The 72,089-nt window shown below is 33.6% G+C and overlaps 1 protein-coding gene across 2 annotated transcripts; it reads right to left on the bottom strand.

The window, feature by feature from the left end:
• Positions 1-31,243: 31,243 nt before the first annotated feature.
• On the bottom strand, positions 31,244-50,649 carry LOC131146827 (F-box/kelch-repeat protein At3g06240-like). Of its 2 annotated transcripts, XM_058096627.1 has the most exons (5): positions 50,473-50,649; positions 50,397-50,421; positions 49,546-49,688; positions 35,199-36,411; positions 31,244-31,663 (listed from the first exon to the last, which is right to left on the bottom strand). In XM_058096627.1, the coding sequence occupies exons 2-4, from the start codon at positions 50,397-50,399 to the stop codon at positions 35,199-35,201; spliced, it is 1,359 nt and encodes a 452-aa protein (XP_057952610.1). In that variant the 5' UTR covers positions 50,400-50,421; positions 50,473-50,649; the 3' UTR covers positions 31,244-31,663. The 2 variants fall into 2 exon arrangements, with proteins under 2 accessions (XP_057952610.1, XP_057952611.1); XM_058096628.1 differs by having other exon boundaries at positions 50,354-50,649.
• Between the last annotated feature and the right edge of the window lie 21,440 nt (positions 50,650-72,089).

Below are 72,089 nucleotides of genomic sequence, written 5' to 3'. Positions count from 1 at the left end.
GAAAATAGTTTGGACTGTGATTAATGTGAGAAGATGTGCCATGTGTCTTGCATGAACCCCATCATTATCAAAGAGATTCTCCAAAGGAATTTCCACTATGCAAACAGCTATGCATGTGGTATAGGATTACCACATAAGAAATTTGTTGTGTGTGTGATGTTGAATGCTCCAAAAGCTCTAAATAGTGCAATGGTAATGACATAGTTGCTACTAATGACTTGAAAGAGTTCATATAATATTGTGCATGATAAACTCCAACTTCCAAAAGGATGCAGAATATTACACATCAGCATAATTTGTTAAGATAGAGTAGAAAATGGTGAAGTTTCAGTTGCACTGCCACCCTTACTATGAATTAATGTGCTTCCATGTGTGAAACAAGTAATACTAGAAAGTTGAAAAACCACATACCTACAACAAAAAAGTTGAAATCATATGCCAAGTTAATTTTTGTGCTTCCATGTGTGAAACAAGTAATACAAAAAAGTAGAAATCATATACCTACAAGTAAAAAGTTGAAATCATATACCAACATCAGAATTGTTCACTTGAGATGCTGTTGACCCTATAGGTTATTCCCAGTTTTGATAATGAAAAATAGTCTTTGTATTTGATGGATTTTAAGTTTGTGTGCAGGTTCTTATTGGCAAGTTCATATTTGATGGTACGTGAAAGCTTGAAGCCTGAAGACCCTAAAGATTAGTTTCATGTTGTAATTCATTTTATGTAATATGGGTCTGTAATAATAATTAGGATATAAGGTTTGTAATAATTATCTACATATCATGCATATAGGATTAGTAAGCTCATAAATGTCATAGACTGACCATAGGGATCGAATGACATTAGGGCACCCTTCGATTGACCAACACTGAATTTTTGGGACTATCTCAAAACGGCCCTTGAAAAGACCCTAGTACGACTCTAGATCCCAACACTCATGCACATATATCATACAAAATTAAGGAGTGTTAGAAATGAATAAAATTTAATAATATAGGAAAAATTGAGAGGGCTCGGGCGATTGAACCCAAGGGGTTCTGTTAGCTTTGGTGCAACCCCAATAGGGGGGGTGAATTGAGTATTTAAAATTTATCGCCTAGGTTAACTGGTTTTATCAACAATGTAATACAGCCTAGGGTCATTCTATGCAATCAACAAATAAACATACACGTGCAGTAAAGATAAAGTATGGAAATGTAAAGAACACGCACGATATGTTATCGGGGTTTAGCCAACTCTGCCTACGTCCCCGCCTTGGCCACACTAGCACAAGGATTACCACTATAATGCTCACTTAAACGGGTGGAGTGGCACTATACAAACCAGGTCAATTCATGGGGCTGACCTCAACCAACACGCCTTAATAGTATGGCGCGCCTAGCTTTCCTAACCGAGTCTAAGCTAGGCCAAGACTATTCCACAGGGCTAGTCTCCCTCTTCAGGCCCACTTCTAGAATACAACCAATGTGATTAAAATGTGTACACTATATTCGCTTCTTGACAAGCAGATGTGTGCACCAATACAAATCAATCAATATTACAAGCACGAATGATATGTAAATATGCTCGGTGCTCTAATGTGTGCTAAACACTCAATCACATATAGATTTTCAATCCAGATCTAGAGTGTATATCCAAGCAATATTTGAACGACACTATGTGAATAACTCAAAATCAAATCAGGGTTTCATATATGCTAAGCAAGTTCGATCAAACAAACTCAATAAAATATTCTAATATACAAAGCACAATGGAGTTGTTTGATGCACTAGCTTTTTGAAAAGGATTTTTGCACACCAAAATCTAGGTTTAGGTATCTTGCAATAACAATGCAAGAACCACAACCTTCAAAGTCTTCCCACACAAGATTTATAAAATGAAATCGGTGGAAGACTTTAATGTTAAACTCTCAGATAAAATCAATCAAGCAATAATACAAGTGAGAGTTCTAGCTAGAGAGATTAAGCATAATAGCCTTAGAGATACTCACAATGCTTAAAGAGATCAAGAGTGTGGAGTATGTGAGTGTTTGGAAGTAGTATTAGCTATAAAATGATTTTTGGATTTGAGAGAATTTTGGCCTTAATGATCTTTCTAATCTTCTACTAATTATTTCAAATGAAGGGGTATATATAGACTTCCCCAAAAATATGACTGTTAAGGACACAAATGGAATAATTATAAAAGTTTTAATATTATTTAAATAAATTAACCCAGTTTATAAAATATTAACTGCGATAAAAATGAGGGGCAACCCAAGAGCAACAGTCGACCAGGACAAGTTCGGTCGATCGAAATTCTTAGGGTTCGGTCGACCGGACCAAAGTGAACTACACCTTTGGACGACCGGACTTGTATGTCTAAAGGCGATTTTCCATTTTTGTGAGGTTCGATCGATCGGGACCATTTTGAACTCAGTTGGTCAATCGACTAGACAGTTGAGTTCCCATACGTGGGAACTCGGGCGACCAGGTTGGTGATATACAAAATATGCTCAATCGATAAGGAAGTCAATAAAGTTGACTTCAAGGGAGTTCGGTCGATCGAGGTCAGATGAACTGCCAGAGTTCGGTCAACCGAGATGTGGTCAACCAGTTGACCCGGTCCTAGTTCAGTCGACCGAGGGAATTTTGTACTATAAAGTACGGTCGACCAAATATGCATATATTGTGCATTTCGATCCAATTTGATCATGCAAACACCCTATTCACTTAGTCATATATATGTGAGTGTCCTAGGGTCATTTCGAGGTATTTTTTCATTTTAAGGACACTGAAAAAATCTGGTGTGAGTCGACCAAAGGGTGTTCCCTAAGGTCTTTCTATGGTCTGTGTAGGTACCTAAAGTCCAACTAGGGTCGATTTAAGCATACCTACCTACCATGCAAGATGCAAATTATTACAAGCCATAGGAGTGCATAGTCCAAAATTAAATTTACATCCCAGAATGAAGAAATGAAATAATGAATATAAATACAACATACAATTCTTCATTGTTCGGCACGAACACAGCACGCCATCATGATATATATTTTAGTCCAAATACACGTTCACGGTGAACCTACATGCAAGTCTTAGTACAACCATCAGTACCAAGAGTATTTGTCATAATCAAAACTGGGTGTGACTTATCAGGTCAACAATCTCCCCCTTTTTGATGATGACAAATACTTTATGCAAAAGTGGGTACAGCCAAAAAAAGCACCCCTTGACTTTATGCATAAAGACAATTAAATCCCAATGTATGCAACTTAAATTTATTTTTTGTACCTAATTTTGCCTCTTATTTCACCTCGGGTGCTCGAACTATTGAGAAGTCAACCATGTTTCGGGCGACTGAACACATTTTGACCATATCTTCCCCGGGCGACCGAACCCCTAGATGTGACCTTTTCACCAACTTGCGTTGCCGAGGAATTTAGTTCAAAATAGGCCCCGAACGACCAAACACGTGCATTCGGGCTACCAAACCTAGGACCAAGCACCCGAACCTACGAAAAAATGTTTCTAACTTTTGTTTGGGCTACTGAACCTACACTTGGGCTGCTGAACCATTTTTAAAGCCTCTTAAAAATGTGTCTATTCAGGCGACTGAACCTCGGTTCAACGACCTGAACCTTTTCGGGTTAAAATTATTTTAAGCGAGGTAAAATTGAGTTAATTTGGGTTAATAGTGCTTAAGCATTTTGAAACTTTTTTAATAATACCCAATAGGTCCTAAACGGTTATAATTTTACTGTAGCCTATAAATATAGGTTCATTTGTGAGGATTAGTATGAGATTAGCCCAAATAATTAGCAAAAATCCTCTCTATCACAAAATCTCATTTTGCCCAAAATACTCTCAAATATTTATTCCCTTGATAGATCTTGATATTGTGAGAGGTTATTGATTGTTCTTGTGTTAATTAGATAGTGCTAATACTCTCATTTGTTCAGTTGATTGTTTGATATTATTTTTGGGGAGTCAAGCGAAAGTTTTCCCACAGATTTTTATTTGATAAATCTATTGTTAGGAAAAACTCATTAGCTTAAGGATTTTTACATTGTCATTGCAAAGATTCCTATAACTTGATTTTGTTGTGCAAAATATTTTTAACAAGCTATATTATTCTTTCAAACAACTCTTGAGCATATTACATTGAAGAAAATATTTTTGAGTTGATTTAAAGATTGTTGCAGCATCTTAGAAACAGTGATTCATTATTGAGATTTGACATGACTTGTTTCAAAGAAATAGTTTGATTAGAACACTCTTGAGCATTCTTGAGATCATATCTTGTTGAGTGTGGCTTGCACAAAAATACACATCATTAAGCTTACTTTTACCTATATAGTTGATGTGCATTTGATTGATCTATATTGGTACATATCTGCTTATCGGAGAAGTATTATAGTGTACATAGTTTGTATTGTAATTCGGTTGTATTCCAGGTGTGGCTTGAGGGGGCGGTAATCCAGCCCGTAAGGATTGTTAGGGCCTTCTCCACCCTACAAGGAGAATTTGTAAAGTTTGAGGTCCACTCTGTTCTAATTGACCTGGTTGTATTACGTGTCAATCCACCCGTTAAGTGAGCATTAGTGGAATCCTCGGGCTTGCGAGCTAAAGGTGGGGAAGGAGGCGCAGTTGGCCGAACCCCGATAACATATCGTGTGTCTGTTTATATTTTCGCACTTTATATTTACCGCACGTGTATGTTATAGGGTGAATGATGCGCATGATTTAAATTTCTGCATATTATATTTATCTGCCCATTTGGGATTGAATAGAAAGACCCTAGGTTGGATATTCTACTAACATCTGGTTTAACCTAGGAATAAGTTTTAAAATTCCAATTCACCCCCTATCTTGGGAATACACCAAAGCTAATAGATGTCATATAATTAATAATAGGTCGAGATTAGTCAAAGTATGAAATGGCATTAAATAGACTAACACAATTAATTGCATTCACAAAGTTTTTTCACAATCAGAACATCAATCAAATTTGAATGTATTAATGGCAAATTTGCATAAGAATTAAAATACCTTGTTGATTTAGGTGTAATCCCAAGAAAGGGGGTGAATTGGGTATTTTAAAAATTCTTTAAAATCTATTTACCTCTTACTCCCTCTTTCTAAATTTAACAAATTATTAATCAAGTTCATGTGAAGTTATTCAACATACATACATGCGAGCAAGATATTGAAATGCAATGCGGAAAATAAAAAGATAAGGGAAGAGAGAAGGCAAACACAATTTTACGAAGTTCAGCCAACTCGGCCTACGTCCTCGCCTTCAGCAACCCACTCAAGGATTCCACTATAATCCCTGTTCCTTAAATTGGTACGGAGCTTCCCTTACATCCCCTACTTACAAGAGATACAACTCTCTCCTAATCCACTACTTACAAGAGATACAACTCTCTCCTCAAACCCGGTTCACAACTCGAAACATGATTACAATTTAATTTACAAAACACTCAATGTTGCTTCTAACAAAGGTTGTGAGTACAATTGAAATTCCTAACACATAATCATATGACAAAACTTGAAGCTCGGAATTTATGTAACAAAACATTTGTTAATGAATGAATATGCTTCAATGCACAATTTCCCTTTTTACCAAAACTCCCAAGTAATGATATAATTAAAAACTTTGGAGAAAACTAGGGTTCTAGTTCACTTTGCGAAAATGCACGAATATCTAATGTGAACTTATCAAAAGCTTTATCTTGAATATTTTATCAATCTAAATCAAAAAGCTTTCTTTCAAATATTCAATCACAACTCGATCTTTGTAATATGTAAATATATATACAATATGTATTTAAAAGATCAAAACACTGAATATAAGGTTTTCCAAAAAATATCCCTCAATAAAATAAATATTTATGAACACCAAGGATATTTAATCAAGTGTTTTAATATATCTAAAATATAGATCCTTTAACTGAAAACACACTTGAATCAAAACTATTTAACCAATGATGAAACCCTTTATCAAGTAGTGATATTATCTAAATAATCTATATGAAAGTACACTCACTATCAATCACTCAGCTTATTTCAACAATAGATTTTGAAATAAGAAGTTTTTTGAAAAATATATATATCAATCAAGCAAATCATTTTATATGAAGAGCTCAATGAGATGAAATATCAACATGTAGATAGATTTACCAAACCTCAATACCAAAATGATTTCACAATGATAACTAGATTGGTTTTTAAAAAATGAGATAGCCTTAGCTTAGATTCGATGTAAGAACTTTGAAATCCCAGGCAAAGGTTTAAGCAGTGTGCTCAAAGTTGTGCTAAACGTGCAATCTCTGCAAAAGGTTGGTTATCTTCTCTTCCAAAAGTCTTCTTTACAGCACTAAGGTTTAGATGATGTATATATGGGTATTTTGCCCTTAGGATAAATCTCAACCATTGGATTAAAAAAATAGCTCACATGTTCTCTCATTAAAATTAAATTTTTAAACTTTCCCACAAGTTCAGGTGACTGAAGTTCCTTAGAGCTTTTAAAAAAAAATTAACCTTGACACAGGATCAGACAACTGAAGTTGAGGTTCAATTTACTGAGGTGTCTCGGTCAGGTTATGTGTTTCACCATAAATTCTTCAGGTGACTGAACTTAATCTTCGGTCTTCTAAAGAAATTCTTCAGATGACTGAGATTGAGTTTGTTCTACTAAAGCGACCATTTCCTGAATTTTTTCTTTCTAGTTCAAAAATCTATTTTGCTTTCTTTCTTGGCTCTTTTATAAAACTATTTTTTGGGGTTTTAAAAGTATTTTTAAGTTCATAAATATCCCCTAATGATGTTCATAAGATGCATGAGTCCTAAGGCCATTCTAGAGTATATGTTGAGCCTCAAATTAAATCATATGAGGTATGTGAATACATAAATTCTAAGTACCCATTTCCATGACGATCTTGAACTTGTTGCTTGCATCTTCATTCTTCTACTCTTTTAGTTTTTTATGGATTGTACCAAGATAGGTATGCTTTAATCTTCATGGCTTCCATGACTTGTCATCCTTCCGTGCATGCTATATAGTGTTCCTATTCACAATCTCAATGCATAGATCAAATACCAAGTGATTTGTCATTATCAAAATAGGATTGGACTCATAGAGTCAACAATCTCCCCCCTTTTTATGATGACAAATACACGAGTAAAAATATAGAATAAAATGGGTTATGCCTAACAAGGCTCCCCCTCAAATAATGCATCAAATATTCAGTAAGTGAAATATGCTCATGCCAAATGAAATATGCTTATGTTCATACACACGTTGTTTAGCCTTATTCTTCTCCTATAGCCTGATTTTTCTCCCCCTTTACACAATTAGTTTTGCCAATAATTTTTGCTATAGTCTAATTCTTATAACATGGTTCTTCTTATAACTTGATTCTTCTCATAACCTGATTCTTCTCCCCCTTTACACAATTAGTGTTGTCAACCATTTTTGCCCATTTTTGCATTTTTGCCTAAAGCCTGATTCTTCTCCCCCTTTTTGACATCAACAAAAAAGTGTATAATACTAATACATAAGTGGACATAGTCTTATATTTTTCTCTCGCTTCAACTCTTAGAGTTTTGAACTTATTCAACCAGCATCTATGAAAGGATTATATAGTGAAACCTATCTCCTTGTGTTACTTTAATTTACTTCTCCCCCTTGCTAGTGCAGACATCTGTGTTGCTGAATTTAAATTTCAATGTGAATATACACAGTGTGACAGATTTCAAAGATTATGTGAGGATACCAAATGTTGATTGATGTGATACTGAATGTGATACCAATTGTGAAACTTAAGCAATGTAGCTCCCCCTGAATTATGTCATCTAATATAATTCTAGGCAACCTCTCGACTATGCATCAGACCTAATTCATGCCTAATTTGGATAGACCTATCCTCTGTAAGTGGTTTCGAGAATATCTCTGCCCATTGTTCATCTGTGCATAAAAACTCAAGTGTCACATCCCTTTTTTATACATGATCACGAAGAAAGTGATGTCGTATTTCTATATGCTTAGTTCGTGAATGTAATATAGGATTCTTTGAGATGTTTATTGCACTTGTATTATCGCATCTTATAGGTATTGTGTCATAATTTAATTCAAAATCTGTCAGTTGTTGCTTCATGTATAGCGTTTGAGCACAACAACTACCTGCCGCTATATATTCTGCCTTAGCTATGGAAATAGCAACTGAATTTTGCTTCTTGGAAAACTAAGAAACTAACGAAAGTCCTAAGAAATGACATGTACCACTCGTGCTCTTCCTAACCAATTTGCTACCCGCAAAATCAGCATCTGAATAGTTGATAATCTCAAAAGATGTATACTTAGGATACCATAATCCAATTTCAATGGTTCCTATCAGATATCTAAGTATTTGTTTAACAGTTAGCAAATGTGACTCTTTTGGTGCCGCCTGAAATCTTGCGCACAAACATACACTAAACATTATATCAGGTCTATTGGCAGTTAGATATAGTAAGCGACCAATCATTCCACGATATAGCTTGACATCTACTGGTATTTTCAAAGAAGCGCTCATAGGTGTACCTAGTATTTTTCCATCTTCCATATTAAACTTTTTTAGCAGATCTCTAATATACTTCGATTGATTTATAAATATTCCATGTTTCTCTTGTTTGATCTGAAGTCTTAGGAAGAAATTTAGTTCACCCATCATGTTTATCTCAAATTCATTTTGCATAGTGCTAGCAAACTCATTGCACAAGTCTTTATCTGTGACTCCAAATATGATATCATCTACATATACTTGAACTAGGACCAAGTCATCTTTCTTAGACTTTATAAACAGTGTTGTATCTATCCTTCCTTTAATAAATCTATTTTCTAATAGAAAACTGCTTAGCCTTTCATACCAAGCTCTAAGAGCTTGCTTTAAACCATACAAGGCTTTTGTTAGTCTATACACGGATTCTTATGGTTTTCAAAACCTGGGGGTTGTTCTACATACACTTCTTCACTTATGTAGCCATTTAAAAATGCGATTTTGACATCCATTTGATATAGCTTGAAATCCTTATCAGCAACATAGGCTAAAAGCATTTGAATGGCTTCCATTCTAGCTACAGGTGCAAAAGTTTCTTCAAAATCTATTCCTTCTTCCTGGTTATATCCCTGAGCTACTAGTCTAGCCTTATTTCTAACAACTATCCCATGTTCATCTTTCTTCTTCTTATATATCCATTTTGTTCCAATGATTGTCTTATCCTTAGGTCTAGGAACTCATGTCCATACTTTGTTTCTCTCAAACTAGTTTAACTCTTCTTGCATGGACAACATCCATGATTCATTCTCAATTGTTTCACTCACATTCCTAGGTTCTTCTTGAGATAGAAAGGCAAAATGACTGACCATATTCCTAAGTAAGGATCGAGTGGCTACTCCACGTAATGGTTCACCTATTATTTGATCAATGGGATGATTCTTTATGTACTTCCATTCTCTAGGTGGTTCATTAATCTCATTTTCAATTTGATTAGTTTCAGTAGATGGTTCTTTAATTTCACTTTTCTTTCCTGAATCATCTTTAATGGATAGTTCTTCAAATTCCTTATTTATCTCAATTTCATCTTCATAAGTTCTTTTAGACAAGGGATTTGATTCATCGAACACTACATGAATGGATTCTATAACAGTTAATGTTCGTTTATTATAAACTCTATAGGCTTTACTATCTAAGGCATACCCTAGGAAGATACCTTCATCTGATTTCACATCAAACTTTCCTAAATGTTCATTGTCTCTAAGCACAAAACATTTATAGACAAAGACATGAAAATATGATATGTTTGGTCTATGACCATTCCATAATTCATAAGGGGTCTTATTAAGAGATGGTCTAATCAAAACTTTATTTAGAACATAGCAGGGAGTATTCACTGCCTCAGCCCATAAATACTTAGGTAATTTATGTTCCTTAAGCATAGTTTTGGCCATTTCTTGTATAGACCTATTCTTCCTTTCAACTACACCATTCTGTTGTGGTATTCTAGGAGTCAAAAAATTATGAGTTATTCCTATTGAATTATAGTAGTCCTCCATGCTTTTATTTTTAAATTCTCTACCCTTATCACTTTGGATTTTAGTGATAGTATATCCATTTTCATTTTGGACTTTCTTGCACAGGTTTATGAATTGTTCACATGCTTCATCTTTGTAACCTAAGAATAGTACCCATGTATATCTTGAAAAATCATCAACTATGACGAATGCATATGATTTTCCTCCTAAACTCTAAATTGGGTTTGGACCAAATAAATCTAAGTGTAGCATTTGAAGTGACCTAGTAGTGGAGATTTCTTTCTTCTTCTTAAAGCTCATTCTTGCTTGTTTTCCTAGTTGACAAGCTTACAAATTTTATCTTTGACGAATTTTGTCTTAGGAAATCCCTTAACTAGTTTAGATATTAGGTCCATGTTTGTGTGTCCTAGTCTCCTATGCCAAATCCAACTAATTTCATTCATAGCAGAGAAGCATGTCACACTCTGTGAGGTTAAGTTATCAAAACTGGTGGTATAAACGTTTTCATGTCGCTCCATAGTGATTAGTATCTTATTATCAGTTTTGTGTTCAACAATACACTTGTCATGTTCAAAAGACACTTTGTAACCTTTATCACATAGTTGGCGTATACTCAATAAGTTGTTCTTTAAACCATCAACCAATAAAACATCATCTATAATTAGTGATGAATCATTACCAAATTTACCTACACCTGTGATCCTTCCCTTAGCATTATTTCCAAAAGTGACAAATCATTCATCCTTGGGTGTGATGGATGTGAACTTCACTTTATCCCCGGTCATGTGACGTGAGCATTCGCCATCCATATACCATTTGTCTTTTGAGGAGGGTGATCTTAAGCATATCTACAAGACATAATCAGACAACTAGTTTTGGTACCCAGATTTTCTTGGGTCCATGGGGGTTAGTACTAGATTCTCCTTTGACCTTCCATACTTTCTTAATTTTGACATCTTTATTTTTAAAAGGACAGTCAAATTTTATGTGACCCAACCTCTTACATTTAAAACATGTAATATTTCTATGATAGTCTTTAGTTGGAACATATGATTTTGACTCTCTTACAAAATATCCCATGTAAAGATGTCTTTGTTTTAGATTTTCTTTCCCATTAAAACCAACACCTTCCTTTTCTAGGGAATTTCTTTGAGCTCCTAGGAGTTTTTTAAAATTATTTTGTCCTTTAGTAAATTTACAAATAATCTCAGATTTATCTTTCAAATTCTTTTCTAACTCCTCATTTTTCAAATCCTTATCTTTCATGAGAGATGCATGAGATTCATTTTGGCATTCAACTAAACTAGAAAGTTCTTTGACTTTATTTTTCAAATAAGAAATTTTCCTAGTTTTCTTCTCAAGAATTTTAATAGAGTACAAATATTCTTTTTTCAGTTCATCATATAAAAGCATGTCATTCTCATTTTCAGAATCACTAGAACAATAAGAAGATGATGAAAATGATCATTGTACCTCAAGGTCATCATGTGCCATTAGACACAGATTGGCAATCTCGTTATCATTGGATTCAGATTCTGAACAGCTTGTGTTGTGCGCATCCCAACCAACTTTCAGCGCCTTCTTCTTTTTCTTGGAGGCTTTCATTAGTTTGGGACACTCAAGCTTGATGTGTCCAACCTCTCTGCAGTTGTAGCATGTTGGTGGATCTTCCTTCCTTTTCTTCATGCTTGACTCTCCTCTTTTTGATTTTGAGTTCCGAAATTTTTTTTTGAACTTCTTATTCTTCTTCAAGAACTTTCCAAACTTCTTTGTTAGCAAGGTCATGTCGTCATTTGATTCTAAATCACTTCCCTCACTGGAGCAGTGAGATGATGCCTTAAGCGCTGTGGCTTTCTTTGCTTTGCTTTGCTCATTCTTCCTCTCATTTATTGCAAGCTCATAGGTGATGAGCGATCCAATGAGTTCATCAATAGACATCTCCTTGAGATTTCTCCCTTCTGTTATTGCTATAACTTTCACTTCCCAAACTGGAGGTAGTACCCGGAGTATTTTCCTGATCAACTCATAAGTAGGGTAAGGTTTTCCAAGTGCATTTAAAGAATTTGTGATGTGTGTGAATCTAGTGTACATGGATTGTATAGATTTATTAGCAGTCATTTTAAATGCTTCATACTCACTGTTGAGCATGTCTATCCTACTATATTTTACTTCTTTAGTACCTTCATATGTAACTTCTAATTTTTCCCAAATTTCTTTAGCTGAGTTACATGTCATTACCCTATTGAATTCATTTACATCTAATGCACAGAAAAGCAAGTTCATCACAGTAGCATTAATTTGCACTGATTTCTAGTCCTATTCAGTATACTCATCTTCAGTTTTAGGTACATTTACTTTATCAATTACTTTCATGGGAACATGATTACCCTTAGTAACTATTTTTCATACCTTCCGATCTACATTTAACAGGTATATGCTCATCTTACGTTTCCAATATTTACACCACAGAAAGTTGGTGTTCTAGTGGATGAGTGTCCCTCACCGAATGGAGTTACACCAATGTGTGTCATGTGATCTTTTTACAAAATAACTATTAAGTCTATGCAAACCCGCTCTGATACCAAATATTGATTTAGGTGTAATCCCAAGAGGGGGTGAATTGGGTATTTTAAAAATTCTTTAAAACCTATTTACCTCTTACTCCCTCTTTCTAAATTTAACAAATTATTAATCAAGTTCGTGTGAGGCTATTCAACATACATACATGCAAGCAAGATATTGAAATGCAATGTGGAAAATAAAAAGATAAAGGAAGAGAGAAGGCAAAAGCAATTTTACGAGGTTCAGCCAACATGGCCTACGTCCTCGCCTTGAGCAACCCACTCAAGGATTCCACTATAATCTCTGCTCCTTAAATTGGGACAGAGCTTCCCTTATATCTGCTGCTTACAAGAGATACAACTCTCTCCTAATCCGCTGCTTACAAGAGATACAACTTTCTCCTCAAACCCGGTTCACAACCCGTCTTGGGATTACAATTTAATCTGCAAAACGCTCAATGTTGCTTCTAACAACGCTTATGAGTACAATTAAAATTCCTAGCACATAATCATATGATGAAACTTGAAGCTCATAATGTATGTAACGAAACACTCATTAATGAAGGAATATGCTTCAATGCACAATTTCCCTTTTTACCAAAACTCTAAAAAATTTGGGGAAAATTAGGGTTCTAGTTCACTTTGCGAAAATGCACGAATATCTAATGTGAACTTATCAAAAGCTTTATCTTGAATATTTTATCAATCTAAATCAAAAATCTTTCTTTCAAATATTCAATCACAACCTGATCTTTGTAATATGTAAATATATATACAATATGTATTTCAAAGATCAAAACATTGAATATAAGGTTTTTCAAAAGAATATCCCTAAATAAAATAAATATTTATGAACACCAAGGATATTTAATCAAGTGTTTTAATATATCTAAAATATAGATCCTTTAACTGAAAACACACTTGAATCAAAACTATTTAACCAATGATGAAACCCTTTATTAAGTAGTGATATTATCTAAATAATTTGTATGAAAGTATGCTCACTATCAATCACTCAACTTATTTCAAAAATAGATTTTGAAATGAGAAGTTCTTTAACAAATATATATCAATCAAGCAAATCAGTTTATATGAAGAGCTCAATGAGATGAAATATCAACGTGTAGATAGATTTACCAAACCTCAATACCAAAATGATTTCACAACGATAGCTAGATTGCTTTTTGAAAAACGAGATAGCCTTAGCTCAGATTCGATGTAAGAACTTTGAAATCCCAGGAAAAGGTTTAAGTAGTGTGCTCAAAGTTGTGCTAAACATGCAATCTCTGCAAAAGGTTGGTTCTCTTCTCTTCCAAAAGTCTTCTCTACAGCACTAGGGTTTAGATGATGTATAAATAGGTATTTTTCCCTTAGGATAAATCTCAATTTTTGGGTCAAAAAAATAGTTCGCGTGTTCTCTCATTAAAAATTAAATTTTTAAACTTTCCTGCAGGGTCAGGCAACTGAGGTTAAAGGGCTAGGCGACTGAAGTTCCTTAGAGCTTAAAAAAAAAATTAACCTGGATACAAGGTCAGGTGATTGAAGTTGAGGTTCAGTCTTCTGAAGTGATGAGTGCAGGTGACTGAAGTTGAGTTCAGTCTATTGAGGTGTCTCGGCTAGGTTCTTTGTTTCACCATAAATTCTTCAGGTGACTGAACTTAATCTTCGGTCTTCTGAAGAAATTCTTCAGGCGACTGAGGTTGAGTTTGGTCTACTAAAGTGACCATTTCCTGAATTTTTTCTTTCTAGTTCAAAAATTTGTTTTTCTTTCTTTCTTGGCTCTTTTATAAAACTATTTTCCAGGGTTTTAAAAGTATTTATCAGTTAATATCCCCTAATGATATTCATGAGATGCATGAGTCCTAAGGTCATTCTAGGGTATATGTTGAGCTTCAAATTAAATCATATGAAGTATGTGAATATATAAATTCTAAGTACCCATTCCCATGACGATCTTGAACTTGTCACTTGCATCTTCATTCTTCTACTCTTTTAGTTCCATGAATTGTGCCAAGATAGGTATGCTTTAATCTTCATGGCTTCCATGACTTGTCATCCTTCCATGCATGCTATATATTGTTTCTATTCACAATCTCAATGCACAGATCAAATACCAAGTGATTTGTCATTATCAAAACAGGATTGGACTCGTAGAGTCAACATACCTAATAGCAATGCTAAAATTAAAAATTGAAACAAAGGAGGCAACATTTCGGGCAATTTTTTAGTTCTTAAAATCATCATCTAGGCAAACAATGAATGAAGGATGCATGAAGGCATAACTGTCGAAGTATCCTAACCCTCCATTTGGGAGCATTGATTTTAGGCCTTGAATTTGAATTTGTATGGATTTTGACTAAATGTAAACTAAAAAAAAAAAATTATCAAATATATAAAAATCCAAATCCAAGACCATAGATCGACCTTAGGACACATAAAGAACAAGTCCATTAAGCCAAAATTGCAAACACATACAAATGGGGATAATTTTTATAAGGTCACAAGAAGAAAGAAAATTTTAAAGAGACCTCGAGTGACCAAACCTAGTGTGTTGAAAACGCCTCGGTCGACCAAATAGTTGAAAAATTCAAAAGGTTGACCTTGGTCGGGCAACCAAACCAAAAATGAACTAAACGTTCACGGTCGACCAAACCATGAATGCAAAATTTTTCACCTTCCCCAGGCGCCTGAACTTTACATTCAATTTTACCCTGAGCGACCGAATCCTAAAGTTTGGCAAACCAAACTGAGAACCGGGTGATCGAACATTGAGCGTTTGGAAAATCGCCTTGGTTCAGCCACTTGAACCATTCCTTGGGCATCCGAAGTCACAAAATCAACTTTTCTCTTTGTGAGTGTTCGGGCTACTGACCCTAGGGTTCGGGCAACCAAAACTCTTAGGTTGTCATATTTTTAACTGCGGTAATACGGGTTAATTAAGGGTAAATCATTTTTAAATAATTTTAATTAATCCCTATGTTTCCCAACGATAATATTTTTTAGGATATCTATATATATCCATTCATTTGGAGAGATTAGCCAGGGATTAGCAATATAATTAGCAAAAATTCTCTCTGATTTTTCTTGAGCCCATATTGCTTATACTTCACATTTCCAAGACAAATTTTTATATACTCTCTCATTTTATTCTTGCTAAATCATTTTAGAAACAGAGAGTATTATTTTTTTGTGCTCCTTTCTTGCAAACTATTTGCAAGTTAAAGTGAGTTTGATTCTCACTTGTGTGAGCTTACATATATTGTTCTTGAAGTTTATTACTCTCATTGTCTTGTATTGTTTGGTATTTTTATTGGAGAGTAAAGCTAGGGTTTTTCTTAATATATTTGATTGATAAAATATTATTTGAGAAGAACTTTTGTTTGCTTTCGGGTCTTGGCATCTCCCTTACAAGATTTGAAAGCTTGCTTGCATTATTTGATAAAATACTTTTGACCAAGCTTGAACCCTAATCTCAGTAGTGCTTAATACTTGAAAAATATTTTTGTGGAGATCTTTACGTATAGATTCAAAGTTCCTTTGATTATATACTAATTACATTTTTTTTAAATCAAAGGTAATCACTCTCACGTATGCACACATTTATATGCATCTTTGGAGAGCTGAAATCTTGTTTGATTAAATCTCACTTGAGCATATATTCTTACTATATGTGAGTACATATTTGGATCATAATTTTGTACAAATCTGCTTGTGTAAGAAGCACATTTACTTGTACGAAAAATTGTATCTGATTGTAATCCAGGCATGGCCTAAGGTGGGAATTCTCCGCCCCATAAGGAGAGTGTGTAAAGGTTGAGGTCAGCCTTGGTAATTTGACCTGGTTGAAACGGTACCGCTCCACCCGTTAAGTGAGCATTAGTGTTAATCCTCGAGCTTGCGAGCTGAGGCGGGAACGTAGGCACGTTTGTCAGACCCGGATAACATATTCGGTGTCACCTTTACATTTCTTGCTTTATATTCTGCTTCTTGCTTGATTTAATTTGTTAGTTGAATATACTGCATATCTAGTTGACACATAATTGTATTTGGTTAAGAGATACTGGAACTGTGTTGCATGGTTGTGTAATACTGTTGTTGGCTTAGTTAAATCTATGAAGTATTTTTAAATCTCTAATTCACCCCTCCCCCCTCTTGGGATTGCACCAAAGTCAACAACAAAGACTCACAAGCCAAGAGTAGATTTTCCCAAAAATATTTATCAGTAAGAAATAATATGGAAAAATCTCAAAGCTAACTCTCAAAAATAATTTTTAAAAACAAATAGATATGTGAGAGTATAAGCTTTATAATGATATATGAATAAGCCCACAACAATGAAAATCAAACACTCTTCAAGTTGTAATTAGTTTGCAAATGAAGAGTATGTAAAATGACGCTTTCTTCTTAAAAGAATTTTTGCAAGAAAGAATGAAAGAGAGAGTATAATATGCTTGAATACGAAAGTATATAAGCAATATTAACACAAAAAAAATTTAAAGAGAATTTTTGCTAATCAATTTACTAATTATGCTTACAAATGGGCTATTTATAGATTTCCCAATATTTTTTACCATTAGGGACACGCTGGGAATTTTCAAAATTATTTAATTAAAAATTAAGTGTGATTAGTGCTAAAAAATAGTCGAAACTCGAGAGGTTTGGTCGACTAGCACAAGCGCTGGTCAGCTAACCTTTGTAAAAATTTTAATTTTAATAAAGGGTTCGGTCGGCTGTGGGAGCTGCCGGTCGGCTGACCAAGGCAATTTCCAAACCTTCATAGGTTCAGTTGGTTGGCCAAAACCACGATCTACCGAGTGAACAAGGCCAATTGGCTAAGGAGTTTTTAGATCAAAATGGCCGATTGACTGAGCCTTAAAAGTCAAGTCGAAGTCAAGGCCGGTCAGCTGAGCATTTTACGTGTTAAATGAGGCTGGTCGGCTGGGCAATATAAAATCCCAAGAAATAGGTTGGTCGACTGAGGTGTTTTGAACATACGAGGGTTGGTCGACCAAGGCTAGTTAAAATATGATTTTGGCCTCGTTTTTTATCCAAAAAATTGCCAACCCTTTGTGTATGAGTTATAGCATTTTAATTTAAGGGTTTTGGATCCTAATGGTCAGTTTAAGGTCTTTGAGCATTCAATCCTATCATGCATGCAATGCATTATTATAGACCCAAAAATTTAATACAATTACAATTCAAAGAATTTGGTCTTCATTCCTTTTTCTCTTCAAATGTCATCTTGTGGGGCGAGCGTAGAGTTTCTTATGGCGTCCATTGTATCCTTACCATCCATGTGTGCAAATTGATAATCCTATTCAAATGCTCAATGCACAGGTAAGATACAAAGTGATTTTTCATTATCAAAATGGGATCGAACTTATAGAGTCAACACTCATTTTCAAGATCAAATTGAAATTTCTCCTACTTTCTTTTTGAAAATATTTATGGAGAAAATTTTTAAGGGTTTCTTGAAAAGGCTTGAGCTTATATTAACATTTATATATATTACTTGAGAGCCTTTTTAAAGCTTGTGATATTTTCAAAGATCAAATTTCTCCTATACTCTTCATTTTGAAAATTCTTTTTGGAGAAAATCTTTAAGTCCTTCAAGAGAGCTTTGAGCATATATTCATTAATATATACTTGCTTGAAAAGCTTCTCATCCTTGATTTTACAAAAGGTCAATCTTGTGAAAAACATTTTCCAAACTCTCAATTATTCTTGAAAAATATTTTCAAGACGAAAACCCTAACTTTACTGAAGCTCATTTTTAAAATTGAAATTAGGATAGCTTCCCAAGAGGGGGGGGGGGTGAATTGGGATTTAAAAATTTGTTTTCAATTTAATGCTTCTAAGTTGTAATAAGCACACCTCAATCACAATCACAAAGTTAATCAACCACAACTAAAAACAATATAACCAATTATAGCAATAGTCATGTAGCAATGTGTAAAGCTTACTGGATTTTTATACGCCCTATTGTAACAATTCACACATACACTTATTCCCAATGTTCAGCTTTTAACTAAACTTTCAGTTTAATAAGTTAAGGATGATCAACCAACGTAGTCCCTTTCGGTTTTCACAATCAATGCTGATCAAACCAAAACAAATTATCTTCTGATTTATTTAACAACCAATCACTTAAAATTCAGAGAATTATAAAGCATCCACACAGATTGTAAATTATGCTGAAAAATAAAGAGTAGGGAAGAAAGAGAGAAACATAGGGTTTTACGAGGTTCTACTTCAACACAGCCTATGTCCTCACCCTTGGCAAACCACCAAAGGATTCACTATAGTAGTTCCTTTACCGGAGCATAATACAACCATAAGTGGAGCATGTGTAATATTCAAAACAACAAAAAGTTCAAACAGCATAAAAAAAACTTCATTCAAGCATCAAAAGTTGTATCACAGCAACTGTTTTCCCTTTAGATTTCTGTGATCCTTCTTCTTCTTCTTCTTCTTCTTCTTTGATTTTTCCTGAGAACCTTCATCTGATGATTTTTGTGAGCCATCATCATTTTCACCACTCTCTTTATTTGAATCAATGTCATTTGGTGTTGAACTAGTGACTTGTTGTTCTATTTTGTCAAGATGTTTATCCATTAAAGAGTACATATCATCAATATTTGAGATCTTGTCTTGAAGAGAAGCAAAATCAGTCCTCATGTCAGAACTGAAACTGGAATAGTGTTGATAGAAGGGAAGAAACCATGCAGGCATATCAACTTCTTCAGGAGCGGGATTAGGTTCTTCATGCTCTAGTCGTGCAGGCCTATTTCCCCTGAACATCCATCCCTCAATGTTCTTTTTGTAACCCATCCTTTTTAGAGTAGTGGAGGAGAATATATTATAATGGGTTCGCTTCACTATTTTGGAGGATGGAGTGAGAACTTGGAAGTGAGCAAAGACCAAAGAAAGTATGCCACCATATAGAAGTCCAATTCTAGGAGATTCTAGCTTCATGACCATCCATTTAAGTATGAGGCTTGCTAAATCCAATTTCTTTCATTTTAGTATGCACCACATGACGAAGTAATCAAAGAAGGAAATATGATCAAAGGATCCTGCTCTAGGAAGTATATTATAAGCAACAATTTTGTGAAGAATTTGAGCTTGCAAATTGAGCTGCTTATATAGTGAGGGATTTCCAAAATAGACAGGTTGATCATTCATCACAAGAGGCAGAAATTCTTGTGGAGTAAAACCCTGCTCCATTGTCCATTGTTTTTCAATGGGATTGCACTCAAAATCACCATGCTTTATACAAAGTATTTTCCTTAGAAAATGGGGAGTAAGGGTAATCTTTTGGCCTAATACTTCGGTAGAAAAACCAACATCTTTCTTTACCAAGTTAGAGTAAAAAAGTTTGATCTGATTAGGGCAATATCCTTTAACTTGGTGTAGAATAAACTTGTCCCATCCTATGTTTCTGAATAGCTTAAGAATCTCAGGGAAATTTTCTTCAAAGAAAGCAACATCTAGTACCTTACCAAATATAAGATCGATAGTGGAGATGTAATTTTGGTACAAAGCTTTTGTGTGAGTTGAGACTAACCATTTTTCAATTTCATCGTTGCTAACTAGCCTTGAAGAAGAGGATGCTTTGTCCTTTTTCCCAACTGTTTTGGTTCTTGGTATGTTGCTGAAATAGAAATTCGAAGAACCCTAAGTGAGTAGAATTTAGGGTTTGTTTGGAGTGAAGTGGGAAGAGGTTTGGAGAAGATAATCTTAGAGGAGAGATAGAGAGAGACTAGTTTAGTGAAGGGTAGACAAGTGGACAGACATCTGGGACTTTAAAAAGAATGTTTTTCTTGTTAAGTGAGCTTGAACCACTGCGAGACAGTCGTCTATCATCAAGGTGGCAGTCGGCTGCCGATTGTCTTTCCAGATAGACAGTAGTCTGTCAAGCGCCTGCCTGGTATCTAGCAGTCGTCTGCCCTGTAGGAAAATTCTTTTCTCTCTCAATTGACCTCTCATATATGTAACATTCCCAATTCCGGTCAGATAAATACAAATTGATCATCTGCTAGTGGTTTTGTAAATATATTAGCTAATTGATCGTGTGTGTTAACAAATTCAAGAACTATTTCTTTCTTATCTACGTTAGCTCTTAAGAAGTGATGTCGTATATCAATATGTTTTGTTCTTAAGTGTGATATTGGATTTTTTGAAATATTTATGGCACTTGGGTTGTCACACTTTATTGGAATTGTTTGATATTGTATTTTGAAATCCCTTAATTGTTGTTTCATATATAACGTTTGAGCACAACAGCTCCCAGCTGCTATGTATTCTACTTCAACTGTAGATAATGTTACGAAATTTTGTTTCTTTGAAAACCATGAAACTAGTGAGTGTCCTAAAAAGTGACAAGTCCCACTAGTGCTCTTTCTATCTATTTTGCATCCTGCATAATCCTCATCTGAATAACTTATCATTTCAAAATCAGTTCCCTTTGGATACCATAAACCTAGATTGAGTGTGCCTAGCAAATATCTAAGTATTCGTTTAACTCCAATTTGATGTGATTCCTTAGGAGCCGATTGAAACCTAGCACATATACATACACTAAACATGATATCCAGTCTACTTGCTGTTAGATATAGTAGGCTTCCTATCATTCCTCGGTAATGTTCAGTATCTACTTGTTTTCCTTTTTCATCCTTGTCAATACTTGTTGAGGTGCTCATAGGAGTTCCTATGGGTTTGCTTTCTTTCATATCAAACTTTTTTAACATGTCTTTAATATATTTAATTTGATTTATGAATGTTCCATTCTTAGCTTCTTTAATTTGTAACAATAGGAAGTAATTCAATTCTCCCATTATACTCATTTCAATTTCTCTTTGCATGCATTCAGGAAAATCTTTACATAAATTTTCATGTGTTGCTCCAAATATGATATCATCAACATAAATTTGTACTATTAACATGTCATTATTTTTGGTTTTTAAAAAAAGAGTGCTATCTATCTTTCCTCTTGAAAAATTATTATTGAGTAAAAACTTGCTTAGTCTTTCATACCAAGCTCTAGGAGCTTGTTTCAATCCATATAAGGCTTTTGTTACATGATTTGGATTTTTAGTGTCTTCAAATCCTGGAGGTTGTTTAACATAAACTTCTTCATTTATATATCCATTTAAAAATGCACTTTTTACATCCATTTGGTATAATTTAAAATCTTTATGGGCTACATAGGCAAGAAGCATCCTTATTGCTTCCATTCTTGCTGTGGGAGCAAAGGTTTCTTCATAATCGATTCCTTCTTCTTGATTATAACCCTGTGCTACTAGCCTAGCTTTGTTTCTAATTACTATCCCATTTTCATCCTTCTTATTTTTAAACACCCATTTGGTTCCTATGATTGATTGTTCTTTGGGTTTAGGTACAAGTTCCCATACTTGACTCCTTTCAAACTAATTTAGTTCTTTTTGCATAACCATGATCCAAGAGACGTCTTTTAAGGCTTCTTCAATGTTCTTGGGTTCATCTTGACATAAAAAGGCATAGTGGTTGCATATATTTTTTAATGATGCTCTAGTGGTTATACCTTTTGATGGTTCCCCAAGAATTTGATCTTTTGGATGACTTTTAACATATTTCCATTCTTTAGGAAGTTCTTGATTTTTGACGGAGTTTTCATTTGAGGTTTCAATATTGTTTTCTTCTTTTATTTCAAATTTTACTTCTTTTTGTAAGACATCTTCTTTTTCATCATTCTTAACTTCTTTGACATTATTATTTGATTCATCAAAAGTTATGTGTATGGATTCAATAATAGTAAGAGCTCTTTTATTTTACACCCTATAGGCTTTACTATTTATGGAATTTCCTAAGAAGATACTTTCATTAGATTTTGTATCGAACTTTCCTAAATCATCTTTAGTATTAAGAATAAAGCATTTGCACCCAAATATATGAAAGTAGGAAATGTTAGGTTTTCTACCTTTCCATAGTTCACACGGTGTTTTATCTAAGCTTGACCTAATGGATACCTTATTTATAATATAACGAGCTGTATTTACAGCGTCTGCGCAAAAATATTTAAGTAGATTATTTTCATTTATCATGGTTCTTGCCATTTCTTGGAGAGTTCTATTTTTTCTTTCTACAACTCCATTTTTTTGTGGAGTCCTAGGTGTTGAAAAATTATGGTTTATTGCATGTTTATTACAAAATTTATCAATATCTTTTTTTTTTAAATTCCCTACCTTAATCACTTCTAATATTAGTTACATTATAGCATTGTTCATTTTGTAATTTCTTGCTTAGATTGATCAGCATGTTACATGCTTCATCTTTATTTGCTAAGAACAATACCCAAATAAATCTTGAATAATCATATATAATTAAAAAAGCATATTGTTTGCCTCCTAAGCTTAGAGTTCTAATAATTCCAAATAAGTCTAGGTGCAAGAGTTCTAAAGGTCTTTTAGTTGATATGTATTTTTTCTTTTTGAAACTTGTTTTGACTTGCTTTCCTTTTTGGCAAGCATCACAAATTTTGTCTTTTATAAATTTTGTATTCAGCAATCCTTTTACTAGATTTTTCTTAGATAGTTTGGATAGTAGGTCCATGCTAGCATGTCCTAGTTTCCTATGCCAAAGCCAACTGATTTCGTTCATTGCAACCAAACAAGTTATATTTTGATTTACTAAGTTCTCAAGGTGTATACAATACACATTATTTACCGTATAAGCTATGAATAGGATTTCTTTATTCTTAGGATTTTGAATAACACATTTATCTTTCTTGAAGATTATTTCAAAACCTTTATCACTTAGTTGACTAATACTCAAAAGATTATGTTTTAATCCTTCTACCAACAGCACATCATCAATTGTAAGAAATGATTCTTTACCTATTTTACCTTTGGCATTGTCGTCGTAGGTCACGTATCCCCCATCTTTTTGTTTAAGTGTGGTGAACTTGGTCCTATCACCGGTCATGTGTCTAGAACACCTGTTGTCCAAATACCACTTATTCATTGATGGTGTTGTCCTAAAGCACACCTACAATGAGGGATTCAAAGTGTTAGTCTTTGGAACCCAAATTCTCTTCACTTTTTTTGAATTTTTTTTAGTTCCATTATTTACTTTCCATTCTTCTTGAACTTTAACATATTTCCTTTTTAGTGGACAATTGAACACAACATGACCTTTATTCTTGCACATGTAACAAGTGGTGTGTTCATGTTTGTTGTTTGAAGAAGTACTAGCATAGTGCTTTGCTTCTTTGACAAAATATCCCATGTATAAGTTTTTACTCTTTTTATTTGTTTTTCCATTATAACCTATCCCTTCTTTATTTCCATGTAGTTTTTTTTGTCCAATCATTTTTTTCAAAATTTTCTCTTCCTTTGGTGAACTTATATATAGTTTTCTCTTTATCCTCTACTGATTTCTTAAGTTCGATTATCTCTAACTCCTTTTTATCATCCTTTTTAATTTTTCATATCTCTTGAGTAATCTCTTTTATTTCTTCTTCTAACTTTTCAATACAAGAATCTTTCTCCTTTTCAATGATTTTAGATGTTTCAAGTTGCTTCATTAATTCTTTATTTTTTTCTTTTAAAGCTATGTTTCTTTTGGAGACTTTTATGAATCTTTTATGTAAAGCAAATAATTCAGCTTGTAGTTCTTTATAAGAAGGCATGCTGTCGCAAGACTCATCACAAGACTCATTGCTAGATTCTGTTGAGAAGTAATAAGAGTTTACCTCTTCATTCGCCATGAAGCACATGTTTGCTATCTCCTGTCTACTTGACTCGTTTTTCATTTTGCTGGAGCTAGAATCATCCCAAGTGGCCTTCATGGCTTCCTTCTTTTTCTTTTTATCCTTCTTGAGTAGCAAGCAATCCGGCTTAATGTGCCCTGGTTTTTTGTAGTGATAACAAAGGGAGAGTCATTTTTACTTTTGTTTTCTTTTCTATTTATTTTCCCTTTTTCAAATTTCTTTTTATTAAACTTTCTAGGAAACCTTTTATTTCTCCTATAGAACTTGCTTAGTCTTTTAGTGATGAATGCTAATTCATCTTAATCTAAGTCACTTGATTCACTTTCCTCTTCACTTGAGTTGTTACTAGAAGTTTTTAATGCGATGAACTTTTTATGTTTGGGTTCAGGATTTCTTTCCTTTAATTCCATTTCATAGGTGAGCAATGAACCTATAAGTTCATCTAGTGATGTGATCTTAAGATTTCTTCCTTCTGTGATAGCAGTAGCCTTTGGTTCCCATATGGAGGGAAGACCTCTCAGTACTTTTCTAATCATTTTGTAGGTAGTGTATGTCTTTCCTAAGGAACTTAAGAAATTGATTATGTGGGTAAATCTGGTATACATGCTAAATATTATTTCATCTGAATTCATTCTAAATGCTTCATACTCACTTGTTAACATATCTATCCTGTTGTCCCTAACATCTATTGTTCCTTCATATGTTACTTCTAATTTGTCTCATATTTCTTTAGCCGTTTTGCAGGCCATGACCCTATTGAACTCATTAGCATCTAATGCACAATATAAGGCATTTATAGCACTTAAATTTATTTGGAGCATCTTATAATCTAGATCGGTCATATCTTTTTTCTCTTTAGGAATTTGTTTTCCTTCTACTATCTTAGTAGGAATTAGGTCTCCATCCATAACTACTTCCCAAGCTTTCCAATCCATGTGTTGGAGATAGATTTGCATTTTCTTTTTACAAAAAGGTATAATTATGTCCACAAAAGATTGGTGGATGAGTTGAAGATTGGCCCTCACCAAAGGGAGCTACTCTTATATGTGTCATTAGATCTTTTTCTAGTTTCTTGTTAAGAATTACTATAACTGGGCTCTGATACCAATTGAAATTAAGATAGCTTCCCAAGAGGGGAGTGAATTGAGATTTAAAAATTTGTTTTCAATTTAATGCTTCTAAGTTATAATAAGCACACCTCAATCACAATCACAAAGTTAATCAACCACAACCAAAAACAATATAACCAATTATAGCAATAGCTCTGTAGCAATGTGTAAAGCTTGCTGGATTTTTATATGCCCTAATGTTAAAATTCACACATACACTTCTTCCCAATGTTCAGCTTTTAAATAAACTTTCAATTTAATAAGTTAAGGATGATCAACCAACGTAGTCCCTTTCGATTTTCGCAATCAATGCTGATCAAACCAAAACAAATTATCTTCTGATTTATTTAACAACCAATCACTTAAAATTCAGAGAATTATAAGCATCCACACAGATTGTAAATTATGCTGAAAAATAAAGAGTAGGGAAGAAAGAGAAAAACACAGGGTTTTACGAGGCTCGGCTTCAACACAACCTACATCCTCGCCCTTGGCAAACCACCAAAGGATTCACTATCCTAGTTCCTTTACCGAGCGGAACAATACCGAATACAGCACTCCTTTGTTAAGGCTAGAGCCCGCCTTCTCCAAACAATATTCCCTTGTTTGGTCCAACGATTCAACACTCAAACCGTCAATCAATCTACTACAAAGATTTGAAATAAGACGTATAAGAATTGCTCCACAAAAAGCTGATTAGTATAGATCAAAAACTATATACTTCAATAAAATTCACAATACGAAATTCAGATTGAAGCTCTATAAGTTTTTCACCATATGATTCTTTCAATAGATGAAAGAATTAGTAGATGAAGCACAATATCAGTGAGGAACTCAGCAAGACTTTAGTAATTTCGTGCAAGTTGTAAGCAAGAGATAACTTTTAGAATTTCAGAATGCTTGAAAGAGAATTTGAAAGCTTGATTGAATTCTTGGTATTGAATCAAAGTAGCTTGGGTGTATTTATAGATGTAGAAGTGTTTCTAACTTGTACTCCAAGTTTACTTGAAGTAGGGTGCAAGTTTTAAATAAATTTGAGTCCCAAACAATTTTAAAATTTCAAAATATGACCGTTAGTTTTTCAAATTTACCGCATGACAGAGGACTGGGAGAACCCTGGCAGTCGGTTGACAGTGTATTTTACGTTTAAAATATACAACCAGAAAGGTGGCAGTCGCCTCTCACCAACCAGTCAGGCGTCTGTCACTAAACAACTTGATTTTTTAAAACATACAGAAGGGTGGCAGACAACTGTCAAAACACTCATAGTTGTCTCAGTTTACCCTGGCAGTCGCCTGTCAATACAAGACAGCGGACTGTCATGCTTCTACCTCTTCTTAAAGCCTTTTTAATTATAGCAGATGACTGTCCAATATAGTCAGTCATCTGTTAACCAGTTGTTTCTTTGTTAAAAAGAAAACCATTTTTGAACTCTCTCTTTATTGCTTAATTTATCTTGGAATATTAACTTGTGTAACTTTGAAAAATATGTTCCAAGACTTTAAAAATCAGGTCTCTAAGTCTTTTTGCCTAAAGAGTTTCAAAATGAAAAATCATACTTGAATCATATTTGAAGTACTAACAAAAACTTGTCCTAAGAACTGAGGTGACTCCTCTTTGCATTGAGTTCACATTGTTGCAAATGTTTGATCTTTCAAACTTCTTTGTGCTTTCTTTATGGATCACTTTCTTTTATGTAAGGTCTTCTATGTTCCTTGATCCTTGTGAGCTTTCAAGATATATTAATTGAAGTCTAAGTTGAATGAGCTTTCGAAATTTTCCCTTTTGTCATTTGAAATCTTCTTTGCCTTCAATAACTGAAATAGCATCACTTGGAACCAAATTAGATAGTCTTACTTTGTTATCATCAAAATCAAGAATCATAAGCCTAGTTAGGCCAACAAAAATCATTGGAGAGTGCATATAGTTTTTCAATTGTATAAATCAACTTTTATACAAGCATTTGATTGTACAAAAAATTATTTTTTCAAAACAAGCTCTTCGTGGTTCAGGTTGTGAATCGTGGCCAAGTGAGGGTACATCACTTGGAGAGGTGGCTCCACCTAAAAGGAGTGGTTTACAATTTGATTCTTACTAAGCGAGAGTACATTGCTCATAGAGGTGTCTCGACTTGTAAGGAGGGTATATGGTTCGGATTGTGAATCGTACTGAGCGTGTGGTATCACTTGGCCTGGTGTAATGGGGGGCTCCACCCGATTTGACGGAGTGGCTATACAGGAAATCCTTAAGTAGTTAGCTCAAGGCGAGGATGTAGGCAGGGATAGTTGAACATCGTTAAAATCTTGGTATCACTCTCTCTCTCTCTCTCTCTCTCTCTCTCTCTCTCTCTCTCTCTCTCTCTCTCTCTCTCTCTCTCTCCCCCCCCCCCCCCCTTTATCTCCTTTATATTTCCACACGTATATGACTGTTTATTCATTGTTGTGATTGTTTTACATACACGCATTAAATTTTGATTGAGATATTGTTGGTGACTTAGTTAAATTAATTTGCCAAAGTTTTTAAATTTCCAATTCATCTCCCCCCCTCCCTCCCCTTGGGATTACACCATTCCTCACAATATATATTTTAATCAATCTAAATAATGAATCAATTAGAAAAGGAGCTAATTAAACGGTGGATATTTGCATAAAAAATAACTCTAAATTAGCGAATTATATTTTAGATCATCAATTACATATTTAAGTTAATTAAAATAAATGAATTTTAAAATATTATTATTCATTTATTTCAATGAAATTAAATTAATACAATTGATCACCCTTGAGACAAAAATTTGAGTAGAGCTTTGACACTATGATCAATTAAACTAAGGACTGAGTTCATGGCTCATAATAATTAAAATTTTCATTTAATAATTAATTTTAATTTAAATATAGTATTAGCAAATGGCTCCAACTCCACAAACACATTTGAAAACCATCACAATGAAAGGACAAAATTATTATTGTCCAATTTTCTATTTCAATCTCCTTCATCCAAAGTTGTCAATTTATAAAGTTGTAAATTGAAGATTTACTAAATATTTCTCTTCTCATTTCCTACACATAAACATGAATAAAAGATATAGCATGATCCATGCATGACTGGAAAGAGCAATGCTATTCTTCACGGCTTGTGCTTATCATGAAATTATGATGTAGTGACAAAAAAGAGTAAGCATGTGAATCATTTCTCTTATATTATTTAATGGGTCAATGATATCATGAGACACGTATATATATGTATATGGTATTTATTTATTTTTCTTTTTTGAAGAATGTTTCATGTAATTAAGAATGAACAGACCACGTTGCATCACATGTGCCCTAGTGAATGCATGTTAACATTTAACATGTGAATAAAATTAAAATTTTCATAATTAATTTTTTTTTGGATATATTTTAATACAAATAATAATTACTTTTTTTCTCTACATGTCAATCTTTTCCTTACAGAAATAAAAAAAAAAATATTTAATTAGGCTTATTAATTACATCATATTTTAAATAATCTATTTGTGCATATATAATTATCTTGTTCAAGGAGTCAACTCATAACTCAATTTACTTTTTTCTCCATAGGTGTAGATTGCATGTTATATTCATGCATTAGCCATAATTTATCTTAATTATATATTTTCATAATTCATATTATATGTATGTATGTATGTATGTATGTATGTATACATACATATATATATATATAGGTATATATGTGTGTGTGTGTGCGCGCGCGCGCGCGTGCGTGCGCACAATATACCTTATTTAGAAAGCAAAGACTTCGCACGCGCGTGTGTATTATATACCTTATTTAGAAAGCAAAGACTTTCCCAAAATTGTATCTTGGAGCATTTCAAAAAAATAAAGACCTAACATGAACTTCATGGGGATATGACATGATTATTTCAAAATACAATATAATTTCTATAAAGAATATGTCAAAAATTGAAGTGATTGAATGCCTTATATTCACTCTATAGGTATAAGTGGAATTGACATTGTGCAATAAACAACAAAGGGAGATAGCGGGTAAGAAAGAGAGATCAAGCACGGCACAATGTTGAGTGTCATCAATCATCCAAATTTTTTTGGGTTTTGACAATTGTTCTATCATTCTTAATGTGTTCAATACTCTTTCGTGTTAAAGCACAATCATACAATTATATTGCATTTGAGGAAACATGGCCAAATACCTTTTACAACCACCGGCCTTCATATTCTAGATGTGTTAGACCCGTTTATCAAAACTTCTCAATCCATGGACTCTGGCCGACCACTTTCAATCCATATCAAAGAACGAACTGTGATAAAAAAAAAAGGCGTATTTGATACAAACCATGTTTATTTTTATTTTTTTTCATTTTTCTTGTGATTACATTATATATATATATATATATATATATATATATATATATATATAATTTTTTTTTTTAATTATGTATGATTTATCTAGTTAAAAAGCATTTGGCCTCAATTGAATGTTGCTTGGCTGAATCTGCTATGACGGCGGCTTGATAGATTTTGGAAGCACAGGTGGAAGACTAATGGAACATGCCCAACGCCAAACGCCATTCCCACTCAACTAGGATACTTTGAACTCGCATTGCAATTAAAGATTTCTTATGATCTCTTGGCCATTTTGACTTCAAATAGTTTGAATTTTTCTTTCTTTACCTTTTGTGAATTACAACTAGCTAGCTACTAAATTTTACGCGTACATATTTTAAGCATGTACTTCTCACATGCAACACATTCATTCACATACATTGTTCTTGATTTTGAAAACTTCATTAATTAATTTTCAAGCATCGTACCAAACAACAGTTTGTAGTTTGTGAACTTTATCAGAGATGTCATCATCGAGCACACAGGATTCATCCCCCAAATAAAATGTTTTAACCCATTCGCCCATCTAGTGGAACTATACGAGATCGCTTTGTGCCTAGACCATAATGGGGTGATGAAGAACTGTACCTACAAAGTCAAACAATGTGCTTGGAGCCAAGAATTGCATTCTCAGAGAACTCCAACATTACTTAAAAATGGTCTTTTGTTTCTGTGTTCATTGTTTACTATCTCTTAATTAATTTGCATCCTCTCATCTATCTATCCATTCTATTTATGTAGGATGAATTAACATAATGCAGAAATATATTTAAAAATAAATAAATAAATAAATAGTCGCAATTTGAATGTGGCAATTAGTCTAATGCCTCAGCAGTTTGATTATTCCTGTTTATTAACACTCTACTGCCTTGGAGTAGAATCAACAGAAGCTCAAGTCATGAGAAAGCAGAATTAACCTTCAAAATAAAAAGTTATTCTTCATTTCGAAAAAGCAAAAAATTTTGAAACAGCTTTTAGAATCAACAACTTTTAACCAATTGTTTTTTTGTTCAGTGTGTGGATCTGGTAACAGCTCCTTTAGATAACACCATGCTGTAACATATAAGGAAATTCTTGAGGATGTGCATATGATTTTTTTTGGTGCTCAGAAACTCAATACTGAGGAACATATATTTTTGCAGAGAATTGGAACATGGACCAACCATGTATTCAATGGCAGCTCATTTTTTCACACACTTAATCTTAGCATTTAAAGGGCGATAAATTAAAGCAAAAATCACAAACAAAAGGCCATCCGATAGGTAAAGCTCTGTGGACTAGATTATTTTTTTCCGTCATCAAAACAAAACTAACTTTAATTACTCATTCTCTAGACATTTCAATCAAATCAAAATGGGAACTTGCACTATAACACAATCATCATTACGAACAATCCTGCAAATTAAATAATTTCTGCATTACTCACCGAGTTGACTTTAAATTAAAAGTGGGGGAGAAAGAATGCCAAGCCAAGTTGGATACATGTAATAATTCTCAATTTCTCATAGCAAATAATTCCATCTAACAGAAACAAATTAATAAATGCCACATCAAAAACAAAACTAGCTGCTGTCTTGAAGGGGAATCGGAGCAAGTAACTCATCAAATGATTGATAATATAAATCATATCCAAGCTTAAGCAAAGTTCAGATATAAAAGAAGGTAGCAAAATATTTAATTTGCACGCATCAAGACTTCAAAAGATTTGAATCTGCAACACAATCCAAACTCACCCAAAACTCAATTGTAGCTTGAGTGCAGCATACCCTGCTGATTATTCCAGTTTAATAGCAGTCTACTGCCCTGCAGTAGAATCAACAGAAGAAAGCAAAATTAACCTTCAAAATCAGATGATATTCTTCATTTTGAAAAAGAAAAAAAAAAAAAAAACATTGAAACTGCTTTTAAAATCAACAACTTTTAACGAATTGTTTTTCGTTCGGTGTGTGGATCTGATAAAAGCTTCTTTAGATAACAACATGCCGTAAAATGTTAGGAAATTCTAGAGGATGTGCATATGATTTTTTCTGGTGCCCAGAAACTCAATACAGAGGACCAGATATTTTTGAAGAAAATTGGAACATTGAGGTGTTCTAGAAACAGCTATTTTGGGAAAAGTTGAAGGGCACAACTATATTACTTGTTTCTCAGTTTCTTGGGCTTTTATTGCCTTTTGGTTGCTTTAGGCTTAGTTCTTTCCTTTTTTTTCTTCTGCTGCAAGCTTTCTAGCTGAAAATGCTTTGATTAGATGGGTACAAACAGCAAAATCACTTGATTTCTGACATCAAGAGGTGAATTTTAAACAAGCTCTCAGTTGAATTTTGGATGCCAGCATCCAAAACTTTAGCCACTTCAAGTCCACTTAAGAGATAAATAATTTAGCAACAAAGATCACCAAATCACAACAGGAATAGTCAGAAAATGTCAACTTTGAAAATCATAGAATATTTTGGGCTAGCACAAATTCTAGCTTTAAACTCTCAAAAAACAGACTCAACAATTGCAAAGTAGTCAAAATTGTGACAATGACCATAACCATGCTTTGGCAATACATCAAACAAATACAAGCCATGTTTCATAATAATGCATAATATGGACATTTATCTGTGCTATTTGTAACAATGTAAACACAAAAGAGCAGAGTGAAGAGAAGAGAGGAAACAAAGAAATCAAACAAAAGAAAATACCAAATTCAATTGAAATTGAATAAAATTCCATGTCCTTGGAAGTTTGTTTCCCAAGTTGCTTGTCTTTCCTTTCCTCTCATTCGTTTTAAAGCAGGTATGAGATAAAATTCAATTCTAGGAGGACATTTGGGTTGGTGACTCTTTGTTGGAGCTGTTGGTGGCATGTTTGCTAACTATTTCAACTGTTCGCAATGCACATTTTTCAGCATTTTATTCTTGAGGGGGGCTCTTTTCTTGGGATTTTCATCTCTCAACATAAGGCTCTCTAAGTCTCCTCTTGTTTCCTAAGTTGATTAATGTAGTAAGGTAGGTGATGGGAAATCTTTCTCTTGTTACATGAATCCAATTTGCATTTCATCAAGGAAAATGAAACAAGGGATCTAAAGAAAACTAGAGGGCTAAACCATACTAGTAGCAAGTAGTTCCTTTGTATGTAAAAAGTCTCCATTCTTGCAATTTGGTCGCTGCGATTACGGGTTCTAGAAGTCTCAATGAAAGAGAGGTTGGTGAGTTAACTCTTCTATTGGGTGTGGTGGATTCTTTCATGCCAAATTTGCAAGGGGGAACAAGTCTTGGATTGGGAACTCTTGAGGGCCTTTCTCTTCAAAGACTTTCTTTTTTTTCTAATCTCATAAAATCCACTTATCCTAGCCCTTCCCTCTTACACAAACAAGTTTGGAAAGCAAAGATTTCTAGGCCTGCATTTGCACTTTAATTCTTAATCATATCAACAAAAAATGATAAGCAACACAAAAGGAGGCCTTACAAAGGCCTACAACTAGTACAAGGGGCACGTGCATTAGACTTTGTACATAGTAAATGTGATACCTAATTATAAAGAGTAAAAAAATATTAAAATTATATCAAATAATAAATTTAGTTTAAAATTTTTAAATAAAAAACATTGTATATAATAATGCATATTATATCTAATAATTTTGTCATTAAGAAGCATTTTTTAGTAGCGATTACATAAATACACACACACACACACACACACACACACACACACACACATACATACATACATATATTGCAATAACGAATTAACATTATATTGTAAAAAAAAAGTTGCATTTAATTGTTTTAGTTCTTAATACGCCATTGACAGTCTTAGCCCGCATCCAATATCTTCTAGAGGAGCTACGCCTAACTTATCAAGAATATACTCATTTCTTAATTTATCTTTTAACATTATACCACTCATCCATATTAGCATTCTCATCTTGACAACTTTTACCTTTTGGATATGTTTTTTCTTAGTTCTCCAACACTATAACCCATATAACATAGTTGATTTTACAGTCGTCCTATAAAATTTCCCCTTTAGATTTAAGGGTATTCTACGATTACAAAGCACACTCGAAGCATTTCTCCTTTTTACCCAACCTTCTTTAACTCTATGCATTACATCTTCAATTTCTCCTTCAGCTTGCATAATAGATCCAAGTTATCGAAATCGTCTAGTGCTTTGCATTTTCTTATCATCAAGTTTAAGTTTGTCTCCAATATTCTTCCTATTATGACTAAATTACACTTCATATATTTTATCTTATTTCTACTTATCCTAAAACCTCTAAATTTTAAAACTTCTCTCCATAATTCTAACTGAGATTCTACTCCACCCCTAATTTCATCAATCAAAAAATTATCATCTAAAAACAGCATACACCACAGAACCTCATTTTTGATACTCCTAGTTAGTTCATCCATCAATAAAGCAAAAAGACAAAGTCTCAAAGCAGATCCTTAATGTACACCTATTCTAATTGGACATTCTCTAGTCTCTCAACCTATATTCCCAATATTAGTCATTACTCCATCGTACATATCTTTAATGACATCCGTATACCTACTAGATACGCCCTTTTTTCTCTAAAACCCACCACAAAACTTAACTATGTACCCTATAATACGCTTTCTCAAAGTCAATAAATACCATATGCAAGTCCTTCTTCTTTCCCCTAAACTTTTCCATTGATCTTCTTAAAAATATAAAACTTTTGTAGTAGATCCCTCAAGCATAAAATCAAATTGATCCAAATGTAAATTAGAATGAGAACTTGCATTATAACAAAACAATTGCAAACTTAACTTTATTAACTCTAATCTTGCAAATGAATCTGAATTTTTAAACTTTTTTTTTTGGGTCAATTCTTTGTTTAGGTCTTCTACTTGATTTTCATTAAATATCTTGTTAAAGTAATTTCGTCATCTTCCTTTCACGTTCTCTTACTTAATCGAGACGCTATCATCCATATTTTTTTATAGATTTACGTTATCTATGTCCTTGCTCTTTCTTCTCTAACTCTAACAAGTTTAAATACATATCTTTCCCTTTCTTTTGTATCTAAACTATCATATAGATTATTATGTACTCCATGTTTAGCTTCACTAAATGCTTTTTTTGGCAACTTTTCTTGCCTCTTTATACTTTTCTAAGTTTTCTATGTTTCCATATTTTTGCCATGTCTTCTCCATTTCCTTAATTGTAGGATTACAATACCCAACTTGGGCATCCAGTCATAATATGGAATTGATAATAACAACAAAACATAACCTACCCTGTCATATATTTGGGCAAAAAAAAGGCAGAAATTAATAAAATAAAGTTTCTTTTTTTCCCATTCATTCAGGCCAAAAAAACATACCTACATATCAATCTCGTCTGCAAACTTCTCTGGGTGATAAAGATCCTGGAAATAAGGATCTGAGACCATATTACGCACATTTTGTCCCCCGAGTGAGACTAGACTCTCAGTGTAAAAAACAGACTCTATACTTTGAATTTTCCCTGGATAGAAGCTTTCTGATGATTGAAATTCTAGATTAACAAGTTTCCGCGTAATAGGGTAATACCAAGCTAGAGCACCATTTCCACCATTGACGATGAGAAGCTCACCATTGTTTGATAGTCCTAATGGCAATGAATGTTCAGGTAAAGCTACACTATGAAGCTTAACCCATGATTCAGCAACACCAAGTTCACTCATGACCCATACATCAAACAAATTATAAGAATCAGATTCCGAAATGTGAAAAACAAGCAAGGCAAAGGATTCCTTGAACGACGTAACCATGTGGAACACATCTTCTCGTTCATAAATGGAGAGTACATCATGCGGCAGTGGAATCAAACGGAAAGTTTCGTTGGCCATGTCAAACCAAACAATCACAGGGCCGTTTGAGATTCCAGCCCAAAATATTGCTCCATCTACGTTTCCGTCATAGTATTTGGGAATGTACTTTTCAAAACATACAGGAGGAGCCTGGATTTCCCTCCAAGTATCACTTCTCAAGCTGTATACCTCAGCTTTACATGGCTCAGAGTAACAGTTGACAAATTTCACAATCTTGTAGTCATTGGTTTTTGAATCGAACCCAAATCCTGGTCCGTAGCAGCGTGAATCATGAGTCAGGGATTGCGGTAGGGGAAGAACCTTGTATTCCCTAGTTGCAGGGTTCCACAGAAAGTACCTGCGGCCCATAGGATTAGCTTGCCCACCACAGTTCTTTATGCTGGTGCGTGCGCAAATTATGCCATTCCAATGGCCCACTATACGGGTACTGATTCCACCACCCTTGAGACAAAACTCAACCGGCACCACCAGATGGGGCGGGTTTATGGAGATGCAGTAGCAAGTGCCGCGCCTATAGTAACATCTACAGATCCACAAAACATTTCTCTTGTTGTCGTTCTGGGTTGAACTGAAGCGTAAATGGTCAGCAATGAAGCTAGGGTTTTTTAGCATGGCACACCAGGATTTGCGGACGCACTGAAGTCGCAGCAGAGATCTCACAGGCAGCCTCTGGAGGATGTTTTCGATCAGGTCCTCTGGTATATCTACACTCGCCATTGAAACACTGCACACAGAGAGAGAGAGAGAGAGAGAGAGAGAGGGCTTCACATAATAGAATATGAGGAGATCTAAAAGAGCTTTGGGAAAGCAATGCACATCTAGGTGATTTATTATATGGATGTCTAAGAAACACAAACAGACAATTTCTATTTTATATGATCAATAAAAATATGAAATCCCGCACACCTCGTGCATTTTAATTTATAGCTCAATCTTCAATTTAACTATGAAAGTGCCACCCGAAAGGGCCTAACACAACTATGAAATCAAGGTTCATTCAATGCATAAAAAAAAATCTGTGAAACACTAAAAGTCAATAACCTATAAATATACTAAATGAAAGTACAACTCAAACGACCCAAGCACAATAACAAAATATAGAAGAGAGCTTCCAAGTGTATATATGAATTTACAATACATTGACACTCAATATCTTGCAAATGTATATGCATAAAATGAAGAGCAATTTAGAATATTTTTCTTTTGTCCTTTTTAACCTACCTTAATCATAATTTTATAAGAAACATTTTTGTTTACATATTTTTTTTCCAACATTTTACATATTTTCATCCAATAAAAATTAAAATATAATTTTATTTAATTTGGACTAGCCTTCAATCTCAAATTACAATACTCAATTCCAAACAATGCAAGTCATACGTATTGTTCAAATGCTCAATAGTCATGGACACAAATAAACCATGTTCATCTTATCATGCTATGTATTTTTGTGCTATTTTGTTTTTGATTTGTAGGCTTAGTGATTAAGGGACAAATATTGAATAATTAGGTGTTTAAATATGTTTATTGGTTATTGCAACTTGGATTAAATGCCCAAGTTATGCACATTATTTTAAATGGAGCTCAATTTATAACATTATGATATTTATTATAATTTTGCCCGTAAATTTACGAACACTTGTGTTTAATAATTGTAAGGCACTTTCGGGAAATAAAGGTGAAGCAAAAATGCAAAAGGTGAAAGCCCATGCAATTTAAAGCCATGCAATCAAAGCCCATGCAAGAAATTACAATAGGCAGCCATGCATGTGAATGAGATGCATGGCCCATGCAAAATAAAGGGGTCATGCGGCTTGGCTTCGTGGAGGATAAAGGAATTAAATAGTCAAGGCTTTGTGGAGGAAGCTAAAGGGGGACGTGAGCAGCACATTAAGCCCACGCAAAATTCATGGGCCATGCATTGGAGAAGGCCCATGTGCAGAGAATAGGGCAGCCGTGCTGTGAGGTTTTGTGGGGGGCTGCAGATATAAAAAGAAAGGAAGAGTACAACAAGAGGGAGGAGGCTGTGAGGTGTGAACCAAGGAGGACAGCAGCTGGGAGAAAAAGCTGCTCCTCTGCAAAAATACAGCAGCAGTGTGGGGTTCAGCCAAGGGGCTGCGATTCTTCTCCTTCCTCTTTTCTCCTTCCTCTCTCCTCTCTCCTTTAGTTCTTTATTTCTAATGCTCATTTTAATTCATTGTTTTTGAATATTTTACTGTAGGACTGAGTTGCTCCTTTATTTTTATTGTCATGCACTTTATTATTTTGAATGATTTACGGTTGGATTAGCTCGTTCCTCTAGGTTTAGTATACATTTTAGTTTATTGTTTTGAATGGTTTATTATTGGATTAATTAGTTTCATTGTCATTTAGTTTATTGTCTTGAATGATTTATCATTAGATTAATTTGTTTCTTTATTTTTAATTGCCCATTTATTTTAGAATCTTGAATGAGTCATTGTTTTTATGGACTATTTAACAACTCAAGGAGATTAGAACCTAGTTTAATTTCAAGGTGCACACAAGGTATTTGAAAAAATGCCCCTTAGAGCATAAGCATTATGCTTTGCCATTTATTGTTGGAAATAGAAGGATTAGATAATGTTGATGATTGTGGTTTAACTCCTTGAGCAAAGATAACCATAATTCATTCAACACGCGCTCTCAAATTCCTCTAATTTAAGGGCAACAATAATGTTAGTGCCAAGGGCATCGGAGCATAAATCCTAAACTTGTCATGTAGCTGTGTTTTGCTTCTCACTTGGGTTTATAAACACACTACATTTAAAATTCATTTAGTTCATTGAGTACACATTTTATCAATCTCATACAAAAAAAGAACGAACCATCTTTGGGTTATGCCCAAAAACCCCATTTCACTGTAATTAACATTTTAATTAATCGTAGTATTTAATTCTCCTTTATTTTTTATTATAGTTAAATTTGGAATTTAAACATACCATTCCCTGTGGAAATGACTTAAGGACTTCCCTAATACTACTTGATGACACTATTATACTTGAGAGTTATTCTCTAAGGTTTTTAGAGTGAGTCACTTAGAATATGCATTTTTGTGTTTTTGTGTTTTTCATTTGAAAGTTTTAGAATATACAAAAGTTTTCAAAAAATACTATTGCATGGTTTTAGATTTAGTCTAGCTTGGATTAACACCCAAAATGGTATGCTTTAAAATTTTTTAATGCATTGTATTATGTACTTAGTTTCTATTAGTTGTAGGGTGTTACTTGGAAAATTGTCTATATAAAATAAGTTTGCAGGAAAAAAAAAATGCAAACATGTACTTCTCCTGTGTAACACAAACTCTTTGTACACACACCAATCCTAAGCCCAGATAAAGGAGTAGGGTTGTGTTAGGTAGCTAACAGCCAGCACAAAACTTTTTCAGATCTTATTATCATGAATTCTTATCAAATTTACCTAGATCAAGGGAGTACCATGTCAGTATAAAGGGAGAGAGTAAATAAATTAGCTTAAGAAACTAGGATAAGATTAGCAACTGGGAATATAGGGACTCTTATAATAAAAAGTATGGAATTAGTGGAAATAATGTTTAGAAGAAAAATTAACTTAATTTGTCTTAAAGAGACAAAATTGGGTAGGAAAGAAAGCTAGAGAAATTAAAAAATTAGGATTTAAACTTTGGTACACTAGTAAAGGGAAACATAAAAACGGGGTGGGTATTGTTGTAGATAAAGACAAAAAATAATGTAGTAAATGTTGGAAGAATAGGGAATAGGACCATTACAGGATAGCTTAAGGCCGGGATATAGTGAATGTCATTAGTGTGTAAGCTTACCAAATAGGCTTAGCAGAAAATCAGAAAAGACAAATTTGGGAAGAAATGGATAGTATTTTAGAAGAGATACCAATGTCTGAAAAGACATTCATAGGAGCTGATTTAAATGGTCACATTGGTAACGATAATATAGGATATGAGAGAATACATGGAGACCATGGATATGGAGATAAAAATGAGGCTGGTGATACAATCTTAGATTTTTCCATGTCTTAAGATTTGGTTATATTGAATACTTGTTTTATAAAAAGAGAACAACACTTGATAACTATCAAGAGTGTAAAGTTATTTTAGGTGAAAGTTTGGCTACACAACAAACAGTCTCAATACTAGATATACATGTTAAAAAATCGAAGAGAAGGAGTAGTATAAATTAACACAAGAGGACTAGATTGTGGAACTTGAAGGGAGATAATATAGTAAAATTCAACGACAAAATGAACAATGAGTGTAATTGGACAATAGGGGATACAGTTAATGCCAATACTATTTGGAATAAAATGGCAAATTCTATCATAAGGATAGAAAATGAGGTTTTAGGTGAGTCCATAGGAAGATACTCGGGTAGGAAAGAAAGATGGTTTTGAGATTAAGAAATCTAAAACACCGTTAAAACAAAAAATAAATTGGTATAAAATATGGCAAAATTTGTAGAAATATAAAAAATCTTGAAAAATATAAAGAAGGGAGAAAAAATGCAAAAAATACAATCAATGAAGCTAAAATAGAGCTTATGATATTTTATATACTAAACTAGATGCAAAAGAAGGAGAAAAAGACATTTATAAACTTGTTAGAGTTAGAGAAAGAAAATGCAAAGATTTAGGCGATGTAAAACGTATAAAGGATGAGAATGACAATGTCTTAATTACAGAAGAAGACATAAAAGAGAGGTGGTGTAGATACTTTGATAAATTGTTTAATGAAAACCAAAATGAAATATTGAACTTGGAAGTGACAAATGAGGAAAAGACTAAAAATAGGAGATTTATTCGCAAAATTAGAGCCCTTAAAATTAAGGTGGCATTAGAAAAATGAAGAGTGGGAAATCTACAGGAAAAGATGAAATACTAACTAAAGTTTGGAAATTTTTAGGGGATAAAAGAATTATTTGGTTAACTAATCTATTCAACACTGTTATAAAAACTAAAAAAAATGTCAGAAGAATGGAGGAAAAATATGTTAGTACCTTTGTACAAAAACAAAGGCGACATTTAAAGTTGTAATAACTATCATGGAATTAAAATTATGAGTCATAAGATGAAATTATGAGAAAGGGTAATTGAACATAGAATAGGATTAAAAATGAAGATTTCAAAAAATCAAATTGGTTTTATGCATGAGAGATCAACAACACAAGTTATTTATCTTTTAAGAAGTTTAATGGAATAGTTTAGAAAAATTAGGACTTGCATACGGTTTTTACTGACTTAGAAAAAGCTTACGATAGAATATGTAGGGAAGTTCCTTGGTGGGTATTAGAAAATAAGGGAGTTTGGAGTATATATATACGGATGTCATTAAGGATATGTATGATAGAGTAGTGGCTAGCGTTAGGACTGTAAAAGGAGATTCTAGACATTTTACAATCACAATAGGTGTACATTAAGGTTATACTTTGAATCCTAACTTTGTTACTTCAGTAATTGATGAACTAACTAGAAAAATGAGATCCCTTGGCGTATGTTGTTTGTAGATGATATCGTGTTAATTGATGATAGTAGAAGTGGAGTGGAATCCAAGCTAGAACTTTGGAGTCACATTAAGAATTTAAGGGATTTAGGATAAGTGGGAATAAGAGAAAATATATAAAATGTAATTTCAGTAATATAAGTAGTAACAAGATTAAATTGGATACTCAATAGCATTGATGGATTTAAATATCTTGGATCTATTACGTAAGCTGAAGGGGAAATTGAAAAAGATGTGGTACATAGATTTAAGACAGGTTGGTTAAAATGGAGGAGTGCGTCAAGTTAGAATACCCTTAAAATTCAAAAGAAAGTTTTATAAAACAACCATAAGACCAGTTATGCTTTATGGTTCGGAATGCTGGGCAACTAGGAAATAACTTGAATAAAAAATGAAAGTTGCTGAGATGCATATGTCAAGGTGGATGAGTGGTTTAACATTAAAAGATAAAATAAGAAATGAGCATATAGAGGAAAAGGGGTAGAGGTAGGCCTAAAATAACTTAAAATGAGGTAGTGAGGAGGGATTTAATAGCCTTCAATCTAATAGAGGAAAACGTTTTGGATCAGGTGAATTGGCAAGAAAGGATTCATGTAGCCAACCCCACCTAGTGGGACTTAAGGCTTGTTGTTGTTGCTACTGTTGTATCTTATTATGCTATGCAAATTTTCAACACAAATAATTGGTTAATCCTAGAGTTTGATCTTACATATCGTTGATAACTTATATTGGATTTCGGCATAACCCCTTGGTAATTCTCCAATAAACAAGAACAATTATCTTAGGAGGAGAGCGAATAATTATCTAAATTTAATCTTCCTATAAAGGGGGAACATTGGTGACCAGCTACAAATAATGGGAATCTGTGGGATCTTGACAACGTCTGCTACCTTCCATCAATAATGAGAAATCAAAAAATGGAAAAAAAAAAAAAAAAAAAAGCAAATAGAGGACAAGCAGCTGAACACTATTTAAATACTTTCTAAATGCCATAATCAACTCTTCCTCTTTCTACAATACAAAATCGCTGTAGCATATCATTTTTGTTATATATGAAAAATAAAGCATATAATATGAACACGAAACAAGGTCCACATGAAAATACCAAATATATGAAGAAATTGAAAGCACACAACTAATGACATCCCATGCAGCCATCTGCACTGGCAATAGAGGACAAGCAGCTGAACACTGGCAGCAGCAATAACCTACCAAAAGCATATTTTTTCAATCACATGAATGAATTAAATTTTAATCCCATCATTTTAATATGCAATTCAAAACTAAATTTCGTGTAGGTGTACAGGCACAGAGCACAAAGGGGTTGTGCTAGTTATGAGGGTCTGGATTTGGATCCATACAAGGAAGTATAATACTTATTAAACCTCTGTTCGTTCTCAAAAGGATTGAGGGGAGAGAGGAAGCAGTAGATAACACGGTAAAAGCCCGGAAGTGGGTAAAAGAGTACGAAAAAATATAACTTTTAATTCGTTGTCTAATAGATCAAAAGCTTGCGACATTAAAGTTGCACTGAATATATGAATTAGTTTTTCAAACCACTACAAACACATATCCATCTTTTTCATTTTTTTGGCTAAGTAGGAGGGGAAAACCAAACACATACCAATCTTAATTCATAAAAAATTGAGAAAAATAGAACTGAAGTCCATTTATTAAAAAATGAAGGGGAAAAAAGCTTTAGTTTTGATTCAACTTTCATTGATAAAATTTTTTAGGGTTGTGGTCCTTGAGAGTATCCCTCTTCTTGCATTTTCTTGGGTCCTAATACAGTAAAGACGGAGAAGAGCATCAATGTACCTAAACAATGGTGCAATTCTTGTGGCCAATCTCAGTGTGTGCACTAGTGCCTCAAAAGGACTTTGTACATACCCCCCAATTACATTACGTACTTTTCACTTTCCTTCTTTTTAATATTGTATAATTAAGTCAAAAGGAAAGAAATATAAGCTAAAAATTAGTTAGACATTAATGGAACAGAACTCATGAATTGACAGTGCCAAGGAAATAAAATTGATCGTCCACCGAATCTCACAACTAAAAGGAGGAACATATACACATCAAACAGAAACCAGTTAGTCTGTTACATCATTCATGAGTATGTTTGCAAACAAAATCAACCACCAACCTACTTTACCTTCCTACTTGCAGATAACACTGACTTTTCCATACTCCCAAACACAACATTAGTTTATTTCCATTCCTAGCATTATTGACTCCATCATTTGTTTAGATGCTTAAGCACCCCCACCCTGGGGATCATCATAATTATGGGTACCAATAAAGCAATAAAGGCGACCTGCCAAAGAACAATCTAATAAGAGCTAATAGAAATGACTCCAAATACGTTAAATCAGCTTAAGTAATTCATAATGATCCATCCTCCAAAAATATAAAGTTTTAAATCTCCAAATCCATAACAGAATGACGCACTAAACCATCCATAAATTAATTTTCAAACATTCAGGATTTCTAATACCTCAACCCAGAAGATCCTACTAATAGATTCTCTTTTCTAAAAGTTCAAAACAAAAATCACTTAGAACAAGACAAGCAGAAAATCCAATGGCTAAATTCCAGCCGAGAGATCACATCCCAAAGTCCTCACATAAAAAATATGGCTTGAAACGAAATGATATACAAACAACTATAGATCAAAGAATATCAAAGTCAATCAGCAAGGAGGTCTGATGTAAAACTCCTTGATTACCAAAAAAAAAGGAGTTTGTGATGCAGGGCCAGCATCAAAGTTCTGCAGCCATGGGAGAAGTTAGAAGAGATTGAGGAAGGAACGAGAAGAGAGGAGATATAAACACAAAACTCATGTTCAATTCCAATTCAAATACAACAATAACTGCCCACAACATGGCTTTCATACACTATTTATAACAAAGCCTCTTCACATGAAATCACATATATACCCCTAAAACAACATGAGTTACAAACAAACCCCTCCATTACACAAACATTACGGACCCACAAATGCACATAATCCTATACTAATTAATACTAACCACAATATAAACTACTAACTAAACCCAACAATCCTCGATCCAAATCATCTTAAGTATTCTCCAACATGGACCTATGGAACCCAGTGCTTGAATGAGACAAGAAACCACATCTATTGACAGCACCATAGACTTGAGTTGGGAATTAGCACCAATGAACATATCAAGGGTGAAAACTCAACGATAGGAATGTTTAAAAGACATTGGATGCCATCAAGTACATGCATTTCCTCTTTTGTAGTGTTTTCATGTTGAGTAAATGTGAATGATTATTTTTCTTAATTGATTGGTGCAATAGACTTAAAAACAAATCTCTTCCCATTATAATGGAAGATGTATGTGTACTCATGTCTTTAAGTTACACCCAAATCATCCAACCAAGGAATACATGACCAATCTTCTTAGGTATATCGAAAATGTATGCAATCTCATGTAATTGAGTTACACCCATCCTACCAAGGAGTACATGGCCAATATTCATAGGTAAGATATCACACCAAACATTAGTCAAATATTCAACTATTTGTATAGAAATAAACATTGTTCGCAAAAATGTAGAGTTATCAACCTAATATTGAAGGCCGTCAGTGAAGTTCCAAAAGAAGCTGCATTTGAGTCACTCCATTCATGGAAATCACATTCATTGGACATATTCCATCAATAATGACTTTACAAAACTTTTCTCCACATTTGAGAAAGGTGTTGAAAATCTTGAAATTGTGCCCAAAGTTAGGCAAATGGCATTCCTTTTACCTATAACTTGTCACCATGTTGTTGAATTTATACATATACATACTCGAACTTATTATCACCAACAACCCTCTAACACATTTTGCCGTCAATTTTTCTCAATCTAATCAAGCAAAACCACAAATTTGACACCTAATTTCTAAAGAACCTTCTGAATCTTCTTCAATTTACATGTTGTCTTGGCTGTAGTGCTCCACTGAAACAAATTAACTTCGAAAATTCCTAAAATGCAGCATTAAAATCTCATTTTTTATATGCTGGCAGTGCCAGCTTCTAGCATTTTGTAGCAAATTACCACGCTTGCTTGCAATATATTGTCTACAATCAAAATATCTAGTTGTATGTCAAAATATCGGGAGAAACCCTAAAATATCGCAGTTGGGAATATTTCACACGAGACAGGAAATAGCAGAAGACATGGGGAGATTTCCTCATGCATGTCGCTGGTGCTCGTCACCAGTGGAGAGAGTCTGGCAATGAAACTTCGGGTGAGTATATATCAAGGGGTAGGGAGCACAGTGGCGATGATATACAAAACGCTAGGGATTCTTGAAGGCTGACGACTGAGATGAGAGACTAATAGAGAAGGAGAGTGATGAAAATCAAATATGATAGAACTACGAGAATTTCAGAATGCAGAGTAACAGAGAGAGGAGCAGACAAAAAGAAGAAGAAGATGATGAAGAAGGACAAAGACGCAAGAAGGAAAGAGAGGAGGATAAAATTGCTACCGGCAAAGCAGTGGTTAAAGGCAGAGAAGAAAATAGAGGGAAGGGACTGCTGGACAGCAGAGAGAACAGAGAAAAAGAAGGAATGGAGAAGGCAGAACAGAGAAGGGGGAAGAAGGAAATAAGATGGAAGAAGAAGACAAGATGAAGGCGGAAGGAAAAGAAAAGAAGAGTGAAGGAAAAATGAAGGACTGAAATGGAAGAATAGAGATTGATATTGGGCTTCGATACCAAATGATTCAGGGGCAGCATCAAAGATCTGCAGCCATGGGAGAAGTTAGAAGAGATTGAGGGGAGAAAGGGGAAGAGTGGAAAACTCACGTTCAATTCCAATTCAAATTCAACAATAACTGCCTGACCTTCACGCACTCTTTATAAGAAAGCCTTTGCACATAAAATTACACAAATACCCCAAAACAGCATGAATTGAAAATAAACATTAGACAAATATTACAGATAACTCTCAAATACATAAAATCCTATACTAATTAACACTAAACAATAAACTATTAATTAAACCCAACAATCCTTGACTTAGTTCTTCTTAGGTACTCCCCAACAAACTCAACAAGGATCTTTCCAAGGCCTTGCTTCTTATCCTACATCTGTTTGCCAAATCATAATTTTGATACTTTGAATGCTACATACCTCGCCTTCAAAAACCCTCCTATTTCTTTCCTTCCAAACATGCCAAAACACATTTAAGGGAACACCCAAAGACCCTGTGTTGTTTTTCATTTGGGACAAGGAGCAACAAGGCTAGTATATTGTTAATATAGTTGGCTGACGATATGTTGAAATTATTTGATTAATTATATGCATAAATGATGATAAAATCCACTTCATGGACCAAAATTTTGGCAGGAAAACAACAACAACAATAAACCAAGCCTTGAGTCCCATCAGGTGGGGTTGGCTACATAAATTCTTTTAGCCAATTTATGCAATGATGGGCAATATGCTTCGACAAATTTAAGGCTACTAAATCCTTACTTATTATCTCACTTCAAGCTATTTTAGGTCTAACTTTGCCCCTTCTACCATCCCTCATAGTAATTAACTCACTCTTCCTCACTAAAGTATTATGTAGCCTATGTTGGAAGTGCTTAAACCATCTAAGTCGTCCCTGACTTATCTAATCTTTCACAAGAGTTGCACCTAACTTAACATGAATATGTTCATTCCTTAATTTATCCTTTAATGTTAAACCATTCATCCATCTTAGCATTCTCATCTTAGAAAATTTTACTTTTCGGATATGCAGTTTCTTAGTCACCCAACATTTTGATGCATTCATGGTCCTAGACCAAAAAAAAAGAAACCATATAAGAGATAATTTCATACTTGAATTTTGAATAATTTGGTAGAATTAATCTCCAAGGGAGCCCTTCCCATGGCATTTCTTTAAACTCTGATAAGTTATTACATTTTTCCTATATGTGCTCTGTTAATTAAATAATGTTCCTCAAGAACAAAGGGAAAACTATTTTTTGGTTTTGACTTGTTCTACCCTCCTGTTTGTGTTATGTGTCGACTAAATAATGCACCTTAAGGGTGCGGGAAAAATACCTTTAACTTGATTTTATTTTATTGCCATTTATCAGTATGTAACAAGCGATTCTTTGAGGGCAAGAAAATTAAGTGTTCGTAACTTTTGGATGCTAAATGCAGTTCTAAATTTGTAAAAGGATCAAGGTGTTCTATTAGAGTTTGTTCTCTATAATTTTTTTCTTTGCATTAATGATGATTAGGACTTGCTCAATCCCATGTTTCTAGCAAAACTTGCACCACGATTCTTAATTCCCATTTTGAATTTGATGCTTAAGAAATTAAAGACATGTCGGGTTTGGGGAATGGAATTGGGTAGAAAAAGAATAGAAATTTGAATGAAAAACATGATGAAATTAAATGAAAAATTCGTTTCAATTCCTATTTACAACTTTCCATTTCTATATACTAAATGTGGGATAAGATGAATAACAAGGAAAAATTTTAGTTTTGTTTTTCATGCCATAGAGATCTTTCTCCATGGCTGGCATCAATTGATTATTCCTATGCATCAATTAAAGAAATTTTTTCTTTTAAGTACATTATCTTTGGTGTCTTAAAAACTGATTTTCAATTTTATTTTTTTTTTTGACTGATTAATTGAGTTAAAAAGAGACAAAAGTCATATTTCTTCTTTATCACCTGAGATTAGGGGAAGAAGCAAAAGTCACTGCCCCATCGAGAGAGGAATAAAAAATGACTTGAGTGGAAGGGAAGAGCTTAGTTGAAGGGCTAATCCCATAATTTGACTAATCAAAGTAGCGGTTCCACTATTCTTTTGACGGCTAATCCAACTTATCCATTTCCTTGGTCTTTAATTCCAAAGATCTTCCTCTATGATTGATATCAATTAATTATTCATGCATATAAATTAAAAAATTGTTTCTTTTATTTGTGTCTTCAATGGTCACAAAGGTGATTTTAACTTTTTTTTTTTGTTTAACTGAGCTGTCTTGCAATAGAATTTGTATGTATGAGGACTTTTATAACTGCACACACATTTCAAATAAATTAAAACCTTCTCCATTATATACATACACATATTCATTTTTTAATTTTAAAATAGGTCTGGACAACACGACCAAAATAGTTTACCTTACTTTTTTTTGGTCAAAAAACTTTGCGTTATTGGCTTAACAACATCAAAGAGGAATTGAACCTCTTCCAATTCTGTGTAAACTCTAATCCATTTGATGTCCCCTACCCTTACCCTCCTCCATTTTTAGTAACAAAATGAACCAGCAGCGCCAACCTACTTCTTATTTCCAATCTTTTACTTTTTATCTTCCTTGAAACAAAGGTGATAGAGTTTTCTGGTTTCTATAAAACACTTTTGTGCCAAATTAACTGCTTCTTCCAATAGGTGATTTTGTCACCCTGGTGGAGGGCAGACAAAAGAAAACCAAAGAACCACCGTACCAATTTTAATTTTTATGTGAATTGGTTTAGTCATAACCAACGACAAAGAAAACCAAACAATAGAAACAAAATGACATGAGTTGACTTTATCTATATCTATAGAATGAGCACTGTGAACTATCTGTTTCAAAAAGATAGTTGTAAGAAATAAGACTAAAGATTGGAATACGGATGAGATCAGAGTAGGGGTATGCAATTGTTAGGTTTGGCCAATTTTGACAATTAACCAAATTAAAATTATTTCGATTAACACCATCCCATAACTGAACCAACTGAATTGGTCTATTTAACTTAATCGTACCCGACCGAACTCAATTGTCGGGTAATTCAGTTAACTAAATTTAGCCAAATAAAAATAAAAATTAATTATGAGTAATTCTCCCTTAAAAGAATTAAGTAATTCGCAAAAAAAATTCATCCTCCATCCTTTTATCTTCTTTCTATCCTTTATTTTATGCTTTTGTACTCGAAGAGAATTTTGCACCCACTAATGAAGACAACTCATCAGACAAATTCTCAACACCAAAAAACGTTTCTATGATACGCAAACAAGGGTTATTGGTAAGAGAAAGGAAGAACAGAAAAAGATGAGAACAGGGCACCGGACTTTAGGTACAACAAAAGTAAGAAAACACAAATATACAAAAATAAAAAAGGAACAAAACTCAAATTCAATGAACATTCAAACAAATATTAACAAATAACACAAAGAAACCCTTTTTAAAGAGGGAGACTGATGAATATAATAATTTGGAGTAAATCTCTCATACATTTAATCAAACACATTGTGCTCATCTTAGGGTATTGTAAAATTTCAATAAACATCAAAATACAAAGACTTTTGAGTTTTTGAACACAACCGAAAGATGAAAAACCTGAAGGACGGAAGGTCCGAAGGAGCAATGCGAGAGTGCGGGCTCCGAAGTTGGGAAGGTGGAAGCCGAAGTCCGAAGGGTAAGACTGGCTCTGCCGATCTGGAACAGGAGGTCCGAACTCGCCGTCGCCGACTCTGTGCAAACTGCTAAGTGGGAAGGGAAATTGGGATTTAGGAATGGCTGAATCCCGAATGGAAACCCTAGCGGGCAACCTAGCCTAAAAATTAAAATCATAAATAATATAATTTAATAATTTATATTTAATTATTAATTAATTAAAAATTCAGATAATTTGGTCAACCAAAATACAAATTACCCATAACCAAACTGAATACCCGAAATTATCCTCTTCTAAAATCAAATTGAACCGGACTATAAATTATTCAAACCAAACTTTTGATTTATTCGGCTAAGGCCGAATTATTCTCACCCCTAAATTAGAGGACGTTAGGCATCAAAAGACCCAATTCTACCAAGCGATCCCAGTTACTTTGAATGAAGGATAACACTTTTCTGTTAATTATAAAGGGTTCCAATTGAAGCATGTTCTTATCTTTTAACAATAAATTGTATTGCCTCCTAAATTTAGGGATTTTGAAGGATTGAAAGACATTTTTCTGTAAGTTTAGTTGGAATCATGTAATCAACCAACATAAATAAAGGAAAAATCATGTAATCAATATCTCAACTGATGCTCAACAGTCTGTAAGTTTAGAACACAACCTAGATGGATTGTGTTTGCCCTGGACAGAAGCTCCCCTATGATTGAAATTCTAGATGCACAAGTTTCTGGGTCATTGGGTAATACCAGGCTAGAGCAGCACAGCTACCATTGATGATGAGAAGCTCACCATTGTTTGATAGTCCTACTGGCAAAGACCATCTGGGTAAAGTTAGACTATGAAGCTTAAAACCATGATCCTGCAACACCAAGTTCATTCCTCTTGACCCATACATCAAACAGATGATACAACACACCAGATTCTGGCATATGAAACTAAGCAAAGCAAAGGATTCCTTCAAGAACGTAAACAAAAATTACACATGCACCCCTGACATAGACAAACAAACTGAAGGTGGTAAGACAAAAATGTGCTGCTGGTTTATCCCATAACCGAAGCTGGCGGGCCATGGCATGCTCAGAGTCAAGACTGCATTTTTATAAAAAAGACAGATGCTTATTTTTAAATGCATCTGATTAGGCAACAGATTAATGAAAATTAGACCACATTAACTGAATACATTCCCAGTATGCAGATTTATATTTAAGAGGGACTTGAAATCTCAGAGGTATCTTGGAATTAACCACTTAAAAATAGATCAATGATGTTATTCCCCCACCAAAGAGATTGATTTTGAATTTAACCATGTAGCAATTATGTTTCCATCCAAAGTAACTACCAAGTACATGTATAATTGTGTGTAATTAAGTAATATTCAAATTGAATTGTCCATAATTACAAAATTAGGAACATAAATTTCCAAATTGTAGTGTTTATTACGTAATACCACAATTACATACCAATATAATCACACACATATCTGAATTGAGCCAATTATGTAATTACGTACATGCATATGAACCAAACCAATTGCATACATTATATTTATAATTGCCTAATTACAAATATATTCGTACCGAATTGTCCATAATTAAAAAATTATACACATAGATTGTTGAATGTGTTAATCGTCGTAGCGTGGCAGTATATACGCATGCCCCACAGCGGATATACAATGTAGAGTTAGAGGGGGGTGAATGGCTCTTTTCGCGTATTAAAAATTTCTCTCTACAAAACAATAGTCTTGGCAAGATGGCAAGCAATTATATCACAATATACAAAATAAATCATGCACAAGATAATTAATAAAGTGTGTAGGGAGAGAAAAGCTTAACATCGGGTTTGGACATTCTTGGTATCAAACAAAAGCTATGGGAAAATGCCACAATTTTCATGTTGAACATAGTTTGAGATGAGATCAAATTGAGTGAGAAAATTGCTCATTTCTAACATTTGGTCGATTGGCCGGTTGACTGACCCCTTTGAAAAGTTTAGTTTTTGCCTTCTTTAACTTTAAAACTATTTAAAAATCTTTGTAAAAGTTAGACATTTTATGAAAAGAGTTTTTCATGTTATTTGGACATCCTATGGTCAATCGAAGGTCAGGTAGAGCTTCAATTTTAAATCATGTAAGATGCATGCACATTCAACCCTAATTATTATTACAGCCCAAAAAATAGATAAAGTTTTCGTGTCTTCTACTCCTCAATGCTCCATGGAATACGCCGATTGGTGTTCTTCTCAGTACTCTTTACGGCTTCCATTTTGCATTCATCACTTGTAATTACAGAAATATAAACCAGTTCACACTCAGTTACACAAGTGGGATACTATGGTTTGTCATTATCAAAACAGGGATCGGACTCAAAAAGTCAAGAATCTCCCATTTTTTGATGATGACAAACACAGGAGCAAATTGGGATTGCCTTATAAGGCTTCCCCTTACGATATGCATAAATTCAAAATGATATTCAAAAATGCTCAATCATAAACATGAAGACTTCACAAATTTTCAAGTTGACAGTTAAGCTCAGTGGTTTGATGTGCAATTTATGTTTGAAGCTATTTTAACAAAATATTCAAGTTTGTACATTTGTCATTTCCTTTTTGAATAACGAAAGGCAGAGATAAAATAGGTTTATAATTTTGCTCAAGAAACATCTCCCCCTTTTGTCATCAGCAAAAGGGCTAAAACAAAATTTCTTTGAAAAAATACTATTTAAAGTCCAAAGCCCTTAAAAACTTAAAAAAAAATCATGACACAAATGAATTTTTGAAACTAAGTGGTACCTGTCATGATTGCTTTTAAGCTCATAGACAAGAAATAAGATTTAGAAATTATAAGATCATTCTTGCCAAAAAAAATTCCTTTTGGATATTACTAATAAGTTCTAGGGACAATGCTTGTTGAAAAAGAAATTTTAATTTAAAAACTCAAGCAAACATTATTTTCCTGGTTTATCATTTAAGCACAAATCACAAAGTACCAGAAAAATGCAACCATATGGATCCAAGGATATTAAATAAATTCAAGAAAGGGGATCATATGACAAAACCTAAAACACTGTGGCAAACAAAATATTTTCATTGATTATATTTAAATAAAGACATTACAATTAAGCACAAGCCACACTGAATTCAAAAACCAAGTCTAAGTTAGAAATATTGTGAGCACAACAGGATAGAAAAATAATTTCTAGGTGCTCCCCCTATCAGTTTGAATACGTGCTTAGATTCTTTTAACTACTTATACTGATATAATTCATGAAAAATCATTAAGAGTTCAAACAGTATAAGTATTAATTTCATATTTTACTGGATAAGTGTTAGACGAATAAATTTCACCAATAAAATATCTGTAAGCACACATGCGCTAAAAAATCAAACACTAATTCATGCATGGTTTTCATGTGTACCCGGAACAATCCATATCAAAGATATTCAGTAGAGACAAGATATGTTGTTCAAGGTGCATAGAAAACCTTCAGACTCAAAAAGTAGAAGCAATAGAAATAATGTGAGTCCATGGGTCAGGTGATTCTTATTATTTTTCAAGGATGGGGCTTAACCTCCCTGGTATAGTCTCAAGCATACAAAAGTACAATAACGTTCAAGGATGGATTTCATTTTAGCACACTTAACACATGTTCATCCTCTTAAATATTACTTAACATGCAGGAGATTATAGGCATTAAGTTCATTTTGCTTAAAAGTGGGGCTTAAACTCCCCCTGTATATTTGCATGCATACTTACTTGCATTAAGTTTCGGATGGTGGTCATTTAAGAGCATTCCTCAAAAATTCATCCTTTCAAAGGATTTTTAGCATGCAGCAAATATAGGCATTTAGCACATACTAGCATGGCATATTGCATTTTATTTTAACAACACGATAGTCAATCAAGACTGCACTCAAAGGTAATGCAATAGGGGATTAAAAGAATGACACAACTCAAAATGCTCAATGAGTGTGCACGGAATATAAAGCTCCCTGAGTCATGCAATTCTCCTAGTTTCATGGACCATCATCAAAATATGGGGTGTTCAATTTAAAGTGATGATGCTCTACCATTTGGATCCAGAGTGAAAGTACATAATCCAAAGAATTTTACCAACTGGTGTCCATGAACTAAGTTCATCCTAAGACACAAACTACATGTGTACATGTCTTCAAAATATATAGCAGTTTGGATTTTACATGTACTAACCTATGCAATTACTGTGCATCCTAGGAAGGGAAATGTGTTGCTTATACTAATCAAAAATTGATTTAACTAAGAATACCAAACAGTATGAGCGGTCCTTCTAATGCAACTATACTAGTTATCTGTTAATGCATTTTATCATATGTTCAGTATAGTCTTCCTTATAAGCCATAGATGCATTAGAAAATATATATTGAGACATGTAATAATGTTCATGACCTAAGAACATTTCATAACAAATCATAAGACTTTAAGCATTGGATATAATGTTTAGGGTATTCTCAAGAGCCTCGATATTCAATAAATGAAGGTGATGCATATGGATCATTTCTGTGCTTCCTATAGGGATGGAGCTGGGCTCCCCTAGTTATTCGATGATTATGCAAGGATGAATTTTAATTTTCTATTTGGTTTCACTCATCCTTTCAAAAATCTTTTAATGTTAATTTTATCATAATCATTTTTAGCACAAGGTTTTGGTTTAGGAAAAATCCTATCGAAATTTTGGCAGCATGCCGTCTGTAAATCGGACATTTCCCAAATTTACTATGTACCTAAAGCCAAATAGATTCACACAATCAACAAATAATAATCTAGTTTAAGCATGCAAGAACCTATTTCCACTACTAGCATTCAATTCTTATCAACTGCATCCATCATGTTGGAGGCATTCTAGATTAAGTATGCAATCAGGTAGTTCAATCAATACATCAAATAAAATATAAACTATCCATATGAAGATATAATCATCAGGCAAGCAATGGATAGTGGCATTCAATACAAATAAGTTATCCATAAAAAATAATTGAACTTAAATCAAAAGATGGATATATGTATTTATTTAAAAACAAAATATCCATTCATGAGAAACTTTAGTCATTTAAATAAGAATGGACATAGGCATTTAGCTCACATCAGATCAAATTCAAACAATATCCATCCATCATAGAGTATATTCATTTAGCACAAATGGATATTTGCATTTAGCTCAACAAAAAGTCATCCAAAAAGTATAAGCACCAAATTAAGATGTTTATTGGATGAATTTTAAATTTTCTGCTCCCCCTCGGTTATGTAGCTAAAGAGTTTTATATTTAATTAAGTATCTAGCATAACTGATATTTTCAAATGGGAGGATGAGCTTATGAATGTGTTTGAATGTGATTAAACGTTTAAGTTCCATGATAAGTCTAGGGTAGTATGATACATAATACTATGATAGATTCCCTAAACCTCAATCTGTACGATGGAAAAAACATGCTATATTTAAGATTTTTCAAATTTTAATGCATATACATATAGCATTATGAATATAATGACATTTTAAAATCAATTTGTCCATTTGAATGGGATTTTATTTAAACATGCTTATAAGGTTTAAATTTAGAACTAATAATGATATAAGCATGCATTAGCCAATATTATCAAGTATTAACTAATCATAGTTATATGTATATATATATATTAAGCTCAGATTGGATAAGATCATAAAAACTCACATGCTGGCTAGATTTTCTTAGGGTTTTTAGTATAACAATAGTGTATATTAGGTTTAGAATTTCAAGCATTATACACTATTTAGGCATTTAAAGTATTCTAACCCTATGTATAACAATTTCAAAAATCTTATGAGTATTAAAAAAAATTCTTTTAAAAAACACCTCATAAGATGGTATGCAATCATCACAAGATTCACATAGTAAGAATGAACATAAAGCATACAACATGTGAATCAAGTATCAAATAATGTAGAGGGAGGAAAATATACCTTTCCATTTTACTCCTTCTTAATCATTTAAGCTCAGAGTGGTGTTCATCTCTCTCTCGGTTTCTTATACCTCTTATGTTTCCCAAAGGACCTCAACATTCAAAAGAATGAACTTGCAAAACCATTAGTGACTAAGGCACAAAAAAAAGTATGCATGACACACACAGATGATATGCATTAAAACACATGTTATGCAAATTTAATTCATTTTCAAAATTTGGGAAATTTGCAATTTGAAAACATTTTCAATAGGATATGATAAGCAAGACAAACACTATCCAAATCCTCCAATCATTTGATTTTACAAAATCATTTTCGATAATCACATGGTAAAATCTACGCAACAAAACCAGTGGAGGATTTGTAAGGCATTAACCCTCAAAATAGGGATACACCGAAAAATGAGTCGTTGCAATCTTTATGCAAATAGTGTTTAGGCTTGTTGCAACCTGGCTCTGATACCAATTGTTTGAATTGGTGTGATCCCAAGAGGGGGGGGGGTGAATTGGGTTTTAAAACTTTTCAGCTAATTTAAATGTTTCATCGATTCACCACAGTTCATATCCCATTCAATATATATATATATATATATATATATATATATATATATACGTGTATGTAAATCGAGTTTAATAATAAAAGCAAACATACACGTGTGTAGTATCTTATTTAAATTAAATGTGTGCATGAGAATAATTTTGACATTAAATAAACATTCATACACATGCTGAAATTAATGTACAGGAATTTAAATAAGATAGAGACAGAACGACACCAGATTTGTTATCGAGATTCTGCCAAATCAGCCTACATCCCCGCCTTGGGCTTATCCCCAAGGATTCCACTATAACATGCTCACTTAACTGGGCAGAGTAAAAGCCTTTTACATCCTCTCCTTATCGGGCGAGGAAAACCCCAGCTCAATTACTAGGCTGAGCCAAATTAGTCTCACTTGTGGGGCAGAGACTTCTCAGTTCAATTCCAGGCCGAACCGAACAAGTCTCATTTACGGGGCAAAGACTCCTCAGTTCAATTAACGGGCTAAACCCAACCGTCATGTCTTACCAAGATGGCGCACCTAACTTTCTTAACCGGGTATAAGCCAGTCCAGGACTTTCTTAACCGGGTCTAAGTCTATCCGGGACTCTTCACATGGCGAGTCTCCCTCTTCAGGTCACGCCTAGAATACAAATATATTTAATAGAATTTGCGTACAAAAAAATGCTTTTAAACTAAGCAAGGATGTACAACATTAAAGTCTAATATGCACTCTCATATGATTTTGAAATGAAGCTCATGTAGTGTGTGGGTTTTCTCTCAAAGTATTTTTCAAGTAAAACTTGAGAGTTTGGAAAATGATTTTCTTTTATAAAATGATTGACCTTTTCAAATTCAAATCATAATGTTACCAAGCAAAAATGAATGTATGCTTTAGCCCTTTTTTTTTTTTTTTTTCAAGAAGCTTTTCAAGCCAATATATATTAATGAATATATGCTCAAAGCTCTTAAATAACCCAAAGAGTTTCTCCAAAAATATACTTCAAGATAAGTAGGAGAAACTAGGATTTTGCTATCAAAATGATTGACTTTTATAAAATAAAAGGAGAAGCCTCTCAAGCAAGTATATATTAAATTGATATATGCTCACGGCTTCCTCTTGTATAACCCAAAGAAATTCTCCAACAAATGTATTTCAAGATAAGAGTAGGAGAATATTAGGATTTTCTTCAAAATGATTGATGTTAGTAAAATTAATCCCAAGAAGGCATTCAAGTAAAATATATGAGCAAGAAAATTAGCCCAAGCCTTCAAGACATTATTCACAAGAAATTTCCCCAAAAAAATATTTTTTCAAATAAAAGAATATGGGAGAAATTTAATCTTTAAAAACATGAAAAATAGAAAGGCCTTCAAGCAATATACATATAAAGAATGTTATATGATCAAGCCTCTTCAAATATAACCCCAAAAATATTTTCCCCAAAAATGGTTTTCAAAAAAGAGAATAGGAGACATTTTAATCTTTGAAAATATAATACAAATGAAAGAATAAGGCCATCAAGCATTATATACGCATATGATATATTCTCAAGCCTCTTCACATAAAACCCCTAAGAATATTTTCTCCCAAAATGATTTTCAAATAAAAGAAGAGTAGGAGAAAAATGAGAATTTAAAGAACAAATGGGGTATAGAAGTGTGGGAGAATCAAAGAATGATAAACTAAATTAACAAAGGGATTCTCCAACAATTTTAAAGTGTTTTGGGGTTGTATTTATAGGCAAAAACCTCTTGTGACCGTTATATAACCGTTGGGACCTTAAAATATATTTTTATTTTGAAAACTAGTCGTTTTTCGGCCATTGGGACGCTTTCCCGAGAAGGTCGGTCGACCAAGCTCAAGGTACGGTCGACCAAAGTTTGAAATCCGCGAGTTTCGGTTGACCGAAGTGAAGGTTCGGTCGACCGGCCTCGACTTTTCTACATGGACACTATTCAATTCTTGATATCAATAGAAATCTAAGAGAAAATCCCATAACTTTCATGTTGAACACATTTTAAGATAATGAGTTTTGGTTTGAGAAAAATGGCTATCAATGAGACTGAAGAAACATAAAGGGAGTTTTTGTGTTACGGACACGTTTTAGTGTTTTAGCCATAACATTTTCTATGTAATTCCAATTTGGACGTTCTTGGTATCAAACAAAAGCTATGGGAAAATGCCACAATTTTCATGTTGAACATAGTTTGAGATGAGATCTAATTGAGTGAGAAAATTGTTCATTTCAAATATTTGGTCAATTGGCCGGTTGACCGACCCCTTTGAAAAGTTTAGTATTTGCCTTCTTTTAACTTTTAAACTATTTAAAAATCTTTGTATAAGTTAGACATTTTATGAAAAGAGTTTTTCATGTTATTTGGACATCCTATGGTCAATCGACGGTCAGGTAGAGCTTCAATTTTAGATCATGTAAGATGCATGCACATTCAACCCTAATTACTATTACAGCCCAAAAAATAGATAAAGTCTTCGTGTCTTCTGCTCCTCAATGCTCCATGGAATGCACCGATTGGTGTTCTTCTCAGTACTCTTTATGGCTTCCATTTTGCATTCATCACTTGTAATTACAGAAATATAAACTTGTTCACACTCAGTTACACAAGTGGGATACTGTGGTTTGTCATTATCAAAACAGGGATCAGACTCAAAAAGTCAACACAATCCCCAACAAGAATGACCATTTTCTGCCCGTTGGGACGCTAGGCTCGAGGCCTCTGGTCTACCATTCACTTTCTATGGTCGACAATTCCCCCAATGGTCAACCATTGCCCTGCACTGGTTGACCATTCATCTGGTTTGTGAGGAAAAATCGCTACTGGAATTGTTGGTCGACGATTCCACTGTAGTGGTCGACCATTCCCCTGTTTTGGTCAATTGTAACCCTAAATCAGAAAAAGTCATCAACACAAAAGTTGTGAAATTTTTTCTTAAATTTCCATAGACATCAAAATCGTCTTATTTGGATTCTTCTAGAAAAAGTCATGCCCCAAATACCGAAAGATGTTTAGGACTTAAGGTTGCAATACGTTAAATGACGATTGCTCGATTTTTCATTGTCAAAAAGTCTTTTGATGACTTAAAACATTCTTAGACAAAAGTATATGAAGTATATTAAGTCTAATAAAGTTTAATACTTGTCCAAATGAGTTTTACCTTGAATATAAGATATCTTGATAATAAAAACACATTTGAAAACTTGTTTTGATATCTTATATGCTAAATATGTGCTTTATAAAATATTCTTGATTTTCTTAACACTTTAGGACAAAAGCTCATTTTGACACAAATGGGACCAAGTATGAAAATGTTTATAAAACCGAGATGTTTGAAAACTTTGTCCCTTTGAAAACATATTTGAGTTTAGGATTCATTTGACAAACTCTTAAGTTTAACTTTGAAAACCATGAAAATTGAGTTTGTGATTTTAGTGCAATCATATAAACTCATGTGTCCTAGTATGCATGCATTTGCTCAACTCTTGCTCTGAAATCATGCAAGAAACACACCCGCAAGAGTTACAATATTGACTACCTCAAACACTCCCCCAAAACATATAAGACTACATTAAGCTTCCTTTGGCCATGCTTGGGTCTTTTCAAGTATGTGTTCTTTTGATCTTTCCTATTTGATGTCTACTCGGTCCGATCTTTGCTTCTCATTTGGTACCTCGGTGTATCCAACACTTTGTACCTGTACTAGATAAGATCTGTAAAGATGGAAAATACTAAGAACAACAAATAGGTTAATATCATCAAAACATATAAACCAAGATAGTATAGCTGTTAGGGCTAACATTCTCCCTATTTTTGATGATGTCTAACCTATTAAGAATTTACTTAATATTTGCATTTGTGTTTGTTCATACTAAGACTTATTGTTCAAAGATAAGTTTATTTAGAACCACTAATGGTTTGTTGTCATCAAAACAAGACAAATGAGATCATGTAGCCACTAAGGCTAACACTCTCCTCCTTTTTGATGATGACAAACCATTGGTGTTCTATATGGGGTATGTTTTAAAGCTCCCGCTTAATTTATGCGCTCCCCCTTAATTTATGCATATTGTAAAATTATATTTATATTTGGTCCCCTTTACTATTTGCATACGAAGCATAAAAACAATTCATGTAAATTTGAGCTTTAAACATGCATTCTGTTAGAAGTCCCAGCTTGGAGTATACAGTCTAGAGGGGGGGATGAATAGACTATTTTCACTGAATGCATATTTCTATACACAAAAAAACTCTTGGAAAGATACAAGAAATTATAACACAATATAAATAAATGTAAATCATGCACAAGAAAAATAGAATGAAGAGAAGGGTAGAGAAAATTAACACCGGTATTTTTACATGGTTCGGCACCAAGCCCATGTCTACGCCTTGAGACCAACCGGATTCCACAATCCACTAAGAAACTCCTTCACCGGTGGAAAAGCCTTACAACTCGGGAACATATTCCTACCACACTCACAAAGAGCCTTCACTTGGGAACAAATCCCAACCCGCTCACAAAGAGCCTCTTCGGTTCACAAAAAACCTTCACTAAATGGTTCACAAAGAACCTTTACAAGAAGATGATGGAAATACAATATGATGCTCCTTAAATAGGCAAATATTAAATACAAATCAAACCTCACACTATCTTTCAATTAATGAATCAAACGCAATTAAAGAGCAAGAGAGAATGAACACTTGTGAATGAAGAACAACAATGCAAAGTGTTAGGTGCTTAGGTTTTGGTGTAAAAAGATATTTTTCACTAAGAATGATCAAAAGCCTTCAAAACTATGTTAATACAAGTCTAATAGCTTGTATTTATGGCACAAGAGCCTTAGGAGCCATTAGCTAGCCGTTGGGGGGAAGAAAAGATATTTTATTTGGTAAAATAGCTACTTTCCACCCGTTAGCGTCATTCTGCCCGTTGGACTCGTCGACAAATCCCCCGTGTTCATTGACGAACTTCCTAAATCATAAAAAGTAATCAACATGAAAGTTGTGGAAATTTGCCTTAGATTTTTAGAAACACCAAGATCATCCCATTTGGACTTTTTTAGAAAAAGTTATGCCCAAAATAGCGAAAGGTATTCAGGATTTAAGGCTGCACTATGGTAGTGACGATTGTTTTGTTTTTCCTTGTCAAAAAAGTGTTTTAATGACTCAAAACATTCTTGGAAAAAAGTATATGAAATGTATTAATTCTAATGAAGATTAAAACTTACCCAAATGAGTTTCCTTTTGAATATAAGATATCTTGATTAATAAAACACGTTTGAAAACTCATTTTGATATCTTATATGCTTAGTATGTCCTTTTATAAATATAATTGACTTTCTTTGAACCTTTAGGTCACAAGACTCGTTTTGATAAAATTGGGACTAAGTACGAAGATGTTCAAAATACCAAGTTGTTTGAAAACTTGTCTCTTTAGAAAACATATTTGAGTTTAGGATTCATTTAACAAACTCTTTAAGTTTAACTTTGAAAGCCATGAAATGTGAGTTTGTGTTTATGTGTTTAGTGCAATTCTATAAACTCATGTGTCCTAGTATGCATGTGCTTTGCTCAACTCTTTCTCAGAAATCATGCAAGAAACACACTCGCAAGAGTTACAAAACATACTACCTCACACAACCCTTATTACAAATAATTATATAATTTTGCTTCCTTTGGTTGTGTTTGGGTCATTTCGAGTACGTGTCCATTTTATCTTTCTTTCTTGACGTCTACTTGGTCCAATCTTTGCCTTTGATCCCATAATTCATGTACAAGTACATGTACTAAACATGATCTGGAAAGATAGGAAAACACTACGAACAACATATAATTTAATATCATCAAAACACATTAAACAATGATGGTATAGCCACTATGGCTAACATTCTCCCCCTTTTTGATGATGTATAACCTATTACTAATTTACTTAATCTTTGCATTTGTATTTATTCTTACTAAGGCTTATTGTGCAAAGATAAGCTTACTTAGAACCACTAATGGTTTGTTGTCATCAAAACAAGACAAATGAGATCATGTAGCCACTAAGGCTAACACTCTCCCCCTTTTTTATGATGGCAAACCATTGGTGTTCTATATGAGGTATGTTTTAAAGCTCCCCCTTAATTTATGCATATTGTTAAATGATATTTATAATTTGTTCCCCCTTACTATATGCATATGAGGCATAAAAACAATTCATGTTCATTTGAGCTTTTAACATGCATTCCATAAAATTGAAAGTTTATAACATTACATGCATATTTTCCCCCACACATACATCATGTTTTCCCTCACATATATAACACCATAAATCTTATCCCCCATGGATAACTCCAAATATCTTCTCCCCCTTTGATCATCATCAAAAAGAGAGGTGCTAATCATTTATCCTAAAAATACTCTAAGAGCCTATTAAGACTAGTTTCCATAGTGTAAGGTGAGTATGTGCTAAACACATATACCAAAATTTTGGGTGCTAAACCATAATATTAGAAAAGTCTAGATTGACTTCATTCCAAACTCATGAATAATGATTTAGAAGTTAAACCATTTGTTGTAGATCAATCATTCAATGATAATTCAAGAATGGACATTTTCAAAATAAGCACAAAATATTCATGCTTGTAATTTAAGCATGGTAAATGTGTCCAAACAAATTGGTAAAGAGCATGTGTATAATTTAGAGAATTCTAGGAAAATTCAAATGATTTTTTGCAAATTATGCATGTTTTTTCGATATAGCATACAATGTTTAGTGTTAGTTTGGTGTATTCCCGAGAGGGGGGGTGAATTGGAATTTTAAAATTATTTCCTAGGTCTACTGGTTTTAACAACAGTATAACATAGCCTAGGGTCAATCTATGCAATTTAGAAATTAAACATACACGTGCATAAAATAAATTTTGGAAATGTAAACCACACGCACGATATGTTATCGGGGTTCGGCCAACTATGCCTATGTCCCCGCCTCTAGCTCGCAAGCCCGAGGATTCTACTAATGACTCACTTAAAGGGTCGAGCGGCACCAATTACAACCAGGTTAATAACCACAGGGGTGACCTCAACCACAATCAGGTCAATTAAGGAGCTAATCTCAACCAACACGTCTTACCAGGATGGCCCACCTAACTTTCCTAACCGAGTCTAAGCCAATCCGGGACTATTTCAAAGGGCTAGTCTCTCTCTTCATGCCTGTGCCTGGAAATACAACAGTATTTGAAATACAAACAATGGTACAGTGATTATGCTTTCAAGTAAAGCAGATGAGTACCCCAATATGCGCAATATACTTAATAAATCACATGCACATCAACAATGTAGGTAAATGTAAGTTCAGTGATGTGTATTTTTAAGCAAACCACACTCAACAAGATATGATCGCTAATATGCTCACGAGTGTTCTAAACAAGCAATACCTTGGAATTTAAGCAAAACACAAATCAATATTCCAAATATATGAATCAAATAATCAAACTAGCTCAAAAGGATTTTCCTTAATGAAATAAGCACAATACTAGTTTGAAAATGTTTTGCTTGTTTGAAAAAATATTTGCACAACAAAAGTCAAGCTATTGGACACTTGCAACAAAGATGCAAATATCCTAAGCTTACTAGGTTATCCCAACACAAGATTTATAGTATGAAAATTTGTGGCATAAACCTAAGCTAAACTACCCAAAAACAATATCTCAATCACACAAGCACACTAGGAGTATTAGTAATACCAGCACAACCAATATACTCTCACAATACTAGAATGTTCCAAGGGAATAGAAATTTGAGAGTATTTGGGAAAGAATAGGATTTTGAAGTAGAGAGGATTTTGTTAATGATTTTATGCTAATCTCTTACTAATCCTCACAAATGAACCCATATTTATAGACAAGGTTAAAAATATAACCGTTTGGGACCTATTAGGCATTCTTAGAAAAGTTTCAAATAGTTTAAACACAATTAACCCAACTTAACCCAAATTTACCACGGTTAAAATATTTTTAACCCACGCGAGGTTTGGGTAGTTGAACCGAGGTTCGGTCTCCCGAATAGACACAATGAATAAAGGTCTTTAAATAGGTTCGGCAGCCCGAGTTCAGGTTCGGTGGCCTGAATTAAAGACAAAGAGTTTTGCTTCGGACTTTTGGGTGCCCGGTCATAGGTTCGGTAGCCCAAATTCATGTGTTTGGTCGCTTGAGGCTTGGTTTGAACTAAAAAGGTCGTCACCCGAGTTGGTGGAATGTCCCTTTCGAAGGGTTCGGGCGCCCGAGGGCGATATGCACAAAATAGGTTCGGTCGCCCGAAGCCTGGTCAAATTGTTGACTTCTCAACAGTTCGGGCGCTTGAGGTGATTTGTTCACCTAGGGTTTGGTTGCCCGAGCTCTCTCAAATTCCTTATAAATATTCAATTTAAGTACATTTTTAACACTCCTATATTTTATATGATGTGTATGAGTGTTGGGACCTAAGGTCATACTAGGGTCTTTACCGAGGCCGTTTTGAGATAGTCCCAAAAATCCGACGTCAGTCGACCGAAGGGTGTCCTAAAGCCATTCGGTCCTTATGGTCATTTTACGGTTATTTTGAGCTTACACATACCTACATGCATGATATGCAGAGATTATTACAGACCGATATCCTAATTCCTATTACAGACCCATAATATAACATCAATTACAACATAAAATAGATCTTCTGAGTCTTCAGTCTTCAAGCTTTCACGTGCCATCAAATGATCAAGCTAATATAACCCTGCACAAAAACTTGAGAGACAATAAATACCTAAGTATTTGTCATAATCATAACAGGGTATGACCCATGGGGTCAACATTTAGGATTCAACATGCACGACTACCTATTCAATTATTCAGTATGCATTATAAAAAATTCCTAAAGTTCAACCCACATGCAATGGATTTCAAGCCATGATCCTTTAACATGCAAAGACTTATAATTACCAATGAATCTGCATGCAAATGATCTTTTTATCATGCATCATTTATAAATATTCATTAATGACAATGTGCATGAACCAACTTAAGTGACTACTTAAGATTAAAGCACTAAGTTCAACTTGGCCACTATACTAATACTACATAAGATTTTCAAAAGTATTTAGAATTTAAAAATAAGTCTTATGAAGTCATAATTTCAGTCGACTAGCTAGCATGTATGTCTAAAATAGATCAATGAATTCAACATGCAAGACCCTAGTCAACTACCAGCATGCAATGCACAAATCTACGTCGGCCAAGCAGATGACGTTCAAATCAAGCATGCAGTTCAATATATTCAATCAATATAAACTATTCATCATATTTAGAAAGTAAATGGATAGTAAGCTTTCAGTTCACACAAAGCATTCAAAATGAGACATTTCTAAAATAAGCACAATACAATGAAGTATTTATTGGATGAACTTTAGATTTGCGGCTTCCCCTCAATTATACAGTCCAAGCACAAAAAATTTATGATCTTCTGAATATATTAATCATTTAAGCTTTAAGATGAGTTTAGGGCTATATGTGTAAAGTCTATAATTAATTCCCTAAAACTCAATTTTGTATGATGGACAAAATATGCTATATTTTAGGATATTCATACAAAAGCATATGTATATAGCATTTAAAAAATTATTTAACTAGTTAAGATCCTTTGTCCATTTAGGGTTACTTAATTATGCAATAGCCAATACTATCATATAATAACCAATTATAATGATATATATATATATATATATATATATATATATATATATGTTAAGCGAAATAGATTTGATGTTTCACTAAAGATCCCATATTGGATTGATTTTCCTAAGGTTCTTAGTATAATAATAATGTATACTAAAATTTAAAATTCTAAGCACAAAACACTATTTAAGCATTTAAAACATTATTACCCTTACAACCTAACAAGAATCTTATGAGTAAAAAAAAAAAAATTTTCTTTTAAGATATCTCATAAGATAGCATGCAAATATAACCCATGATTCAATAAAGAATTTAACACAAGATGTAAATCATGAATCTTGGCATGAGATAAAGTAGAAGGAGGAAGATATACCTTTTCAATTCATTTGACTTTATTTGACAATGCTCTTAGAAAATAGGAGACATGTTCTCCTAATTTGCCACTAATAGGAAGGTATTCTTCAAACATATGATATCACAAATAAATGCTTCATTTTAGAATGCCACTTGTTATGATTATTTTTACTAAAATTCAATTCATGAATGCTATGTTTAGATATTCTACTATGTATTCAAACAAGACCATATATCATCAAAATGAATTATGTAACTAAGAATACATCTCTTTTCCATAAGAGATGGATTTACCTATCGTACCATGCCTTTAAACTTAAATTCAAAACCTTAGTAACTTATATGAGAAAAACAAGGTATTTCCATTTAATAAGCTTGGAGTACATGCTATTTATCCCATAAATAATAGCCAACATTTTCAAAAAGAAACCAATTAATAATGACATATACAATTAAAGCATCACATTGGTTTTATAATTTGAACTCATCAATATTGGCATGATTTTCAAAAGTTACCAACAAAGTAATTTAAACAATTCAAAAATTGGGATTTTTTACTTTGAGCCCATCAAATACTTTTACCTAGGTGGGGTTTAAATCTACCTAAACCTAATTCCTAATCCTAAGTCCTAAGGAAACAATTTAAAGAGCCTATGTGTTTCCTTTTGGCACCCATTCCTCCTTGGGTTCCAAGGGGTTGGTTTTCTTTCCAACCCATTCCATTTTTCTTTCTTTGCCTCTAGCTCCTCTAAATGGACAAAAATACCTAATATGACCATTTCTTTCACAATATAAACAAATCTTGTTTTCATGTGAGGGTATTGACTTAATTTCATTATTTTTACTTGTTGAGGCATAACCTTGTGATTATGAGAGGATTTTGAATTCTTTTTGGAAACATTATTTTTCTTAACTCCCAAAGATTTCTTGGAGTTTTCTTTTCCTCTGATTACTTTGCCATGATCTTCATTTTTCTTTTTCAAGATAATATTTTCCTTCAAAACATTTTCAATTTGATTTTTCAAAATTTTCACCTTAACTTGAAAAGATCCATGGTCTTTTTGAGCCTTTTCTATAAGCTCCTCATTTTCCCTCTTCAAGGAGCAATTTTCTTTTTTTAAGATAGAACAAAGATAAGGTTCCTTGCTGTTGGATTTTGACAATTTTCCTTCCAAAATTTCTATCTTTTCTTTTAAAGTTGTATGCTCTTTTTGAGAATTTAAAATAAATTCTTCATTTTTCCTTTTAAGGGATTCATTTTCTTCTTTCAAAGAAAATTCCATTTGTTTTGACAAAGCAAGTTCTTTCATAACATTTTTATTCTTCCTTTTTACTAAAAGTAATTCATCAAACAATTTGACACAACTTTCACAATTTCATCATATGAAGATGCATAATCCTCCTCATCCGAACTTACATCATCTTCTTGTTCGTTAGCCATGAAACAAGGATGTGCTTCTTTCTTATTTTCATCATCGGTGGCTAAACCATTAATTTGATCCCAAGTAACACCATTTATGGCATTTTGATCCTCATTTAGAAAATTTCTTCATTTTGATTTAGGGGGCAATTTATCATGTCATGCCTAGAGTTAGTACAATCACAACATTCAATGCATGACTCTACTTTTTCTTTTTGTTGCATCCTTTTACTTAAAAGTTTCTTAAGTTCTTTTGTGAAGAATGCAATATTATTATCTTGAATTATTTTTTGTTGATTAGCACAAGATGATTCTAAGACAAGACCATTTTCTATCTTTGGTTTTTCTAAATTTCTTGCTTCTTCAATGGTTATAGATGACTCAGGTAAAAATTGGAGAATTTTTTGAATATAATATTCTAATGAATAAATTCTACCAAATGCTTTCAAGTTGTTTATGAGGTGTATGAACCAAGTGAGCATGGAAGAAATTTCTTTACCATCATTTAATTTAAACAACTCAAATTCTCTAACTAGCATGCATATTTTTGTTTGTTCATTTTGAGATGGGTTTCCATAGATGTTTTCAAGTACATCCCAAATTTCTTTTGCGATTTTACATTCGCAAATAAAACTATGTACAACATCATTTAAACCACAATAAATAATATGCATTGCTTTAAAATTGAGTTCAACTAACCTTTTTTCGCTTGGTGATTGTTCCAATAAAGCCTCTGGAATATCCTCATTTTTCTTTGTGATTGAGAAGTTTCATTTGGAGATGATCTCCCACAAATTCAAGTCGTATGCTTGAATGAAGACGGTTATTTTATTTTTCCACGCATGGTAGTTGGAACCGTTGAACATTGGTGGTTAATATACTTATTTTCCATGCGAAGGGGTGTTCCCCGAATACTCCATTGATCGTTTACGCTCTGGATTTTACTCCAAAAAATACAAGTGCCTTGCTCTGATACCACTTGTTAGAAGTCCCAGCCCGGAGTATATAAGCACGAAATGCGTATTTCTCTACAAAATGAAAACTCTTGACAAGATACAAGAGATTATATCACAATATAAGTAAATGTAAATCATGTACAAGACAAATAGAATGAAGTGAAGGGTAAAGAAAATTAAAAGCGGTATTTTTACGTGGTTTGGCACCAAGCCTACGTCCACGCCTTGAGACCAACCCAAAGATTCCAAAATCCACTAAGAAACTCCTTCACCGGCGGAGAAGCCTTACAACTTGGGAACAAATCCCTACCATGCTCACAAAGAGCCTTCACTCGGGAACAAATCCCAACCTGCTCACAATGAGCCTCTTTGGTTCACAAAGAACCTTCACCAAACGGTTCACAAAGAACCTTTACAAGAAGATGATGGAAATACAATATGATGCTCCTCAAATGAGCAAATATTAAATACAAAGCAAACCTCACATTATCTCTCAAGTAATTAATCAAACACAATTAAATAGCAAGAGAGAATGAGCACTTGTGAATGAAGAACAACAATGCAAAGTGCTAGGTGCTTAGGTTTTGGTGTAAAAAGATATTTTTCACTAATAATGATCAAAAGCCTTCAAAACCATGTTAATACAAGTCTAATAGCTTGTATTTATAGTCCAAGAGCCTTAGGAGCCGTTAACTAGCCATTGGGGGGAAGAAAAGATATTTTATTTGGTAAACTAGCTGTTTTCCGCCTGTTAGCGTCATTATGCCCGTTGGACTTGTCGACAAATCTCATGTGTTTGTAGATGAGGTCCCTGAATCAGAAAAATTCACCAACATGAAAGTTGTGGCATTTTTTCTTAGATTTCTAGGGACACCAAGATTGTCCCATTTGGACTTTTCTAGAAAAATTTATGCCCAAAATATCGAATTGTGTTCAGGACTTAAGGCTGCACTACGGTAGTGATGATTGTTTTGTTTTTCCTTGTCAAAAAGTGTTTTAATGACTCAAAACATTCTTGGACAAAAGTATATGAAATGTATTAATTCTAATGAAGATTAAAACTTACCCAAATGAGTTTCCTTTTGAATATAAGATATCTTGATTAATAAAACACGTTTGAAAACCCATTTTGATATCTTATATGCTTAGTATGTCCTTTTATAAATATACTTGACTTTCTTTGAACCTTTAGGACAGAAGACTCGTTTTGATAAAACCGGGACTAAGTATGAAGATGTTCAAAATACCGAGATGTTTGAAAACTTGTCTCTTTAGAAAACATATTTGAGTTTAGGATTCATTTAACAAACTCTTTAAGTTTAACTTTGAAAGCCATGAAATGTGAGTTTGTGTTTATGTGTTTAGTGCAATCCTATAAACTCATGTGTCCTAGTATGCATGTGCTTTGCTCAACTCTTGCTTAGAAATCATGCAAGAAACACACTCGCAAGAGTTACAAAGCATACTACCTCACACAACCCTTATTACAAATAATTCTACAATTTTGCTTTCTTTGGTTTAGCTTGGGTCATTCCAAGTACGTGTCCATTTGATCTTTCCTTCTTGACGTCTACTCGGTCCGATCTTTGCCTTCAATCCAATAATTCATGTACGAGTACCTATACTAAACATGATCTGCAAAGATAGGAAAACACTAGGAACAACATATAGGTTAATATAATCAAAACACATTAAACAATGATGGTGTAACCACTAGGGCTAACACATTCCATAAAATAGAAAGTTTATTTAAGATAGACAATTAAGTAAACCAAACTTTCATAACATTACATGCATATTTTCCCCCACGCATACATCATGCTTTCCCTCACATATATAACACCATAAATCTTATCCCCATGGATAACTCCAAATATCTTCTCCCCCTTTGATCATCATCAAAAAGAGAGGTGCTAATCATTTATCTTAAAAATACTCTAAGAGCCTATTAAGACTAGTTTCCATGGTGGTGAGGTGAGTATGTGCTAAATATATAAAGACCAATTTATTGGTGCTAAATTATAATAGTTGAAGTGCCTAGATTGGCTTACTTACTTACTCACGAATAATGATCTCTCAGGTTTATTACCATTTGCTAAAGATTGAGAGCTGATAAAGTACGGTAGAATACTCTTATATTAAAGGATAATTCAACAATGAATGAATAAGAGTATAAGAAGAAACTTTCTTCTTTTTCAATCAACTAAAAAATTTGTGAATGCTTGAAACCAAATTGCATATCACAAACACATTGATGCTCATGGTTGGGTGTGGGTTTCTTAGATAAGAATGAATGTTCATTTCGAGAATCAATTATTGCTTTGAGGTAATGATAAGATGAATTCCCAGTTTATTAAAAAAATTTCTTTTCATCCTATTGACTTGGATATATATGTAGTTTTGATTCTCAAAGCAATACTTGACTTGATTCAAGTGAATTAAGGATAAGATCTAGTCAGTTCATCACTTGTCAATCAGAAGCTTCCATTATTGCCATTGTAGAGGACAAATTTTCCTCTTAAAGGTAGGGACATTGAATTATGTGGCAATTTAGCAACTCTAATATATGATATTGAATTTTCCTAAGAATTTTGTTGAGCGCTTGAAGCTTTTGTTGAGCAAATATCTCAACAAAGTAAATCTAAGATAAGAGGTAGATAATTCCAATGTCAAGATAACCTCTTCTTGAATTACTTTGGTTTTATTTGCATCCAAAAAATGAGTCATACATTCTTTGGTAGGGGATGCTTATCAGATTTGAGTATAGCTCGAGAGCTAATTTTCCAATTCAGTAAATTGTTCCAAAGTAATCAAAATTGACATTTTTCCTATGAAGACTTTATGCTTGTGATTTAAGCATGGTAAGTATGTCATTTGGTCCTGGAGTATTTTTCTATGGTAGCATTTTGTCATGGAAGGGAATGCTCTTGCATTAACAAAAGTTAAGAAGTTTCCCTTAAATCAACCATAGAGGGAATACTTTATCTTCTAGTCAATATAACTAAGAATCCCTAGGTAGTAGATATTTCTGAATGATCATGATGGGATATCTTTTGGTAAGCACTAGAGATTGTTTCTAGAAACTTTTTACTAGTTTGATTTCTTAGTGATGATTTATATTCAAAGATGAGTTTAGGATTGGATGGTCTGTAGTGCCCATGTTATAATTAATTTTCCTAACACTCAACTTCTTATGGTGGGATAAAATATGCTTATACTCTAGATGTACTTACTATGTTTCTAAATTTTAAGCATATATATATATATATATATATATATATATATATATATATATAAAGATTAAGTAACTAAGGAATATCTCTTGTCCATAAGAGATGGAATCTATCTACTATAGCATGCTCTTGAACATTTATTTAACACCTAAGTTTTTCATATCAGAAATTAAAGGTTTCTACCTTTTTCCCGAAAATAGGCTTTTTCAGTCCCTTTGCCTTGCATTTTGGAGGAACGATGTTTAATGTTTCACAATAGCAAATATTGTTTCATTCCTTATGAATCCTATAGGACAAGCCTAACTA

This window comes from Malania oleifera, chromosome 13, assembly GCF_029873635.1.
Source record: "Malania oleifera isolate guangnan ecotype guangnan chromosome 13, ASM2987363v1, whole genome shotgun sequence".
In the NCBI taxonomy this organism is placed as follows: Eukaryota; Viridiplantae; Streptophyta; class Magnoliopsida; order Santalales; family Ximeniaceae; genus Malania; species Malania oleifera.
The sequence above is the reverse complement of the archived record's forward strand: the minus strand, read 5'-3'. Positions and strand labels throughout refer to the sequence as shown.

Bases quoted from the DNA above. Each gene is read 5' to 3' on its own strand.
- LOC131146827 (XM_058096627.1), bottom strand. The intron at 36,412-49,545 runs GTTTTTCATCTT...CTCTGTGTGCAG, and splicing joins TCGGACCTTCCGTCCTTCAG to TGTTTCAATGGCGAGTGTAG.